Raw genomic sequence first — 72,089 nt, forward strand, 5'->3', positions numbered from 1 at the left:
AGCATTATTGCAATATCAATATCATAATAACAGTCATTCTTTGTACACAGGAATATGTTTTTGTGCATATCTAGTGTCAATTATTGTACTATCATTAATAATAGGAAGTGTGATATATTCAAAAATCTGCACAATAAACTTCATTTTAATAACAATGTAAGGAAAAATAACCATATAAAGTTCCTTACATTAAATAATTTAACTGTCATTTTCCTTCATAAGAGGAATTGATAGTTAAGTATTTAACGCATTTATATTGATAATTTATGTACATTTACTACTACAAAAGGAGTTAATTGCTAAAGCATTATTCAATTCAAATGCTATTTAGACTCATATTATCCATTATAATGTACATAATTAATTATATTCTAGTAAGCCTATAAAACGTGTCAAAGTTTCAAATGTTATAAATTATAATACCATAGCTCCTCGTTATATCGGAAAGCACATCGTTACATCGAAAAAAATTGTACACTTCTATACTTCACAATAAATCATTTATTAAAAATTCGTGTAATTTATATTTTTCAATAAAAATTATAAATACAGTAATTGAAAATTTTAAAAAAGTAAACATTGAACGTATAATACAACATCAAAACTTATAAAATTACAGCTTTTAAAATTTTGGGGATCAAAAAAGCGTGATATATTCGAATCCGCGATGTAACGAGGGACTACTGTATAATAATAATTGTATAATAGATATACATTTTATATACTCATAATCTATCCAATTTCTAAGGCAAAAAGTGTTTTTAACGTCAAGAATAAATTCTAAGAATTTTTAAATTACAGGAAATTATATGAATATATTATATAAATTAAGTTAAATTATAGTAAATTACTTTTATTTTCAAACAATAATTACAGTAAGACGATTCAAAATTAAATTACAATAATGCAACATGCCTTAGCCAAGAAATAAAGAAAAAAATTTAAATTGATTCTTCAAATCTTCGAGTTAAATAAAATAAATTTCTATTAATTCTCTTATAATTTAATGACAAAATAAATTTCAAATAATAGATAAATTTTAGTTATTGAATAATGTTTTAAAGATACCAAATAAAGTTTAATTATCTTAAGATATTAGTAAGAGTTATGAATTGTGTCCGAGATGCTCAGCCAACATTGAGGTTGGAACACTAATTATGGTGAGGTCAGATGGGAATGAAGAGTGAAATCTTCACCAGAAAATCTGTGTGAATAATTGCAAATAGCTTTATATGTTTTATTTGAAATAATATTAAAAATATTTAATTATTCTAATCAGCCAACAGTGAAGAGGCTTTGATTTAGATAGATTTCTGCCATTGTTAAATTTTAAAGTTTGAAATAATTTAAAAAATTATAGTTTATTATTCCTTTATATTCTTTAACAATAATATATAAATCTTTCATCCAAATTTGTAATAATGTTTCTGCGAAAACTCAAAAATCCAAGAAGTAATTAGGTGATGAAATTAAAATTTCACTCAAAATTGCAATCTAGAATTCATTAGCAATAATTTAAAAACCAGAATGTACTTTTATATTATAATTTTTAAAGCTTTTTTACATTATATTATTAGGCAGTTTTTTTATATTATGATACTAATGAATATTTACAAATATGTCACGAAGATACGATACTTAATTATGTTGAACGATAACATTAAGTTTTTTGAATATTTAAACGAATATACGAATAAACTTAATTAACAAGGATACAGAATAAATGAAGAGTTTAAAATAACACCAATTAAAATTATTTGGAACATTGGTCATTGGGAAATAGTATTATCTTCTAATGACCAATGTTCCTATTATATTTACCACATTATACAAAACAAGAACTCTTACTCGACTTTTCAGGCACTCGAACAAGAGGCTAAGGAAATTATTAGGAAATTCAAAAATTTTCCCTTATATTACGATATTAAATTTAAATAATAACAAAATCTAAGAAAGAGTAATTTTGTTAAATTGTGATAAATTTCTATTTTTTTATATATTTATGTTTGAGAAATACTAAGACACATTAACACAAAGTTAAAATTATGTGTGGTGCTGTCTGTTAAAAAATAAGTTTTATTTTATTAATTATTATAGAAAGGCAAAATTGTAAATGCCAGTAACGAGTAAAATTTTCATTTAGTCTGACCTCCATTCGAGATATGGCACATTACCCTCCTCTATTTCATATCCCTCGACCTTTAACTACCAAAATTTGATAGTTTCAATGCCCCTTATATGCAAGTTATCGTGTGAAATTTCATTTATTGATATTTAACTCATCCTGAGATATTAAACTAAATATACGTCAATACATACACATGAAACTTTTTCCCATTTTACTTTCCCGGTTGTCATGTATATCCAACAAGGGAAACTGTTGGAATCGTGTCAAATTTGATCCTCCGTGTTTTTTTTTTTTGGAAATATCTACGTTTTCAGACCCCTCGAATCCAAAAACGTCAAAAACAGAGGAAAAATTTCGTGATATATATTTATGTTTGTATTTATTCGTTTAACATATCAAGATGGGATAAAGATTAAGAAACGGAATTTAGTATAGTAACTTGTATATAAGGGATATTAATGCCATTAAATTTTGGTGATTAAAAGGGGAGTTGTGTGTCAACGTAATGTGTCGAACGTAATGAAGATTTTACTTGTTATTAGCATTTACAATGTTTTTTTATTTATAAAACTCATCACTACTCTCAAAATTAAGCTTTTGGCTATTTTATAATAATAATTTTAAAAGTTTTTTTATAACAAAATCTCATAATAGCTAGGAAAGTTACACAACTCGTTGCTGGAATACTTTTTTTTTTACTTTTTGGGTTTAAGGTATCGCAACTTCACATATAAGAGGCTGGACATATAATCGAATTAATTAAATTAGTATAAAACTTTGAAATTTACAAAAAAACCCGAAGGGTCAAATTTTACACGTTCCAATCCTATCCCGTGTTATGTATTAATACATATCAGCATGGAAAGCAATTACATAAAAATACGTTTTAGTTGAAAACGTGCACGCCGGATCAGATTTAGATCTATTGTAAGCCTAAAGCCTAAACTATCAATATATTATGTAAAAAAAGCCCTTCACCAATGACACCTTATGCAGTAGGCTAAAAAAAAACAAGGTATTTGCGTAAGGTTTCATTCTAAGAGGACTCAAATGTTTATTTATTTATTATTGTTATAATCGAGAAAAAATAAAGATCGATACCAAGGTAAATGTCATTATTTGTAATTAAAATGTATTTGATTATTATCCAAATATATTTTTTAAAAAAATATATATTTAAATATAATGTTATAGAATGAGCTAAAATTTATTTTTGCGTAAGTCCCCGAGATCCACAACGTACCGTTACCTCCATCAAACAATAAATTTGAAAAAATGAGATCCTAAACTGTCCCTCAGCTATAGGTTGTTTAACTTACATTGTATATATAATTCCAGCCGATTGCATGCTGTAAATTAAAAATTGAGATTTTTCAAAGCGATTTAGTGTATTTTATGACTATAAGAAGCACACCGCACAGAATATTCGGGATTGGTTTGGTTTTATTCGTATACACCAATGCGACACATGGACATGGAGGATGCCTCCCAGGAGGTCTTTTATGGGAAAAATTATTTTCCCGTAAAGTTTTCTTCACATTACTAACGTGAAGAAAACCCAGAAAACTCCACGTAACCAACCCTTTGGCTAGGCACGAATCCACGACCAACTACCGGTGTTCGGGATTTTATCCCCTCGGCTCACGGTGGGCTCAGAATATTTAGGAAACACTATTTAGTGTATTTTTGCTATCTTGTGACTTTGGCAGTCGGAACCATTTTTTAAAAACTATATTTTGGTTTTAAAAAATTATCACAATAATACATTTAATTAAATAATAATATTTTTATTCGAGTTGGGCTAGGTATCGTTACAAGTTATCTGTAGCCTACTAACGACCTTCGGAAGGCTACAGATAACTTGTATCGGTTTGGGAATTCATTAACCTAATGAATTACGACTTCATATATATAGCAGGGCATATAATAATTAAATCAGTAATTAATTACTTTTTGATTAAATTGCCATTTATATTTTTATACAATTTCTATAATATCTGAATGAAATAGCATCTTTATTTAACTTTTTTTCTTCGGGATTAAAAAAATCTTTACATCAAATATCAAATTATTTTTTAACATCAGATTATTAATAATTTTTATGGAATTTATAGTATTGACTTCCCTCAACATTTTAAATTAAATATTAAACAATATATTACGTAAAAATTTTAACTCACTTCAAACTTATTTTTGTATTATGTACAGTTTTATACGAGAAGAAAATATAAATTTGCCTCAGGTTTCTGAATGGGTTTTGGGCTTGTTGCCATATCAATTATTCATGTGACTTTCAATAACAATATGCTTGATTCTAAGAAATCTTAATGACTTAAATAAATATGAATTGTTTTTTTTTTCCTCTATATTTTCAAAATAATGTTCGCAACCAATAAAGTAATTAGGTCTATTTAATGCTATTTTATTATTATTATTATTAAAAATTAAAGGACATACTTCGTGTTTAATTTTCTTTATTCCTACAATTTCTACACAAGTATAAAATTTGTTTGTTTTATCCTAATGATAAAATTTCGGTAAATATGTTTTGAGGGGATACAAATCAATGAATTACATTTACATAATTAATTAATCAAAACGTAATATATAATTAAATTATTAATCTTTATTATATGAAGAAAACATTTTAATCTTTAATTTTTAAAAAATTCGTACAATTTTTATATGGTTGCGCTATTCGTGATTCTAAATAATGGTAATTTGAATGTAGATCAACTTTTTGGCAAATGTTTACAGTAATTTGGGGCTGTATGAAATAATCAATAAATTGAAAGTACAATCCATTAATTACACCATGCTAAACAGTAACCAGTAATTTATTTATTATTATAAAAAATTTTTTTTATTTATTACTACAATTTCTATGTAATTTTGCAATTTATTCCTTATTGTAAACTATGATAATCTGTACACAGATCAATTTTTTTGGTATTCTTGGAAACAGTACGAAGCAATGAATTACGAAGGCATAATTTATTAATCGTATTTATTAAATTATATCATTTTTATTTGATTTAAACAATTCCCAAATTTAAAATTACGCAAGATTTCACTGTTTAAATTTGTCTAAAAAATCGAAATAAAGGATTTTTTTTTAAATTAAGAAGAAAACCTTTCCTACTAGCTAAGAACAATATATTTCTGGTTTCTGATGTTAAATATTAATAAAATAATTATAAAAATACATTTTTATTAAACATTAAAGTATTTATTGACACGTAACACAAGTAAAAATCGAACGCAGTATTTTCACACATTCATTAATCAAATTAAAGTGATCGAACTTTATTTATAGTGAATAATTTTTGATTCGCGTAGACTTAGAAATTTACTTAATAGAAATATCAAATACAATAAATTTATATCTTTTTATACTTTATTTACATAAGGTAGTGATCCCATTATGGCCGAGTTCCCAATATTTTCCAGTCGTCGTATCTTCAGAGTTTGCCATGGATTCCAACAAATGGTACCATATATTAGACTTCCATTTACATTGTGAGCATGTCTATATACTGTATGCCAGTTGTTTCCGAGTTGTAGTGACGTTAAGCAAAACATTCACGTGCCTTTGATTGATTAAAAAATGATTCTTTATCACTTCCATACATTTGCTTTTATGATTTTTAAAGTGGGCCGTATTTGGAACAGGGTGTTCTCAATATGAGCCGCCTATCACTTTTCACATTTGATATTGTTGAATTTTTTTACATAACAGTCATGAGAACCAAGTATTTATTTTTAGTTGCCCAATTAGTCTCTCTAGATGATAGCTCAGTCAGTTCTTGGAAAAAATTCAGTTAACCAAAATAATAGTACAAACTTAGATGGGCCTTAATAGGATCCCTTACCTTATTTAACTTAGAATTTTCGTGAAATATAGACTTATAATTGTCAGAAAAGTTCATAAATGAACAATATATTAAGAAAAACACACTATACACCAACGGAAAGAATAGCAATATAAAGGTGAGTAATCGTTAACAGAATATATGCAAATTAGGTTTTTGTAACTCGCTGATTAGTTGTACAGTTTAATTGTTGATAATATTGAAGGATATTGATGGAATTACTTCATCACAATTGTATTTGTGTTTATCAGATTAGATAAATTATATTGCAACATATAACAAGGATGCAAGAAAGCATTAAAAACACGAGATACTGCGCGACCTTTGGATTTTCCTACAAGTAATTTCGAAGAGGATGGACAATTGACAATTTCTAACAGCGCAGTCACGCTATTAGAATCCATATACCTAATTGCGTGACTTAGATATCAATATATATAAAATATAAAGCTTTTCTAAACAGATATTCGCCTGATTAAAAAATATATATAGTATATATATAAATATTTTGACAAATTTCAATACGTTTATGACAACAAATCAACAATATCTTGTACGAACTGTTGCATTCTTATGAGAGATTATACATTTATACTGTTCTGCAATTGCAAAAATTTGCAGATAACTTGTCAAAAATTACTATAATTTTCAAATAAATTCAATAAATATTGATATAAATTAGGCTAAAGAAGAGAATCATAATGATGTTCAGTCATAGAAACCCACTATTGTGCTCATTTGATCGTGATCTTTAAAAAAATATCTTTGATTTCATCAAGACCAGAAATATACCTGAATTTCTGCAGATATAATATAAAAATATTCGACATATATTTTACCTCTTTCTCATCTGGATCACTGCCAAAAGTTCACCAATAAAATTACAACATTCTATAAATCTAAATGCATGATGCGTGGCATTTTCGAATTCGAATCAAAAACAAAATTGAGGAAATTCCCAGTAAAGGTTGAAATAAACATTGAATTGTTTTTAATAAATATTTGTATAACGTTTAAAATTCATTACTCCATTAATATTCATAATACAGTATTTAGTAATTCTCAGAACAAGTTATAGTTAAAAATTATAGGAAATGTTTCATTAGTTCAGTAATCAACCGGTTTCTACTATTCTAATTATCTTTTTGCTGTCATATAAATTATTTTTTTAATACATTTGTTTGATTCTTCTATTATTATTATGATTACCTTATAAGATAAGCTCATAGGAAGTTGTAATCCATAAATCGTTAATTTATAATAGATAAAATTTCATGTAATCATCAGTCCAGTAGTCTGTTGCGGCTTTGAATTAACTGAAATTTATTAAAGGACCCCATAGAACTAGACCTTGGCTAATGTCCTTTTGCTTAGGATATATGTTATTGTAACACGCTATTGTCAGTAACTAACAGAATATCTGAAATTCTGATTTTATAAAAATTGAATTTTGCTTAATTCTGCGGTTTTTAATCATAAATTTAGATTGTTTCTAAAGTATGATTTAATAATATATTAATTATTAGCATGAATTATTTTGAAGTATTTATGGTTATGTCTAAAGAAACAAAAAAAATTCAAGCTTACATAATTCTTTTGTCTTTGTAGACTTGTTATCAATCAAAAACTTCCTGTAAATTTTAAAAGCTATAATTCATTTGACAGTTTTTAATTTATTCTTTCCATTCATTTTAATTTATTTAAAATTTTTTCTTTGTTGCTTTGAGACTGAATAATACAAATGCAAACTGTTCCTGAAAATTATGTAAAATTGTATTAAAATCTAGAAAATAACAGAATACAAATGAAATGCGTTTATATCAATATTCATTTGTATTCTAGAGTATGTTAGAAAATTAAAAATAACTATTAAAAAAAGACCTTCAAACAAATGTCAATTTAAATTAAATGCAAATAACATTTACTTTTATGCGTAAGAGAAAATTCTAATTAATTTTGTAACTGCAGTTTCATAAATGAGTTCATAATATATACATATGGGCATTTCGAAAATGATAATGACTTCATGGAAAAATTAATTTTCAAAATGCCTTTTACTTTTACTTTTTTTTACGTTTTGCCCTATGGAAAATAAAAGACATTTTTCAATACCAACCATGGATTCGACCAGACCACAATAGAGCTTCCAAATGATGAAAACGACCTCGACATATCCAGGTCAAACCTTCCTCCTCAACCGATGGGTTGTAGGTAGCATGTTACTTTCCTAACACTTTCCTTTCCACAGCCATCTGTTTGATCATCTAGCATTGTTTCTTTTCCTTAACGTTTCCAAGTATTCTGCTCTAGCTATACCATTCCTTTGCTTTTTAGTTGTTCCTATCGGTTTTTCTATTTTACTTCTATTCCTCTAAACATTACTGAAAGTGCACTAATGAAAACTTACCTGAAAACATAATGTCTAACATGGACGTAAGAGATGGCGTATTAATAATGTTTGATAACAACCAAAATTAGTAAAATTTTCGTATGGTAATTTAGATATTTCACAAAAGAATTAAACAGTAATTAATTAAATTGAACTTGTAATCGTGTAACGTATGAAGTATTTCTTAATGCCTGAAAAAAGTGAACAAATAGTAGAAAAAATATTATTACAATATCGATTAAATATAAATTATTTAAAAAGATTCTTTCAGTATTAATAAGCTCATATATGTAAAATATTTTTCTATAAAAATTTTGGAGAAATAGAGAAAATCAGGAAGAGGAAGACCTAAAACGTAATATGTAAATGACGAAAGAAAAAAACAAACTCTTGCTGTGTGATCCATGATCCAACAACTGCATAAGAAAAGAAAAAGTTCCGGGAAAGCAACAAGATACCCATCAATTAATGATTTGAGTATTATTTAATTTTAATATTTAACAATGAAATAACAATGAGAACTTATGTGCAATATACAGTATCCTACTAAAATTCTAAAAAAATGTACTTATAGTTTGGTTACGTATACAAGCATTACTTTCGATTACAAATAGAATATAAAAATAATATAATTTAGATAAATCAGAAAATTGAAGTGGTAAAATATGGCGATGCAGTACATAGATGATCTGCCAAGGAAATGTGCCTCCCAGAAGGACTGTCTTTGAGAAACTCGCCCACATTTAGGTGTTACATTGAGAAAACCCTACGTGACTAGCCTGTTGGTGAGGCACGAATTCCTGACCAATTCCAGTATTCAGTGATTTGATCCACTCGGCCATTAGTGGGCGTATAAGAAAAAAATGCAGAGAATTTCTTAACAAAAATATGAGAATATGAATCTGAAAACCTCAAAAAATAAAGACAAAAATTTGTTTAGATCAATGAGGAAATTTTAAATCCGGAATATCAACAGATTAAGACCATATGGTAGGCTACAATTTCGCCCATTATCGAATAACCAGAAATGTGATAAGGGGACCTTGAATGAGGAATAAAAAACGACACTTGATCAATATTATCCATAATAAATTATGGAGGTCTTAATCACATTCGAACGTGGATCATTACGCGGTAAGCGAACATTACTGTCTTAGCAATGAGAATTTCAACACTGCTATTGAAAATCCTCAAAATTTATCTTTATTATGGATTTCTGGATTATCTAGAACTGAATTTTTATTGAGATTAATATATACACGAAAAAAACGAGAAATTAAAATATAAAAAGAAACCAGAATACAAACGTGTATTCTCAAAGAAGTTGTACTTGTACTTTCACTGGGAAATCCATATTTGTAGGCCAATATCTTTTTTTTTTTCTTTTTATCAGAAAAGAAAGTAATGTAGATTTATTAGCAGATATTTAAATCGGAAAGAGAAAGCAAAAAATACGAAATTAAGAGTACAATAGAACAGGTTCTTTAGAAGGTTAATATTACATTGAATATAAACTATATTAAAAAGAAGAGAAAAATGTGACTTAAATTTAAGAGATAATATATTGATATAAATAATAAAAGGGACGTAGAAATATAGTAATATAATATGTAAGGTGTAACACGTTAACCTTCTCTATTAGAATTCCACTTGAATGCCAAACTTCCTATTAAGAATCCTCGTTAACCTCAGTTCAAAAATTTGTGAATTTTTTACATCAAAGCTACAGCCTAGAATAATGCAAAAAAAAAAAAAGGTTATTTCATAAATTTTTAAAGCTTATCTGCTTTAAAAGCAGATTGCAAATTAATTAGTCAACAGGAAACTCAACAAATTGAAAGCTACATAACATGTCACAGTTATATCCATTATGAAAACCTGACCCTGCAAAGAGATCAACTAGCATAGATGAAAAATGGGAAACACTGGCCTTAATCGCATTGCGTCTGCTAAATTCTAGGCCATTCTCCCATAGCAATAAGTTAACACCTGGCCGACTAACTAAAACTGGTTTCAAATTTAATAATTCAACCAAAATATGCATGTTTCCCACTTATAGTTAAAATGTAATTTCTCAATTTAAAATAAAATAAACAGAATTTACACGAATTTGATACCTGAACGAATGTTTCTATGATTATTACTTTCGTGGCTCTATTACATACAGTATGGCAATCGGTCAAAAAATGATCACACAAGATTTTTATACTTTTGAACTCAGGGAATCGCCGAGAAATGTAAATAAAAAATTGGTTTTTTTTCTGTGTGTATGAATGTTTGTGTTTTTGTGTTCTTTGTGTGTTAGGTGTGTGACACGATTTTGTTCACCCACTTTGAAGCTTCATAACTCCCGTGTTTTTGTTAAAATTTCGGAAACTCTTCAGGGAGATTTTTATATTAGTATACTAAAGCTGTTAAATTTTGGTGGTTAAAGGTCAAGAAGTGAGTCGTGTATCATATCTCGAGTAGGGTCGGACCTAATGAAGATTTTATTCGTTATTAACATTTACAATTTTTTAAAAACTCATCCCTACTCTCAAAATTGAGCTTTTTGCCGTTTTATAATAAATAATTGTATAAAAAACGTTTCTTAATAAAATATCATAATAGATTGCGCCATATACAGTTTTAAATGTTGTTGCCGGGAAAGTTAAGCAACTCGTTGCTGAACTTTTTTAATAAAGAATTACAATTTGCATTTTTTTTTTTTTTACAGCATTAACAACTCACTAATTAAATACCGAAATTTAAATTCCTTACACGTGATTTATAACATATTTTTCACAAATTTAGCTGTACTTTCTTTACTTAAGTATAAAAATATTTTTAAATATCCTGCGTAAATTTAAACTTAAGCTAATTTAAATCTCTCTCAAATCAATTATTATTTTTTAAATTTTATATACAGAATGTTTCATTAAAGATGATACCAGTATATCGTTTAGTGTGAATTTCATATTTTTCTTTTGAATTTGCGAACTTTATTGCACCTTCATAGATGCATTAAAAACAACGTTTTCAATAAGTATGTAAGTATACATTATCTATAGAAGTTACAATTATAAAAAAAAGTATTATCGTTTAAATTATCTAAGTACTATTTCTCTAATACAAATCTTTAAAAAATTCAGCCAATTTAAAAAAAAAAAAAAAAAAAAAAAAACTAAATTTACGTTTAATGCGATCTTACAACATGCTACTTGAGTATTGAGTGTAAAGTAATAAAAGCATCGAGCTAATAAAAGCATTAGACTGCCGTACTAGAAGACTTGGGTTCACATACAGATTAAGAACCTCCAGAATTTTTTATGGGCAGTCTGGCACGAATACGTTAGGCCGTATTCCTCTTTTATTGGCGATATGTCCTTGATACGTTACGCTTCATCCCTCAATCTCCCGGCCATACTCATTATGGACCTAGCCAAACCCATGATGGGTTTGATTGAAAGCGTTCTCAGAGAATCAAATTATAAGTAATTCGGACAAAATTGGAGCCCACTTGGCCGACTGAATAAAACAAGTGAACACTAGTAGTTGATGGTGGTTTGCGCCTTGCCAAGGGACTAGCCATGTGGAGTTTTCCGGGTTTTCTTCAATAACCTAAATAGGTGACCAAAACTCCTCCCGAGAAGCATTTCTCTTGGCAGATCACCCACCTGTCGCGTTGCTGTAATCAAATCGGACAAAACTGACTGCCTTTTTTCATAAAAGAACGTCTTAAAATTCAGAATTGTTAGCTAACTCTCCACTCTGCAGGCAACCAACGAGTAAGAAAATCTTTTTGATACTGTTATAGGTCCACATTGGAAACGGCTGGTAATTAGGGACGGGGCTCAACAACAGCCAGAATCAGCCCTTTACGAAAATCTTTCAGCCAACCCGAATTACTGGACGTTTGGTCATTCGGCCATCGAGCTATATATTTCACACGTTGCAAAATAACTCGCAATATCTTTAATGTTTTAATTTTATGAATTAAATGTGTCTAGGATTTTTCCTTTAAATATTAATATTTTAAAAATAAATTGGAATTTTTTGTTAATCCATTTGATTGAATTTAGGAGGTAATAAATGCACGTTACATTAACAAAATTTTTCTCTCTTCAGTTCTGCATAACAATTTAAGTATTTAGTAAGTAACGATTACGATCCAGTGATATTGCATGTAATGCTACCTGGCGCCATCTTTTGTAAATACAAAATGGTAATTTATTTTATCTTATTTATAGAATATTAAAAACATCAATTATAAGATCTTAAAAAAAGGTTTTCTTAATTACCCATTAAAATTTGCCTTTATATTAATATCCCTTTTGAATAAGTTATAGAAGGTTTTCAACTGAATATATTTATATATGTTTATACAAATAAATTGCATTCTGAAATTTGATATTTGGATGTCCCGATTATTAAATACAAAAGATAAAAAGATCATGTATTTTAAATTACAATCATAAAATATTGCAAATTATATTTTATTTATACAATGGCTGAAGTACCAAGCATTTAGTAAGGGGGAAAAAAAAGCATTTATTCGAAGGAAATCAGATGTCCAACAATGTCCTACAGAATGACAAAGCCAAGGTTATCTATCACGAATGACATTATTATGTCATAGCTATGCATGACATCACTTACATTATCGTAAGTAGTAATCAATGACGTCATTAAGAGTTAAGATCAATTGTGTGATACAATACAATGTGACGATGGTCATCTTAGGAAATATCTTCAGAGGGTACAAGGGATGTTAACAACGGCGAGACTTTAGATGTGACAAGGATAATAGTATATAAGCATATATAACAGATAATGGATCAATATTTTATCTCGTCCTCCTCTGACGTGAGCGAGCGAGCACCTACTGAACAGTTAATCTGTTCAAGAACAATGTCGAAATGAAAAGAAAAATTGCGAATGCGTATAAATATAATATGGTTAAAATTTAAGCAAAACTCGACAGTTTATTGATTGATATATAATAAACTTTATAATAATAGGCGTTCACAGGTTTCTCTCTCTAACTGGTTTTCCTCCGTAACAGTATAAAAAAAGTATTCATTTTATTCAGTAACAAATATAAGATTAAAAATAACTTTAAAAAAGAACTCGGTAATAACACAACTAATTCAAATCTGACCAGCAGTAGTAGTAATGATATTGCATATTTGATTTAAATACTAATTAAAAAATGTCGATAAATTTTAGAATTACATTCCTCTAGTCACAAATTAGAAGGAACCATACAATATATCATTTCCTGTTTGATGTTAAACGCTAATAACTGAAATCTAGGATAATTATACATATATTTCTCGCTAAATAAGTCAATGTCAGAGTAATTAATTCATACAAATTACTTATAAAATTTGGTATATGATAATCATAATTATAGTCATATTTAATTAAAATTTTAAAAAATATTCTAATAATTTAAAAGTACATAAATTAATTTTTAAAATTAAATTTAAGGAAAACATAAATACATTTATGATAAATTATGTTTACAAAATTTAAAATTTTCATAAATATTAAATACACATTTAAAAATACTTTTTATATAGCATATTACAAAATTTAATCAAGGTTAAATTTATCTATTGACATTATTTTCTCAAAACATCCATAAAATATTTAATCATTTCACATGAATCATAAACAGGTATTAACCTGCTTTACACAGGTTAATTAGTCACTTGTAATTTTACAATAGGAATAAATAATGTTAAAATAATAACCTTGACGACTTTTGTTTCTCTTTGCGGTCTTTCATCCCCTAAGGTCTTTTTCACGTGTCATTATGCAATGCACTGTTGTTACCATTCAAATAATTATGCAATAAAGGTCAGTTCTGAAAATTCCCAACAGCTGATACACATAATTATACTTAATTACATATACAACATTTTTACCAATGATGATTATAATAATAAAATAATTATATATAAAATCATAAAATTCTAATAATCATCTTAAAATAATAACTACAGTATTAGCTTTTGAATTATTAATATTTTTGCAAAGCTGACTGTAAAAATGAATATATCGCACCCCGGCAAGCAAGTGACACAACTCAAAAAATGGCAATTTTGAGATTATGTCATTGAAAAATATGTATGAAGTGCCCCAACATTCACAACAAGCGTCACATCTCTATCTCGCAAAATAACAAAGTTATTAGAAAAGCATGAAAACTGCTTCAAAACTTCGTTGCTGTATCTTCGGAACTTAACCAGATTTGTCAAGATGGACCAATGGAGCTTCTGTATTTTATTCATCGATACAAATTAATCGATTCGGTACCGAATATAGAAATCGGTCTCTGAATCTTCTTAATTAACAATAGGAGTTAGTGTCGCAACTTGTGAGAGAAGCTTTTCCAAGCTGAAGCTAATTAAAAACTACCTGAGATCGACAATGAGCAACCTGAGATTGACAAACCTTGCCATTTTATCCATTGAACGTGAAGTTACTGATTCCATAGATTTCGATTCTGTTATTTCTGATTTTGCTAGTCTGAAAGCTCGTAAAGTAAGTTTTTAAAATTCGAATGTATCATAATATTATTTGTTTTACCTTGCACAAAACGGAATAAATAAATTCAAAAGCCAAAACTTACAGAAAAAATTACTTGTTTTTGTTTGGACGTTCCCGATTACCAATACGGAAAAAGTACACCCCTGCCGAAAAATTTTTTGGTAGGGGTGTCCTTTCCGTAATGGTAATGGTAAATGGTAGTTCGGGGTCCACAAATCTGATTCCGCACCGGGCCCGGAGAACCCTAGCTACGCCGCTGTATACAGTGTGAGTCAAAAGACAGTTAACATTTGAAAAAGCCGATATTTTATTATACTTTTTGACGTGTGGTAAGGCGATTAGTATAGAAATGCGTAGAATCATGCGGACGTTTTTTCCAACTGTCAAAATTTAGTTCTAATTATGTCTACCAGATGGCGCTTTGACCCATAACACCATAAAGAACCGCCTCATATCAAATGCCGATGTGACGAACTTCGTTGTTGAGCACAGCCTGAAGACATTATGGACAGCATTTCTTAAGGTATCAGTGATGAGGCATCACTGATATCTTACAATTTTACAATAGGAATAAATAATGTTAAAATAATAACCTTGACGACTTTTGTTTCTCTTTGCGGTCTTTCATCCCCTAAGGTCTTTTTCACGTGTCATTATGCAATGCACTGTTGTTACCATTCAAATAATTATGCAATAAAGGTCAGTTCTGAAAATTCCCAACAGCTGATACACATAATTATACTTAATTACATATACAACATTTTTACCAATGATGATTATAATAATAAAATCTGAACTTAAGGTATCAGTGATGAGGCATCACTGATACCTTAAGAAGTTTTTCAACCGCAGTCCGCGAAAAAATTTTACCAATCCGCTGTAAAATATTTGATCTTACAGACGCTGGCGCAGTTGATTACTGGTGACTAATTTAAATAGTAATCTAGAGTTACCGTATACACTTTGTTAAGTACAACAACTCTATATAAGCATGATTCACAGTCGCATATAATTACTGGCTCGCGATTCGAAAAAGGTTGAAATACACTGGTGTAGCCTTTTAGCATTGTCAATAATCGTGGATATCTGTAAACAGATAATCCCGTAACCAAAAATCGCAGGGTATCAGGTCTGAAGACCTAGGTTGCCATTCAGTCTAAACGTGACGGCTTATCACTCGATTCGTTCAAAACGATGATAGTGAGTCGTTTCACAGAAAAAGCAACACGATATGGTATTTTGTTTTGTTTTTATTAAGTTATGGCAAGGCAACACTTGGGCGCTCTTCCTAGGTGGGACGCCTTCCGAGAGGTCTTTTTGAGGGTAACTGGCCCCTATTCAGGTGTTACGGAAGTGAAGAAAACCCGGAAAACTCCACCTGGCCAGCCTGTCTACGCGAGGCGCGAACCCACGACCGAATTCCCAGTGTTTAGGGAACGTAACCGCTTGGCCACTGGTGGGCCGAGATGGTGTTTCATCTCGTATGAATGTTACAACATCCAATGCTTATCTCCTCTAGGTTTAGAATAACTCTGACCTGTGATAGTTTCAAAAACAGACACCTGAGTGACGTCGTTTGTGGTACAGCGCCACCTGATGGACATAATTAGAGCTAATTTTGACATTGTGGAAATAACCCCGCGATTCTATATAATTCCATGCTAATTCCGATACCATTTGCAAAAAATTTACTAAAATATTGATTTTTTTAAAATCTTTAAAGTACAGGATGATTCAAAAATCAGTAAAGTTCTGTTATATTAATTAGTAATCGAAGAATCTTTTTTTCGAAAGACTTGAATGGCTATGCCAGATTGCTTACATGAAATAATAGACTACTTTCAGAGCACAGAATGCTTTTATTAAACAAACCAAAGATGGCAGAGGAATTGAGCATTCTCCAAAAAGATAGCTGAAATTCCATGGACCTATTTTCCAATCCCCCCATGAAGTCAGGCGTTGGAAGAGAGATCCGTAGAATACAATAAGATAAAGAGAGAGAGCAAAAGCAACACTAACTTATAAGACTAAAAGCAGTAGGGCTACAAGATCCATAAAAATCAATTTTTTTGAAAACCCTATACAAGGGCACTCACAAGAAAGAACCAGGAAGAGCAATTCCTCCTCTTAACAATTGTTTCCATTTTCCATGTTTTTTTTTTTATGAAGCATTAATATTTTTGTTAGAATAGTTTATTTTAATAGACATTACACTCAAGGCCGTGCCGTGCTATGATGCAGAGAGGCGGCCGCATCAGGCGGCACAAAAAACATTTAAGGGGTGGCATTTTCAAGACTTGCATCATACTGAGAAAATCTACCGCACGATCCTGATTACACTAATATAAATACACAAGATGTCCCCTCTAATTCTTTTTTAAGCTATACAGTACATAGGTGCTGTGCTTATGCACGAAAATCATATAATCATATTTTTTAAAGTAGTTGAAATTTTTGCTTGCTCTTTTACGTTATACGGGTATACCTCGAGTTACGTCGTTTCGAGTTACGTCGTTCTCGATTATACGTCATTTGTCAACATAGTAGGGTGTACTATAGATTACTGCCTATGGAATTTCAGGACTTTGATTATATATTTAAACTCAGGGGACCGAGACGAGTTCAACGGTACCCTATTTTTGGACCGGAGACGAAAAATAAAAAAGTTATCACACTTTTTAAGTTACCATACTTTTTTAATGCTCTCATGCAGACGGCACCGTAGTTGCTAGTATTGCCATCTTGCGGTAAAGTCTGCAAACCGTGACGTCGGACTACGGTCATCTCCCGGAGCGTTAAACACGCGATACGAGAGCGGAGAGAGCGACGCGACTTCCGATCATCGCGCGATCGCCATTTCGGTTAATGTTACTTATGGCAGCGAACATGGCGGCCCGACTGACTTCTCGTATGGGAGCCATCACACGCCGCCATGTGCTAAACTAGTGATCGATTCAAGGTAGTTCTTGAACAAAGTAAAAAAAAAAAAAGGAGAAACGTCTACTAAAGGCAATTTTAACGGCAAGCACGCGACTCCCGATCGCGATAGCGAGGCCGACTTAGCGGAGAGCGACGCGACTCCCTATCATCGCGCGATCGCCGGAAAAAAGTATGATAACTTTTTTTTTTTCGTCTCCGGTCCAAAAGTAGAGTATCGTTGAACTCGTCTCGGTCCCCTGAGTTCAGATATATACCCAAACACACGAAATTCCATAATCTATATCGTAATCTATAGTATACCCAAATAGTATATGAAAAAATAAAAATCAAGTTTGTCATTTTATTCGACTTTACATCCGTCCGCCACAAACATTGAAGTCGTAATATCACTAGAAAAGCGTTAAAAGCACATAAAACTATATTAAAATATGTACATTTACAGTAAATGTTAATGTAATCACCATAAATCCTAGAGAACGAAACATGAAAACATCTGTGTTTCTGTGTTGTCGTCTTATTTAGCGGTCTTTAAGTGCTCATTATTGGCGTTTTTCACCGTAGTTTCGACTTACGTCGTACCTACACAAGTAAGTTCGACTTACGTCGCCTCTCCTGGAACCAATTACCGATGTAAGGCGAGGTATACCTGTACTATGTTCAATATTTATGAAATTGAATAGTAAAGTTGAAATAACATGATTTTAGTGAATCAACTATTCTATTATTTCATCTGATCTAAAATGTATATATTTTATCCTGAGACAAATCCTGCAAGCATCCTGGCTGTATATTGCCAAAAGTGTACAGTATATAATACCAAGTTACTTGAATAATGTTTTGAACAACAACAGTTTGTTCTTTATTCTTCTCTGATAAAAATATTAACAAACAAGCTGAGAGTCATTGGAATGGCTAGTAATAATGACTAAAAAATTTATTAAACTAGTATTTATTAGTAAATCAAATTATAAACTTCCAATAATTATCATAACTTCAATCAAAAGGAAATATATCAATATATATTTACATATACTTTCTATTTAGTTTCATTATTGTATAATGAATTTTTACAAAAAAAATATTTAAACAATTTTATTGGAATAATTTAAAATATATTTATATTATATGTACAAAGATTACATTGTATTTTAAACATTACTAATTCCTGTTTTTTCAGCTTGTTCTAGAGCAGCTTGAAGATTACTATCAAACAATTCGCATCTAAAAATCAAAATAAAGAATGGCAATTATTATATTTTTTTTTAAATTTCAATATAATTGTTTAAAATAATTATTACACATAATATAAATTCAAAAATAAAGTTAATAGCAAGCTTGCAGCCGAAGTTTTCATCTCTAAAACGTGAACGTCCAACGTCAAGCGCACCTTACAAGATAGCAGCGCTCCATGCTCGACATTCATGTTTTAGGGATGAAAACTTCGACTGCAACTTCGCTAATTAAAGTGTAGATTAGCATAAACAGTTACTGTCAAACTGATTTACTGCCAGAGTTTGTGCGTTTGCCTTTGAAATTAGCACTAAATCAAGTGTAGCACAAACTGAAGTTCCACTCAAGTGATGAAGTTCAAGAAATATATAGAGTAATAATGTGTTTGAGAGCTTAAAAGTTGTGATGCCATTTAGAATGCTAAATTATATATTTAGTAATTCAAAGAATACTGAAAAGATTCTCTGTTTACTGGAAAATTCGTTCACAAGTATTCTGAAATGTTAGTATTGTATGAGAGCATTATATAGATGTTAGACAGTATACATAATTATAAAAACAGCATAAACTATACAACTTAAAAAATATTGATAAACATCATACAATCATCTCCATAATTCCCAAATGTCTCAGAATATCAGTTACAAAGAAGATTGTGTGATCCTCCATAATTATAATACCATCAGTGTTGTAACTAGGCAGGTGCAATGGGTGCACAGGCAGACAGGGCTAGGAGAAAGATGACTTCAAAATGAGGTATCAAAAAAATTATCAGCATTAAATTTTTATTTTCAAATTTTAAATTTTGCTGCCTTGGGACAGATTCCGTAATGTTTTTAATTACAGTTAGAAAAATAACCGACCTTTTCTATTCTATCCCCCCAAAAAAACAAAAACGAGGAGCCAAAAATAAAATCTTGCACAGGGCACGTGAAAAGCTAGTTATGGCACTGTATGCGATGATGCAAGAGATATAAATGTATATTTAACATGGATGAAATGAAATTTTAAAAACGACTAATCAAGCAGAGTACGAAAATAAGAGATTAAAATTGATTTAAATAAATAAAAAAGAAAAATACACTGAATGAAATTCAACGAGAATCAGAAAAGGAACAAGTAGGATACAAAAACTGTTAAGAAATTTCGGTTTCTAGTATTTGTGTCAAAATTCATAGGTTCTCATCTCACCAACACCGAGAATTTTGATACGAAATCAATTTATTTGATAAATTGTTTAGGATAGAATTATTGTAATTATAAACCTGGCCAAATAGAATAAGGTACTCTTGAAAGAACGGAATACTTGAAGTAGGAACTAGAGGAAACTTTCAGATTACCGTCACCATCGTCATCACAGAAATTAAACTTAAATATCCTTATATTTTGAGTTAAATTCATAGTATTTATATTTAAATTTATAATTATATAAAATCTGAAAAATGTACAGAAAAAAATGATTAATAAATTGCAGATTTATTAGAATATCACAAACAAGTAAGAAATAAAAATTCATAGATTTAATAAATAGAATATTCATAGTTTATTAAATGAATAGCAACTCAAATAAAGTTTAGAAGAACAAAAAACTTTTCCAAAAAAACAAATACACAGTATTTTATTGCACATTAAAAATTACTGTTACAACTTTTAGAAAAAAAAAATTTTTTTAAATGAATAAACAAAATATATGAAGGTTCTTCATCAATTTGTTTGGAGTAATAATTTTCTTCCAGAAAAAAAAACCATCACTTTAAAATTATCAGATTTGGCTACATCGGAGAATATAAGAACACTGTAATTTTCAATACGTTAATAAATTCTTTTTAATTATGATTTATTAATATATACTAATTACTATTGTTTTTTATTATGCTAAACACGAAAACTAGATCCACCCTATGAAATCATTTCCCAAATAAGATTTATTGACTTCGATTTATGCACAAAAGTTTCCTGGTCTGTCATAAAAATAATGGGATGAATGCCATTTGTTACCAATTTGCATATCATGACGTCAAATGATGTAAACTTTTAAAATTCAGACATCATACAATTGTGTGGTTTTTTCATGATTTACAAAACGTTTCATTCTAATTGCTTCCTATTTAAGAATGCAAAATGTTCTATTTTTTTTTTCTGTTTCTAAATCTTCAGAACTGGTTATCCAAATGAAAATAAAATGATATATACAGGATATAATACCAGAAATATATATGAATATTCATCTAGCCTTTCATCTTTATGATAACTTGTGGTTATTCTGTCCCTTTTCAGGGTTATCCTATAAATAGCATATATTTAATATTCAATTATAAAAAAATTCTACTTTATTGAAGCAAAAATTATTTTAAATAATGTGAATAATGCCTTGTTTAACATTTAATTTTGATGTTTCTTTTTATTTTTTGAAATAATTTACACATTTCAAAAATGAGCTGGCAATTATTGAAAGTAACTGAATTTCAAAATTACTTAAAGAATTCATTCCAATAATGCATAACTTTCTTGCAATTGTTTGGCAATTTTGTCTAGTTTTCCTAAGTTTTTGGCAAAATACGTTTCCCCCCTAATTTTTATTGTCCTCCATTTTAAAATATATATATTTTTCAACCCTCATACTATTTTAATCTATAAATAAAACATAATTTGTGAAGAGAAAATAACATTCATCTTTTGGGATACTGAATGGATTATTATTATTATGAATTTCTTGGCTTTGGGCAGGGCTTCCAAACAGGGTTGAAGAACATATTGGATAAATATTGTACATGCATATATAATGATAATGTATAATGTTTTATACAGAGACGCACAGATTACCTTCCCACATTTGCTTTGCTGATACTCAGACCCTATTCTTTACATTTTTCAACTATCATGAAATAAACTATCATGAATTTCAGCTGAAAGGGTATATGTGGACTTTCCAAAATGCAGTCAATTTCACTATCATCTTATTATATGATGCAAAACATGTTCTATTACAGAGGTGTGTCAGATAGTCACATGTGAGTGACCAAACTTCACTACTCTTATAATCAACCCTCCTAGGAAACAGATTCAACCATTTATAATGCGATTTTTTGTTGCTATTTCATTATAAATTTTACAAAAATCTTTAAATATTTTCTATAAAAATTTTCAAGTAAAGTAATTATTAAAAATGAAGAATCAAATATAAATAAAAATAATAAACTTACAATATAAATTTGAGTTTCTACGTACAAATTTGAAGATAGTCAAAGAATTTAAGAACAAAAATTTAAGCATTTAAAAAAGTAAATATGATCTAAATAGCAAACACACACAAATACTTGCTTCATATTTGTATGAAAGTTTTTGTTTATGAATGATATAAGCATTGCAATTCAAAGAACAAGTACTGTAGTAGTAAAACTTTTAAAAACTGCCTTACTAAAAAAAGAAAAAAATGGTATGCATTAAAGAAGGAAATACTAATTAAAATTTCTGTTGAAAGATAAGTAAAAGTCAAATAAACAAAATCTAAAACAAATATTAGCATCATACTAATTTTAAACAATTTAAATAGAAGTACGTCATTGTATATGGATTTTATAATTTAAAATAGCAAAGAAATTGAAGAACAAGTTTGTAATAAAGAAAACAGAACAGTATTGTTGAAAATAATATCTGAAAAACTATTCACAGTTTAAATTAATAGTTATAAACTAAAAATTTATTATTTAATCTGAAAAAGAAGATACGCAAACACAAAGATCCATGTTTAGTGGATATGTTTACTTTCATGTATCTTTAAGAAACTTCATTAGAAAATACAACAAATTAATATTTAAAAAACATATATATCTAGTTTGAAAGAAAAATTTTAAAAAGACAAAAATGCTAAATCCAAAGAGCAATCTTATAAGTAGCTCAGAGGAGTTTAAAAAAAAATTACATAATTTTTTTTTCAAACGAAGATTAATTACTTAGCTCCATACTTTATTACTAAGATTTTTTTCATTAAAATAAATACATTGCATGAATTACTAAAGAGAATGTTATAATTATGTAGCTTAAAATGTAATGTCTGATATAACAGTGCAAATGTGGTGTTTTGGAATGAGGCATGCATGAAACACATGGAAATTAATCAGATATACAAGAACAGCATACGGAAAAATTGTTTCAATCATTACATTGTAGAATATTTAGTCAACATATAGAAGTTAGCATGTGATTAAATTAATTTCATTAAACTGATTTATGTAGATTTATATATTTATTTATTATTTCTTACTTTTGTTCATATTTAGAATAGCTGTTAAATAATTCATCTAAACATTTAAACTCAAATATATGTGTAACCATTAATTTTGTTTTTGTACTAATATGAAGATGGCCAATATATGCAGCCAAAAGCATTCATTATTCAATTTATTGAATTAAAGTGTTGATCATTTTTGCTCTATTCATAATAATTAGATAATATTTCTGATATATGATTTTGATAACGTTTTCTTTTGCTTGACCACTAGATCAAATTTATGTTCTTTAGCCAATATTTCAGAAATTGCTTCATTGCTTTAATAAAAAACTCAATTCTAATTATACATAAGTAATCTAAAACAAAACAGAAGTTTAATATTAAAGGAATTTGTTATTGGATAAAGTGGCATTAACTATTGCTAATTTAAAAATATTGCATAAAATAAAATTTTTATAATTTTTTTTGAAGTTATGAGAATTTTGTTGTATTTCAAAGATTACTCAAACATTTGATAAATAGAATTTTGCAAAAATTCTGTCACAAGCTTATCAGATATTGGGCTATTTATTTTTTAAAAAAACACTTAAATTTTAATTCAAAAATTTCAACTTTAACTAGTATTAAGAAAAACGTTTTATAATTCTGAAATTAAATTTAACTACCAGGTACTTGTTAAAAAAATATAAAATTCATAACATAATTATTACATTGAATTTAATTACATGTATTTTTTTCCCTGTATCTTGCTTTGTTCACTATTACAGCAAATCATCAATAAAACTCCTTATTGAAAACTTTGTAATCAAAAATTACTTTTTATTTTATAAATTTCAAATATAGTAGATCCTACATAATAGATATCTACTATAGTTGATAGTAATCAATTGTATTATAATGTCTCATTTAATGAAGAATCCTCATTATGTAAGCAATCCATAGATCAAATACTGATTTTGTATAAGCTGTGACAAATTGTAATTAACTTTGAACCATACATTATCATACTGAATTGGAAAATAAAAAATTGCAATAATAAATTTGACATTTTATATAATATGAAATTTATACTGGTCATAAAAGTAGAGAATTATAAAAATAGGCAGTCATAAATTAGTCATAAAAGCAAAGATCAATCATATGGAAGTAAAATTATACATACTTAATAAAAAATAATGTAAAAATCATTTTTATTCAGTTTACTAATGAATATTTAAATAAAATAATTTACTTTAATAGAAAAATGTGATAAAGTTGCTGTAAGGATTAATATTAAACATAAATTAAATGCATTACAGATATGCTTATGGTACTATAAAAGTTGATTAACTGACAGTTTTATCAATGATATAAGTTTGTATTGTCAATAAAACTGCATCTCTCAAGATTTTTTGGTGAAGAAAGTGCCTATATATTTCTATTTATAGTATACAAACAGATGAGCTTAACATTGCTTGGGCAAAAAATAACAGCAGCAGAGATTAAGATTATTAGATTATTTTGTACTTCTAACCCTTCTATTATATTATAGTTTTTGATTTATATTTATTACATAAAAGTTTATCACACCAAGTGACCAATCTAACACATTTTAAAAATTGTTTAAATTGTGTACAGTAGAGGAATAAAGAATTTTTAAAATGTGTTATATTGGTCACTCGGTATGATAAACCCTCCCATAAGATAGCCTTTGTAGTTATATAAATCAAATACTATAATATAATTAACATTAAAACAAAAACCATATAGAGTTTGGTTATTTCAGCCTACCACTGTCTTGTTTATCATGATACTTGGATGGTACAAAATGGCATAATTTCATTGGTCAAATAGACACCATTTGAAAATATGATATCTTAAATTTTTTCAGATATCATGTTTTTTCCTAATGTTAACTCTAAAAAACTACCATTCACAGTCGAATATCAAATGGTAATCTGCCAACGAATCAAATTTCGCAAAAAATGGACCAAATATTTAAACTCAGCACCCTTGAAAACCACTTAAATCATATTTTGTGCTTGCTGGTAACCTTATATTATTATAATTTTTCTATTTGAATGCCATCATATAGCTGGTCTGATAGAAAGGAGGGACCATTGTGCAAGGGGTTTGAAGTAATTCAACCAAAGTAGTCATTGACCTCCTCCAAGAAAAGAGGATGATCAATGACTACTAATTAGTACCAGTCTACTATTATTTGAAAAGTGATCTGTGTTAAACAGATTGTGATGGCCTTGCATGTGATCAAAGTTGCTAACCTTAATGTCCAAAAAACTTCATATAAAACTTGTTTAATAAAAAAATCGTGTATGAATGTTAGAATAACTCCTTTTATATGATAATAGTGTTTAAATTTTTGTAACAGATTGTATAAACAACATGAGAAGTACATTGTTGTAAATATTGCATTTATAGAAAAATTATTGGGCTGCAATTTGAAAAAACTGTAGACCTATAAATAAATCCCCACTGTTGTCCATCTGTTCCATCTCCATCATTCCTTAATCTCGAGAACAGAGTTAGAAACATGAAAGCTGAGATCAGACATAGAAATTGTAAGAGAAAGAATACCAGATTAATTATATATAAACTTTCGATTTGTACACAAGTCACATTATTTTGATTCAAAAATTTTCCCCTGAACAGAGATACATAACTGGCACAACTCTATTGTGAACAGAAAAAGTACAATATACAGGAATCCACTACTACAGGAATACACAACTACACTCCATACAGGCAAGTGCTATGTGCTATCTGTTGTAATGCTGCATCTATATATATATATATTTTTAATATAATATATATATTTGTTATATTATAATAATATAATATATAATATCGAATATATATATATATTTTTAAAAATTATATCGTTTTTTGTAAGAATTATATTTAGTTAATTATTTTGTTAAATTTTTTCCAATAGATGGTGCTACATGTAAAGCCAGCAAATCAAATGTAGATAGAAATTAATCGATATATAAAAATCCAATTGATAATTTGGGGTGAAATGTATGACATGATCTAAGTTAGAAGAATTTGAATGTAACTGCAGATGTTTTGTAGCAATTGGTCAGTAGTGTGTAGCAAACAAACATCCTCATTTATAGATATAGATTTATATAAGCTGATTTAATTTTAGAGTATTATTCCAGTATAATAGTTTTAAGCAGAGACAAGTATAAGAATAACATTAATGTTATACTTCCCTATCATTAAAATATACTTTGCATGAATAAAATATAAATAAATGGCAACTCAACATTTTAACAAATTTTGATAACTAATAAGACTGTTCATAAACAACATCACACTTCATGGGGAGAGGAGATAATTCAGAATGTGACACAATATACTAAGGTGAGAAGGGGAACATTACCTTGTTACATCACATTTCACATCTAATATTAGCCTGTATCATACATGCTTTTAACACAACAGGTGATATTTAAAACATTCTTTAAAAACTTGTTTAATATATTAATTTATATAAGAATACTAAAAGACAGCAAAAAATAAATTTGTACCAGAGTTATTTTACTATGGCTATTAACAGTCTGTTATAGCCACCATAAAATGATTGGCACAATTTCTGTGACTAGTGTGTGGAATTTATCACTATTTGTATGTTAAAAATGACTCATCTGTTCAATGTTTTAAAAGTCTGAAGTTAAAAGAATTTTAACATAAATAATATGAAATTATTTTGCTGTTACTATGAAGTCATCTTTGTTTCTAAGATCTAAGTTAAACAAGGTAATTTTGGGTTATAACTGATTATATCTAGCAAATATTACTAATTTTAGCTTCATATTAAGGTAATTTTGTATAAACAAAGAACAGCAATATAAGTCATAGCACAGGACTGAGACACAGCACACTACCGTATTTAAAAGTTTAAGCAGTTAGTTACTGTGCTAGACTTGTTAAAAATGTTTACTAAATTTTTCAAAAAGTTTGAAGTTTATTTTTGGAATATTACCAAAGAAAAAGGAAATATAGAAAAGTAACTCTTAATATTTTCTAAATGTAAACTGCAGCATCTATCATGGATTGGAGGAAACGACTTTCGAATTTGTTTAAAATGCTTTATGTGGAAGTTTAATACAGATGATGTTGAGTGGATAGATGTTGATGAAGTAAACATGACAGGATAGCATTCCCATTATGTCAATTGAAGAACACCTTATAAATCTATAGGAGTGAAATAACTTGCTTGTAAGGTATAGCAAAAGTAAAAATTTTTATTAATGTAATGATATTGTTATTTATTGTTTTATTTCAATAAAAGTGTAAATAAATCATTTTATGTTAATATCCATTATGTAATTGACTATGGCTACTAACTAATGCAGACTTTGTGGGTGATAACTGATGTGACATCATATATGAGGGAGAATTTGTCATAATATGACAATGAATTAGCATGACATCATTTACGAACAGCCCCTAAGCTAAAAAGATCTATAAATATAAAAAGAACATCAGAAAAATTAAGTATAAGGTATTAAACTATATATAGTATCAGTATAATATATTAAACTAGTTAGTAAGAATTTGCACTTTATTTTAAGTAATAAAATTTCAATAAAATGAAACCACAATCTGACATCATATTCTTTACAATGATTTGTATTCTCTACATAACGTGATGTTACAATATCTTACTACAGAAAATTAGTAAAAAGTTTTAAGCAGAACAGTGAATTTGAGCTAATAAAAAGCACAATGTCATATATGGTTTTGATTATCTAAATTTCATAACTTAAACAATAAAATAAGAGCAAATTATCCTGCAAATAATTATCATAAATTAAAAATTATTTAAAATTTAAAAAAAATAGAATACTGTAATAAAAACTAACAGTTAATTTGATGTGTGTTATGTTTAAGTTTGAATCAATTCTAAAATTATTTTCCTGTATGTAAAAATCAATGTAATTAAAGATATCATACTTAAAACAAACTCAAATTTATGAAATTACCTAATTGGCATCTCCAGAGAATAAAATGGATTTTTTAGAGCAAAATCTGAATAAATTTCATAAATTTTTCTTAAAAGGTTTTCTATTCCTGCTTGCTTAGGATCAGCTACAATAATAAATTTTACTCCTAAAAATAAAGCAGCAAGTATTAAAAAAATAAATACTATTTTATACAAAATTATTATAACTGATTATTAAAATTAACATTCCTACACATTTAAAATAAAACAGAAGATATTCAGCCATTAAATTTTTAAAAGTTATAATAATAAAGCTTTTAAATTGAATATCCACAAACTTCTTGTTTAATTCATATTACAGAATATAAATAAGTATCCATATCTTTCAGTAATATATTGAATGCTTTAATTAGCAAAACTGCATAATATGCATAAATTATCATCTTATATTATAATTCAATGCTAATCTTATATTATAATTCAATGCTAATTTTTATTTTATATATTTTTAAAACATGGTCATATTTGTTGTGTATTAATTAACTGCATATCATAGTGTTAGTATATTAAACTATTCACATATTTCTATTCATGTATTTTGATCCAACAAAAAAAAAAAAAAACCACATTTCTTATAACATAGTTTTGAAGTATCATTAAGTGAAAATGTGATTTATATATAATCACACAGAGTGAAAATGTTTAAGATATTATATGTCTGTATATGTATTTCTATTTATAATTCCTATATAACAAAGTTTTAATTAATTTTACAAAACAGATTTTGAACCATTCAGAAAAAGCCTTCTAAAATATTGTTTTTAGCAACAATAAGAGAATATCATTTCCAAAATCATTCAAAAATGAATGACTAAAAAGTTTTTAAAATGAACTGAAAATAATTTATGTTACAGTTTTATTATTACAGAGCAGATAGAGAAAATCATATTGTAAAAACCATTGAGACTAACATTACAAAAATCATTAAATTTTTACATATTAAACATTTTAGGTTCAAAGCATCAACAGACAAAAAAATTTATTATTTAATTAAATAATATGTATGGTACATGTGTGTACAAAATTATTATTGACTGGTAAATAGCATTGTAACAAATATATAAATAAAAATAATTAATGCTATGCTGATGCTTATTATTTATTTATTATTACGATTATTATCAGATAAATTATTTCCATTATGAAATACTCTATATAAATAAAAACAAATTTTATTATGATTTATCTTTTTTCATGATCAGTTTAATAAATAAAGTATCTTAATTTGCAATTCAAAAATACTCTAAAAAGAATTCATCTTTTCAAATAAATTTCAGAGTTTTCTACAGCTTATTATGCTATCTTTTCATCATGCTTTAAAATTTACAAAAAGTAGTTTTAGTTGTAAGTTCAATCATATTAATTATTGAGAACATAGAATAAAATGTTACCAAAATGTTTAATGAACAGCAAATAAAGAACTGACAATTATTCATTTTTATTTATAAGATTGAATAAATAAAATGAACTCAAATGTTTATTACAATTTTTGAAGGAATTAAGGAATAAATTTATATTAAAAAAAAAAAATGTATAAATTACAGTACATGTAATAGGAATAAGAGTAAAATGAATTTTTGTACAAATAAACACAGTTTTATAAATAATGTTTTATATTATTTCAGTATATGTATTTTAATAATGTTGAAATGCTGGAGAGACAAACTGAAAATGAATTATTTCTCATTATTTGTAAATTTGCATCAGTAAAGACAATAAATACATATGAAAAAGAATCTGAGTAAACAATTTTAATTATATAATATATTATACATGTAGTTGAATCACACACATTGGATAGGATAAAATTAAAAATTATGAATCAAAATGCACTTGAAAAATATACATTTCTTAGAGTAAGGTTCAAATGAAATTGGAAACCATAGCTGGCTTACTTTGATGTGTATGACAACTGCATTAATTTTAAATAAATTATTAGTTATCTAAGAATCAAAACATTCCTAGAAGCTTTATAAGACATGCTGGAATATTGTGAAAGCCAGTTTGAAAACTATTGTCTTAAAATATTATGTATAAATTTATCAATAAATTATATTATTTAACTTTTGAAAGAAAATTAAAATAATAATTAAAGATTAGTTAAAGTATTTTCAGTTGATAAAATCCTTTTATTAAAGATGGTTTACTAATACATTATTATTATTAATACTTACATAGAATATCTTTATTATGATTTATGATTATATTACCTGTTATTGTTTGAAAACAGTAGAGTTTAAAAGTATCAGTTTCAAGTACTTCAATCCCTGAAGATTTGGGTTCTGGAGAAAGTTGAGTTGCAATGGCAAATAATCTAATAAAATAATTTGAGAATTAACATTTATATTTTTTCTTAACATCAATGATGTTAGATTCAAATTTTGATGTATTTGTCATATATTTTAAACTTAATACATATTATACATATATATTTTAAAACAATTATTGTAGATTTTTATTACTATAACATTTAGACAGAACACCATTTCTAATAAGACAATATTTTATTAAAAATGGTATTACTTAAAAGTCATTAATAATTTTGTTGTAAGATAAAAGTACACTATTTTGACAATAAGACAAAAGATGTTATCTTTACATCAATGTAAAATTTTTAAAATATTCTAAAATTTAATAGACTATTCTGAAATACATATTGTAGACTTTAAAATAAACTTTATTATTTTTATATTTGTGTAGATAAAAGCATATTTATAAAGACAGGCAAATATAAGTAAAACACTAATATTTATCAAAAAACAATACCATAGTCTACTTGACATCAGTATTTCATTCCTGAAAATCAAACATTTTGTAAGAAAACACCAACTAGTAGCATATTTCCCCATTATTTTAAATTGGAACCATTATATAATGCAATGCAACATCTCTAATATTATACAGCACAAATATAGGCATTTTATTGTGTTTCAGTTAAGTTAAAAATAATAATGTTAGGATGTAAAATGATGAAAGCAATATTTCTTGATCACCAAACAATATGCTTGCTAAATAACAAATGCTTATATACAATAATGTGTACAATCTGTATGTCATACTATAAACATTATGTTTATGACATAGCATAGCAAATAACATAGCAATAAAGAAATTTGTTAGGAAAAAAAAATAACAATAAAAATCAAGTCAATTTCCTGTAGTAAACTGCTGTTGAGGCTTGAAGCAGAATGCTTTTCAAAACTATTACATTTGAATCTCACATTCTAATTGGATTTTGAATGCAAGTTTAAAGTTTCTGCAAATCATTTGTTAAATATAATGTATTACAGATGTAAAGCAAATGTTTACATTTTGTTACATTCACAAGCAATAAAACTAATATATTTAATTTTTTCCTATATACATCAAATATTTTTTAAAACAATTTTGCTAACTTTCCATTTTATTTGTTTTAGAAAATTATACATTAGATTAACAAAAGATTCAAAATTAAAGACAAATAAGATTATTCAGATCAAATTATTGTGCTTCTTTTTTATTAACTTGGGAGAAACTGAAAAAGACCATTTGTCATGTAGTGTCCTGGTTGACATTCTTGAGCTACTCATTCTTCAATGTATAGCTTTTATTATGTCCAAATAAATTTGTTATTATTATTGTGGTGTGAATGGGGTGTATCCTACACAGCATAAATAACAGTGCCTAGTACTATGATGGACTAAAGTCAAGGCATAAGAAGGCTACAAAGAACAAATGATTTGTTTATGTGCTGTTTATTTATGTATCTGTGTTTAGAAATTTCCTGTCATGTGTTTAGTATAACAGTATCCTATAGTGTAATATATATATGTGTGTTATGAAACCCTAATGTTTGAAGACTTTTATCATAGGGCTGGACTTCTTAAACTTTATCCATTCATGATCCCTTTTTGCCTAAGATCATTTTACATGACTCTGGCTATATATATGTAAGTACAGTACATAGAACAATCACACAAATAAAATAACTCAAACTGATAATAACTGATAATAAATAATTATAACATTAACTGTTAAGAAATCAAAGAAATTTAATTCCAAACAATTCTTTGTTATAATTATCAGGACAAAATAAAATTTGCATACTAATGATGTGCTTGTTTATTTTTGCATAAGGAGTTAAATCTTAGCTAAATATTTGATACTGCAGGACACAGGATATCTTCAAAAAAGTTTTTCAGAGTTGATCAATACTTTGATTTTATAATAGTCAATGACAAAACCAAATACATTATGAAACAAATGTAGCAAGAAGTATAATAAATGGATTGTATAATAATAATAATAAATTTACTAAATACAGTCAAACCTGTTTTTATGCGGTGGATAGGGACCGCATAAAAAAAATGCATAAAAAAAATCGCACGCGAATGGCTGTAAAAAATAGTTTTCGCAACACAATTAAAAAAATATTTTTTTATGCGGTCCCTATTGACCGCATAAAAAAAGTCTCACATAGAAAATAACTCAAAACCGTATGAAATAGAATTTATTGACAACAGATGTCAGCACTTGACTGCATCGTCTTGTCTATCGTCTGTTTTACATATTTTTGTCCAGGTGGTGTTTTTTTGACTTAAAAAATAAATTATTTCATTTTTCGCATATTCATGCAATAATATTACTATAATAAGTTCATTTATGCTATAATAAGTTTATTTAGCTATAATAAGTCAACGTGAGACATGACGAATTGCACGAGACTAGTCGCCAACTATACCGCACAAATAAAAAAATCGCACAAAAAAAACCGCACAAATTAAAAATTCACATTAAAAATTGCACAAAAAAAGACCACATAAAAACAGGTTTGACTGTAAACGTAAAAACAAATACAATAAATTTTTAATATACAGGTAATTAGGACTTTTTGTGATATATGCATAAAGTCATATGACTCAAAAACTGACTTTACAGTTTATCTGAGATTTTATAGTAAAATTTTCTGTTTTGAAATGAATTTTTATTCCCCTTGTCTTTCAGTAACCCCCTAACATCTCAAGTCGTCTTCTGCTTACAGAAAGAAATGTAGTATTCACATTGGGAATCATGGACTTAAATCAAAGTAAAAAGCAATATCTTCTATTCAATAATAAAGATTATATAAGTTATAATTTTAAAAAAATTATTATTATGTGATGAAAAGTAAAAAATTAAATCTTGCTGTTAGGTCCAATGTTTTATGGCAGCCCCACAAAGTAATGTATTTAGTGAATGTACTGTACATTATGTTCAATGGAGTTTAAAATATTTATGAAAGACCAACAAAAATACTTATTCCCTATAAATGCAGAAGCATAAATGTTTCTTCATTACAATTTATTATCCTTGAATTGTGATTATTAATAAATAATATTTGCTCAAGATCATTTATTAAAGTTATATTTGTTTTGGAAAGGAATAGCTAACAATCTTTGATAATAAACTTACTTTTAAAAATCATATTGATAAAATAATTAAATTTCTGGCTATTAGATATGGAATATTATGATGTTTCTGTAAACCTATCTCATCTGAAAGTGCATTAAGATCAATTTTCTTCACTAATTTTCAGTCTTGCAATGATATGACTACCCATTTAGTCTGGAGACATTCCCTTTTGGATAAAAATGCTAGAACTCTTGATAAAATTTATCTATCTTTTAATAAATTATGCAACTTATCATACACTCAATACACTATTTGCTATGAAAATACAGAATCAAAATAGCATTTCAAATATTTTGATCTCTTACAACATTTAAAATTTTTTAATGGCTATTTATTATGAGTTTTTTTACTTCTGCTACCTATTTGATTTTATCTCAAAGGTCTTTTTTTAATCATATTTTGAAATTTAAATAATTCTGATAATTTTTTTTCTTAAAATTTTTCTTATTTTAAATTAAAATGTAAAAATGCATTTGTATTCAATTTTTAATTTTGTGTAATTTGTTATCTTTGCTTTTTATGTATATTTGTTAATTTTTGGGGATAAATATGAACTGTCCTTTGAGACTTTTCCATTTCTTTCTAAAAATAAATAAATTTCACTTTCAAATCCTGTCAGGTAATGACTAAACAGACACATGAAATACTTACCTGCCTGGCTAACTAGTTAGTATGATATTTTTCAAACTCTGTATATTTAAATATAATTTTCAGAAATAGTTGGATTCACATTGTTTTGTTTTTATTTGAAATATAAATTGTTTCTCAGTAATTAAATTATCATAGTACTTTTTTATTATTATAATTTCATAATTCATCACATACTTACGAGTGAAACATACTAGCAAGTACAATTTTTTCATTTGTATTTAACTTTGGTCGACCAAATTTTATATTGATAGGATAATTTTCTTCAGCTTTTAAAATATCAAAAACATCTCTACCATCTTCCAATTGTCTTCCATTAACGGCAATTCCATTTATAGACATTAAAGTATGACCAACTGAAACATTAAAACAAGAATTTAAAAAAATAATCAAAAATATTAGCATATTTAGAAATTATTATTATAAAATCCCATTTACAATATTAAATTTAGGAAATTAGATAATTAAATATTTGTGTGAGAACTGAGTATGTGAAATCACAACTTAATGCACTTGGCCCTCTGTATCCACAGAGGGCCAAGTGTAACCAATCAAAAAAATAAAAACTTTTAAGTTCTAAAAAATCTAAAAAACAAAAGTTGAATTTGCTTTTATTTTTAAATGCTCTATTTTGGATAAAATAGAGCATTTAAAAATAAAAGCAAATTCCAGTCCAAAAAAAAAAGCAATATATTGCGTCTTTCAAGTTATTAAATGAAAGCAATTTATAAATGTTGAAGAAAGAAAAATGTTACATTGTTGCTGACCTACACTTACAGTTAGACCTATAAATATAATGATTGCATCTGTATTGAACACTTACACTTGTACAGATATTTTCTTGTAATTACGAGGGCTATTTTTTCAATAAGGTCCGTTTTTTAATAAGAAGAAAAATACTGTAAATATCGTTAAAATATATTTTTTTTCTATATTCTACATACTTTTATCTACTTTTCTACATAATTTCCATTTTGTTTAAACATTTGTCATACCGCTCAACAATTTTTTGAATTCCGACTTCAAAGAAATCTGCCGCCTGTCAAGAAGCCCAATCCACGACTGCAGTTTTCACTTCTTCGTCGTTGAAATGTTGGCCATCAAGGAACTCCTTTAAGTATCGAAACAAGTGAAAATCACTGGGTGCAAGGTCTGGACTGTGTGGATGATCGTATCGAGTCAAAACAATAAAGCACTGCCCAATCTTTTTGTTTTGTGATCGTCAGAAAGCAGTCTTGGAACGCACCGAGAAAACAATTTTCGATAATTCAGTTTCTCCGAAACAATGGTATACAAAACTGATCTTGAAATCTGTGGAAATTCAATTGATAACGTTGAAATCGTGAATCGTCGGTCCTCTCGAATTTTGTTATCCACATCACAAATCAAATCTTCAGAAATCAGAGAAGGTCGGCCAGGGCGTGGCTCATCATGCACATTAACTTGCCCATCCTTGAACATTCTTACCCATTTTCAAACTTTACTGTCACTCATAGCATTATCACCGTAAACTTCACAAATCTGACGGTGAATTTCTGCTGCTGCCAAGTTTCTTGCATTCAAGAATCGAATAACAGATCGTATCTCACAGTCGGCGGGAGACTCAATTTTCTTAAACATTTTAAACTTCTACAGCTCAGCATACAGACAGACGATATGACTGCAAATGGCGTCAAAACGCGCGCCAAGCTTGCTCGGAGCAGAAGCATATGCGAACTGCCGTGATTGCGCATTATTCTCACTTTTATTCACAAACGGACCTTATTTAAAAAATAGCCCTCGTATTTCCTGAAAAATACAGCATAACTATTTATATAGCATTTACATGTAATTAGGTATTTAAATAATTTTGAGATGATTTAAAGTATACAGACGAATGTGCATAGGTTAAAAACAAATACTATGGTATTATATATAGAAGACTTGAACATCTACAGATTTTGGTATCCATGGAACCAATGTATCTCCAGATCCAGGAACCCAATCCCCATAAATACCAAAAGGATAAGTAATTTACTTTTATTATTAGCAACTGATGATAATTATATGTGAAATGCTTAGCAGTGCTCTGTTTGATGTTCAACTATAAAATTGGCCCAAGAAATAATGGCACAACCATTTTACTTGAGAGAATGCATGGAATCAGTGGAATACTTTGAAGGATTTTGATAAGGTAAGTTATTTTATCACATCATAATCAACAAGTTCAACATAAATTTCTCATTTTCCTTCACGATCTTTACAGCTTTCTCAATTCCAGCAGTATGTCTGTTGCAGCATTTAGTTCATGATAGGTCTATTGCAGCTACATACGTCAAATTTATACCAAAAATTTTGTAATATAATGTCGATTAAACTCTCATTTACACTTTCAGAAATTGTCATATTTTTAGACGAAAAAAATTGTTGCCATGACTTATCAATTATCTCCACTATAATTTTGTAGCTACACAACACTTTAATGTTTTAGTAATTTAATATACAGTAGTCACCACTGAACTTAGACCAAGCCACAGTTAACATGCCATCCAATAGATAGGTTTTAAAAAAAAGTAGCTTTGATTCACTGCATGAATGTTTTACATAATTTAAAACAAATATACAGTAATTAATCTTTATTTTTGCTAAATATCGAATTGATATGCAAGTTTAAGGAAATTGAGCCAGTCAAACTCGAGTCACAGGCATCAAAAAACAGATTGCTAAGTCAACGAACATAGACAAACCAATAATTTGATTTTATAATGTTACAATTGCAGCATTTCTGAAACTGATTATTTTAGCCTCACTTTAGATTATTTTGGCCTCATTTTAGCCTGCAGTGGTCCTGTGAATGATATAAGATGCTTTTTTTAGTTTTATTTACAAACCTTTGCATTTTGTCTACAATGGCCAAAGAAAAAGCTGTTTCAGAAGATTTAAGGAATGCTATCATTGCTAAACACAATCCTGGTATGTCTGAGAGAGCTATAAATAAAGAGCTAATGCTAAGCAAGACAACAGTGCACCAGATTATTGTTCATTACACTAACCATGACCATGTTATGTTATGTTGTTTAATATGGTCATGGTTAGTGTAACAAAGCTGCTGGACATCAGCAAAAAACTTCAAAAGTTGATGATAGGAATTTGAAAAGAATTGTAAAAAACAACCGCTGTTACATGGCACTGGATGTAACCAGTGGTGATATTCAGCGGGTTCACACAGGTTCAGCCGAACCCGTTGTTAAAATTTTCAGTTTTCCGAACGGGTTCGCCGAACCCATTGTTAAAATTTTCAGTTTTCCGAACCTTGTTAAACACACGTAACATTTCTCAGTGGTTTTGTTTTTTTTTAAAAATATATTAAAATATACATATTATACTCTGTAATACTACTAAACTAGAGCCTTATACCCCATTCGCACCAAGCATTTCAATCTAGATTGTGAGCAAGGTCGGGGACTATGCCTTGGTGTGATCTCTCTCGACCGTTTCAATCTCGACCGAAACGAGGTTTAATCGCGATCGATTCAAGAGAGTTCTTGAAACTAGATCCAGTCATAAGAGAGATTCCACAATCTCATGGGCGCGAGATAATACAAGATGGCTGTGAAACATGTGTCAGGCTATGGACAGTGAAATAAAAAGGATATTGTATTTCGAGAGATGATGACATCTGTCTATTATCAGCAGTGCCATTTGGAGTGAAAAATTTCTCTGCCTAAAAAAAATAATAATAATAAAAAAAAAAAGATCCACAGCACTAATATAGTATTGTTACCTGGTTTTTGCCCAGGACTCGTTACATTCCAAATACGCCACTGATTATTAGATATATCGCAAGAAAAGATATTGTATTTATTTCTAGCCAAAACTTCCATTTCGTTTGTCGGTGATTGTCAAGGAAAAATTTTCTGCTAGCAAACCCTTTGTTAACTATTTTGGATATCACATGGATGTAACTACAATACGGAATAATACAACTGGAAAGAATGTATCTGTTTTGACAACACACCAGATTATATAGGCATTGTCACATGCGGTTTACAGAGCACCAACCTCACCCGGTTTAGCTGGTAGAAGCGACACACGCATAAAGAGTCCAACTTTATATCCCGGAGCAGTTGTGGGCTGTTAGCCGCCTGCTAGATATTCGGCCACCCTCGCCTGATTATGTGAATCATGAGCAGACTAGATCAACGGCAGACAACCCCGGCCCGCGGGCCAGCTATGGCTGGCAAAAAGTTTCTATCCGGCCCGCGAGATCTTTAATAGATTATTAAATTGGAAAAATAACTAATTAATAGTTATTTTTCCAATTCTTTGTAATTTTCGAAAACGATAAGAGAAATAAATGTAGTAATTAACTTTTTATTTATTTATTTCATATTTGCAGACTAAAAAAATTACGAGTCACAAGAAAGCGTCAATTAACTACTACGGCCTGCGGAAAAAAAACGTAAAATTTATTCTGGCCCACGTTATAAAAAAGGTTGCCCACTGTAGACTAGATTTATAACTTAACCCAACCGATAGGAATTTACTGGCATGTTTTTATGATAGTTCTGTATAGTTGACAGGAGTTTTAAAAAAATCCATTAAAATATTTGATACATTTATTCCGCGTTTATTCCGCTCTCCCATCTTATATTACTTACGGATTTCGATGTTAAACCGGTGATATTACGATTTAGTATGTCCCATCTGTAAGGGAATGCAGAAAAAACGTGTACAATTCTAGTGCAGTGATAAAAAATTAACTGTTACTTTGACTGCATCATTTACAACCAAATTTAATGAATGAGACGTACAATGGTACAAAAAAAGCTCTAGAATTTATTTTCCTTAAATTTACGATTTATGTATCCGTTGTCATAAAAATTTCTTTCCACTTCTTTCCCAAGACTACGGATATTCAAGTACAAAGTAACCGGTTTCGACTTATTTCTATTTAAGAAGTAGTTAAATAATTAAGCGATTAGGGAATTAGAAACATAAATAAAACCCCGATGAAAGAGCCAAAATTTTACTTAAACAGAAGCTTAACCGAACCAATCTCTTGCCGAGTACAGTGGGGTCTGATCTCTTCGTAATATTAGATGTAATAAAGACAGAAATTTCTCCAGTTCAATGAGAGTGACCGAAAAGTTGTAAATTTTGGAAATTTTCGTGAACACTCGATCCTAAAACGAATTAGTTAGAAAACAAACGACGGACAATCTGTTAAGTTTAACATATTTAGATTTTTACAGCTATGGTGAGAAACGTTTAAAATCTACAACAACCCCGTCGCGTCCTTTGATGTATAGGCTACTAGTGATGCGACAAAAGAGGCATTTGACATTGACCGGTATCGGCACCCTCGGGATTTGGCACGGACAGACCTACCTGGACCGTCTCCGATTCCATTCATTAGCCACTCGTAGGGAGCTATTTCACTAAGTGGATTGTTTTAAGATTTAAAAAGTAAAGAATATTTTGTTATTTTTATGTACGTTTCTTCACAAAGTTATATTTAATTATAAGTTTCATTAAAAGTATATTCATACAATTGAAGAATTTTTTGTACTAGGTATGTATATTCGTCACACATTTTGTTTTACCAAGTAAGTTTTTCTGATAATTTTAATTTTAGCCCTTATATCGTGGCTAGTGATTCAAAAATTTATTTTAAAAAAGTTTTGACTCAAGACCATATAATGAAAAAGAAAACATTATTAAAAGAGAAAGACCGATGCCTAAATTAAATATAAATACGTCAACAAAAAATTTAGACATTTTGACGATAAAATTTATGACGAATGACGATTCTTTCGTAAAATTGAAGCAATTTGGAAATCAAAGAAGAATAGAATTTAACATTGGTAGACAATATAAAATAAATATTAAAAATTATAACAAGATAATTACGATTAATAGATATATCTAAATTAATAGATGTTTTATGTTTTTTTCTCAAAGCGAGAATTGGCATTTAGAGGGCATAGGAAATTTATTGAATCTAATAACGGAGGTAATTATATTGAACTTTTTTATTTATTAAGTACGTCAGATAATCTATTAAAAATACATTTAAAGAAGTATACGGTTTTTACTGGCTTATCGAACAAACGAATACGAACGGGCCCTGACGCGCAATTAATTGATTGCCCCTGAAAGTCGGCTTCTTACAGAAACACAGCTTCCCTATCATCAAATGTCACGGCACGCCACTGCAACACACAGGAGACTGCAAGAAATGCATTTCCAGTTCTATGCAGCACATGAAAAACCTTTGTAAACAGCACATCAAAAAAAGAAACAGGTACAGTGGGCCAAAGAACATCTTTCTTGGTCTCAATAAAAGAGGCATGAAATTCTGTAGTCTGATGAATCAAAATCTGAATTATCAACAACAGACAAAAGCAAACTTGTCATTCGATCTGCCAATGAAGCTAATGATCCATCATTGTTAAACTGCCCAGTGAAGTTTCTTGCCAGTAGTTTGGGGGTATATGAGCATCAGTGGTATGGGTCAGTTGACATTTGTTGACGAAACAGAGAAATTCATTAACATTCTACAACAGTGTTTACTTCCGTCCATAGCAAAGCTATATCCAAACAGAACCTGCATTTTCTGGCAGGATGGAACCACATGTCATACAAGCAGAAAAACAAAACAGTGGCTTGCGGAAAAGAACATAGAAGTTCTTCCTTGGCCATCCAACAGCCCAGATCTTTCACTAATTGAGAATGTATGGAACATTATGAAGAGATGTCTGCAAAAAAACACACTCTTGGACAGTTAAAGGGCTAAAAGCTTCCATCCTAACTATCTGGAATTCCATAACAGCAGATAAATGTGAATACCTAATCAACAGCATGCCAAAATGTATAGGTGTTTTGGCCGTAAAAGGCGATGCAACAAAACATTAAACATGCAGTGGTCTACGTTCATTGATGGGGGTGACACTGCAATCTATGTTTTTTGATGCCTATGACTCAAGTTTGACTGGCTCAATTTCATTAAACTTGCAAGATATCAAGTTGATATTTAGCAAAAATAAAGATTAATTACTGTATATTTGTTTTAAATTATGTAAAACATTCATGTAGCGAATCAAAGCTACTTTTTTTTAAACCTATCTATTGGATGGCATGTTAACTGCAGCCTGGTCTAAGTTCAGTGGTGACTTCTGTATTAATAATGAATGTAATGTTAGGTTTAATTTTGAATATAGAACCCACTAGGAATTGCTGTATTAGATGAGTAAAATCGGTAAAGTTGCTTTTCGGTCATTTATATACAGAAATGAATATATACCAATTAAGTAAGAGTAATCATTAGCAAATTTTAAAAGGATAATTCAGGTTTATTACCTTTAATCCCATCTCTTTGGCCATAAACAACACTTACACGTTTATTCTGATATTCAAGAACGATCTCTAAGGGATAACTAAAAGTTTTTTCTACTTCAATTTTCGGTAAATTATGATCGTAATGATATATCAAACCACCTGCTTTACTAATAACATACACGCTGATAATCCCCATTTTGTTTTGCAATGTTTCCAGTGGCGCCTCCTAAAATTTAAAAATGAAATCAATACGCATTTTGTTCTTACATGATATGAATAAAATGACAGTGAATTAATTAATATTATAGTCATTTTTTTTTTAACTCTTTCCGCCCTGTGGGCACTAAGAGGGCCTCTTTTAGTAGGCCCATTATGGGTTCGGCCAGGCCCACAGGGACGGGGCCCGACATATCCGAACGGACCACCTCCCGAAAAATTCCTGGGGATTATTCGACCCGTTCGGATTCGATCCCAGGTCCCCCAGAGCGGTAGGCTGCCACCTTGACCGCTCGGCCATCCGGCCGTCAATATTATAGTCATTAAGTAAATAATAATTGTATTTAATTGTGATAAATTTTGTAATTTTTAAATATATTTGCGTTGGTGATAACGTTCCATTAGCGATACCGGGTCGGCAATGTTTCATTATAACGCTGATAATAAATAATTTTATTAAAAAATGCAAGAAAATGCAATAATTTTATCAAGATGTGCGGGATATCCAGATGGCTAAGGTACTAAAGACACCGGCCTGCCGTTCTGGAAACTCGGGTTCGAGTTCGGATTGGCTCATAAATTTTTAATGAGAGCTTGACTCGAGTCTCGACTCTCCCTATCCGCTCTGTCGCCATTACGGGCTTGGCCAAACCCACAAGAACATTAAAAAGACTGTTTTTAGCTTCTGCAATGTAAAAAGTTTTAATAAAGTCTAAATTTCTGTATGTGAAAATTTGTATTTACTACATGGAATGGGCAATGACAAGAAAATCAGATTCAATACAGTGGCTAGATATATACAGTGTAGCAGAGCCGTAACTAGGGTATGGCAACGTGGCCCCTGCCATAGGCGCAGATTTAATAAAGGCGCCAACGTAAAGGCTTCCGAATAATATGTATTCGAAATTAATAACACAAAAAACTTCTATATTTATATAGTATTTATTATCTGTAATTTCTAGGAACATATATTTCAAAAATAAACCACCACTTTTATTTTTATTTAATAACAAATATTAAAAAGGCGCCATTTTTACTCTTGGCCATAGGCATCCAAAACCCTAGTTACGGCACTGCAGTGTAGCATGACTTAAACAGTTTCTGATTGGCTGCGCCATACTCCTTCCAGTTCCTTATTGTTACCTACTTGTATCAGAGTCGATAGATATACTGGTCCTTGAGTTGCCAATCGCTCTAATGACACGATAGTGGCGTAAAAATATTCCTGCCACTTCGTGCGCGGCAATCGCTTCATGGCGTAAGTTTTATCCATTGGCGCTGTTCGCCGAAGCGGAATAATTTAGAACTAATGCTACAATTATATTAAACAATTATAGAATTTTCTAAAATAAAAGATTAATATTTAATTATAATTTGAAGACGTAATTTCGTTTAAATCGTTTCGTATTATTTAAATAAATTACATGAAATTCGTTTTCATCAAAAAAAAATTAATTTATATAATTTAAATAATAAAAATGAATTTCTCGTAAATATTAAGAATAATTGATGAGTTTTGTACTAATTATTCATTAGAAGAAAATTTAGATAAAACTAAAAAAGGAATGCCGAGAAGTGGATCTTGTTTAGCACAGATGGTAAGTGGCTCTGAAAAAATAAAATTATTCAAACATCAGTGTCACTTGTTTACCTCGAAGTTCTTTTTTCTTTTGCGAGTGCTTTTTTAAATATTAATCTTAACCTTCATAATCTCAAAGGCAGATTTTGCAATTAATTCGACTATACTCAGGGCCAGACTTACTCTTTTGCTGCTGCAAGCACATAATACAAATGCTTAAAATAACACTTTTTCGGACGAAATAACACTTCTGACTTTTTCTGACTAAATTTAATACACTAAGTACAACCCCCTGAAAAAATTAGGGAATTACTTCATCTTGAAGACGTCTTTAAGTTCTTTAAGCGTGTAGCAAATAAAACAGGAAATTAATACAAAACACTTTTAAAATAATAGTCAAGCCTTTTAACTAATTTAGATCTGACTTAATTTAAACAATTGAAATAACAACATATAAATTAAACAAATAATTTTAAAAATTTTGTACATAGGAAAAAATTTTGGCATCATGTAATACTGAAGAAAAAGTATGGAATTAGTCATAGTAAATAATTTAAGTAATACTTTGTTGCTTCATCTCGAGCTTTTATGTTAGCTCTAATTCTTTCGGGCATGGATTTCATTAATGAAAAATAATATTCACTATCGATAACTTTCCAGCTTTCCCGAATACCATAAAGAAATCTGATTTGCAGCAGAACTTTGCCCTGGACCAGTTTCTTTAAGTCAGTGTTTCTCATCCTCTAACGAATCGTCGCCCCTTCAATAAAATCATTACGTAGTATTGCCCCCTTCACTTCGAAAAAAATTTTGTTGGGTTTATTAGTTTATTTGATAATTATATACTTTGTATTTATTTACTCAGAATACGTATTAGATTTTAATATAATTAACAAAATTAAAAAAACCTAACTGTTAACAAATTTAACAAATATAATAGAATATAACACTTTTTATTGAATATAAAATGTTTAAGTATACAGAAAAATTATTGTTAGTGCGAACTTTGAAGCTGATAAAGTTGAGCCAATTTGTTTATCTTTGGTTCAAAATTTGTCAAAAGTAATTGCAAATCACCTTTTTGTGTTAATTGTAACCGATTTCTTTGTTTGGACGGTACAAAAAGGGTTAATAAAAAACATCCCTATAAAAATCCGGATCTCACAATTGCAATATTTGAAATTACAATAGAATCTCGATTTAACGTATTTTCGCATTTAATTTTTTATTTTTATTTTTACCGATTTCTTCAAATCTGATTCACGAAAATCAAAAGTACAGTAAAACTTCTCTAACATCTGTTACTCGAATATTTCTCAAACTCGAAGTTTTTTCCTGTCCCTTCTGAGTTAGAGAAATTTTACTGTAACTATTCTCAAATTATATCGAATTTTGGAGATAACCAAAATAAATTTTAATCATCTCCATTTCAATAAATAAAATTTCGGTTAATGTTACCTATGGTTCCAAAATGGCGGCTCGTCTCTGATTCCAGCAAATAGAAGAAAGGAACACAGTGGGGACGCACGTTGTAACCTAACCTAACCTATTCTAATAATTTTGTTGGTAATAATTATGGTAATTTATTAGAATAGGTTAGGTTAGGTTAGAACGTGCGTCCTCACTGTTTCCTTTCTTCTATATGCTGGAATCAGAGACGAGTCGTCATTTTGGAACCATAGGTAACATTAACCAAAATTTGTTATAGCCTAAATGAATTTTAGAATTATTTGTAAAAATATAAATCTAAACATCAAATAAAAATAACCGAAAAGAAGTTTGTTTTATTCAAATGTCATTGAACTTAATAGAAAAATGAATAAATCAAACAAAAAAAAAATTAACTAAATAATGCTTTTTATCTAATATATTTGCATTTTAAAAAATGATAACGTGGTATTTTTTGGAGAGAAAAACTCTACTGTTAGCTCTCTTCCATTCTATCTAGTTAAAATCCATAATACAAACACATGGTCATTCGTTTTCTGAATGACATGTGTAAATAATGTGTTATTGCCCAGCAAGTGCCATAAGTAATAACTTTACATTTCGTGAAATTTTATTTATAAAATGCGTAAACGAATATGTCTATCTGTAACGAATTCATTGCTGAATTAAATGAAGTATTCTAAATTACCGTAAATGAAGTTATATTTAGTAACTTTTAATACAAACCTCTATTTTTAATGAACCGATTCATAGTGTCTTTTAAATATGTTTAAATCAATTAAATATTATGTCAATTAAGTTGGTGGAAAAGTTTTATAATCATTTTTGTGGCAAATTCCCTTGCATGTAATTTATTTAGTTACTTAGCATATTTTCAAAACTTGGCATTTTCACAGTACACTAAAAGTATACTACAGTATACAGGTGGTACTGTACATCTCGATTTGCCTTGTTGCAAATCTAGATGCTCTGTACCACCAATTTGACAGATCTAATAACGACACCACAAATTACTTTTTTATTGTGATTTTTACAAGTTATTTAACGAATTGTAATATAAAAATTCATTACAATGATAAAAAGGATCAGTTAAAAATTTTTTAAGTATAAATTTTTCCAATTTTTAAAGTACAGAGCCTAAAATTACAGTGTTTTCAAGTATTTAAATAAATGTTATACTATATTATCTGTTAAAAATTAAATTTTTTGTTTAATATAGTATAATTTATGCATTGTTTAGAGTGTAAAAGCTTAGCGCTAAATAACTTACATATACCAATGTTATCCACTAATTCCACAAAAGAAATAAAACAAAATTCGGTTAAACTTAGTGAACAAATTAAAATGTATAAAGATATCATTAAAAAACGCTTTAATTTATGCGTAAACTATTCTTTCTATAATAATATAATGCTAAATATATACGCCTGTATGCCACGTGCTGAAATAATTTTTATCGATTTAAACTTTTTACGTAGCTTTTTATACACACTGCTATTAGTTATTTGGCACAGGTGAACAATCGATCAAAGAAATTTACTGCGAGTGTGAGTCTGGATGACGTCAACATAGGCGCCATTACGGGAAGTCACCTTCTACCTATCATTAGAAATGGGATAGAAGCGTTTTTCACTCGTAAAAATGCGTATAGAAATATATTGTTTTATCCTTTCTTTACCACGTTTATATCAAACGAAAGTTGTTAAAGGAGAACTCGTAACACACGAGGTAAGTCTTGCTTCATTATATATTTTTTGTATATAAAATATATTTATGTTAGAGAACGATTTGCATTTTCTGGGAAACATTCTCTAGAAACACATGCCATAAAAAATAAATAATAATTTCATAAAACTATATGTAATTTAATTATAAAAATATATTATTATATGTTATAATTTGGTTATAATTGTCACTTTGTCAAAAAATATTATTCCTGTGAAAATTAATTCCTGTTTTAACTTAATTTCTATTAAATAAATTTTTTTAATTCTTTAGGGCGTGAATAAATAGCAAAAACATAACATTTTATGTAAAATATTTTCATTTATTTTTTATGCAAAATTTATTAATTAAGCATTACATTATATAGGATTATACTTACTGTCTATATTTCTAGTAATATTTCAGTTTTATTAATGTCTAAAATTAAATTAAATGTCTTAAAAGTCTGTATTAGAATTTAAATATAGTTGCATTTTTTAATAACTAAAACTTTAATAATGTAATATCTTTTTTCAATTTAAAATTTAAACTTTTAGAAAGAACTTTGAGTCTTGTGCAGAGAAAATTCTTAATAATAATAATATTTTAATTCATTAAATGTAATTACATTATTTAAATTTTTAAAATTTGTATTAATAATATAAGCCTTTTTTGTAAAACGAATGTTATTGATTTTATATTATAAGTCGTAAACGTTTTGTAATCGATTATAATTATAAATTTACAAAATTAAAATTTAATTGCTTTTAAAATTAAATAATTAAATTTTAAAAAGTAAATTTAAAAATATAATTAAAGTTAAAAAGTTAACCTTCGAGGGTCGACTTAAGAAACTGACGGCGTGTGTTGCTTGTGTTGCGTTAAATGTCATACAATTTGCTCGTGACTTAATCTTGCATTTTATCACAATTCTTTCTACTTTAAAAAAGAATTTCCTTTATTATTTTTTTAAGGAAAAATAAAGATTTATTTCTAATAATTAAAATTTATGTTTTTTTTCTAATACCGCATATATCTTTTTTCCTTCAAACAAGAAGAAATATGATAAATAAATAGGGCTAATATAGATCATTGCACGTCTGTTATATCTGTACAGTATTTGTGATGAGGTACAATATTTAATTTCATTTCTTCACAATTTTCATGAAGTTTTTTAATTCACGGAAATTATTCAAACATTTCTCAAGTATCTCTTCTTTTTTAAATTAAAAATATAAATCATTTACAGTATATGAATACTGTGGATCATTACATAACTTTAACAACAGTAAGGATATTTAATAGTTTACAACATTTAATATTCCTTCATAAATGTCCTTAAAGTATCTCTAATTTAGAAACAAGATTACCTTCAGAGTATTTCTTCTTTTGCTCAGAAGATAATATTTGAAACATTACTATGGATGTTATGGATCATTACACATTTTTACACTTGTAAAAGATGTTTAATTGCCTATAGCATCCAAGAATATGTAATAATCGCAATATTTAATTATATTCCTTTACAAGTGTTTCTGGAGTCCTCTAATTTAGAAATAAGATTCAGGCGTTTTTGGAGTTTAAAGATCCATATTCTTTCCTCTGCTATTTACATTTCAAATTTCGGAATTTAAAAATTTAATTAAGTTGTTTATAATTCTAAAAATGATTGAAAATGTTTGGGAAAAAAATTATAAGTAAAAACGATTTTTTAAGAATATTTATAGAATATTTCTCTAAACAGAAATATTCTATATTTAGAGATTCTTTATTACTTAAATGCTTTATATAATGAGATGATGAATTTCGGAATATACGCACTAACCGAAGAGAAGGTTCTATAAAAACAAGCAATTCTTCGCTACATATAGAACATACTAACTACATTATTTTAGTAATGATTGATTGAAGAAGTAGAAATAGGCAGAGATAGACGTATTTTCCTATTTTGCTTTCAAACTATAGTTATTAGGACGATTATATCTCTTAATAAAGCTGTTTCAATTCTTTTAACATCATTTGAAGATAAATTCTGTAATATTTGAGACATAAAGTAAACAAAAGATCGATAATTATTAACTACATCAACGTTATACATGAATGCGGTTTATATTTAAAATCCATAATTAATAGCAGTTACTAAACGACGTTGCATTGAAGATAGATGAAAATAATCGCTGGATATGTATTTTCATACTATAGAATTATTAAAATTCTTCATTACTGTCGTTTAATTTAACAAACTAATGTTATTTATATCATTGTAATTAGGGCTTCTCTAACGGAGTTCTCGCTGTTTTTTAATCCGGGAAATATCCCTGGAAATTCTTTCACCCGGGAAATCACGCAAATTTCTGAAAAGTTTGTGTTAAAGTTGAAGAAATTTTGCAAATAGAAAGCATAATTAATTCATAAACTGTCAGAATACATTTGTATTTATTAATTTTAAGCCCGCTTATCAGTTTTTAAAATTTTTACTTGATATGTCATGTCACAGATGGTAAATAATCAATACGCAGCCTATTTGTGACAGGACTCCGAAAATTCTTTACTTGTCAGAACCGCGATTCCAAGTGGGGGTCACAAATGTGGTCGGGTATATACTTTCTCATAAACTTTATTTTTATGCTTAAAATATCTTTAAAAATATAGACAACACTCGATTTTATGCAGGGGCGGATCCAAGGGACTACAGGGACTTAAACTCCCACCCTCGTTGACACACTCAGAAAAAGCAAGATTAAAATTTATTTGTTCGAACTTCAAAATACGATAAATGTTTTTAAATATTGTTTTATGACAAATATAGTTTATAAGACCATCCGTAATACAATCGTCGCGCATGTTAATAAAAAATATTTATTTATTTTTCAAACATTGTAAATTTTCGAGTTAGTTTCCTTGTCTTGTCTCTACCGATTGGCAGTCAATCATAATAGGATTGTATATATTTATTAATAATGCCACACTAATATACATAAAAAACGAATTATCCAAAAATAATAATTGTAAGAAAAAAAATATGTTGCAGAATTTTTAAAATATGGATTTTCTTATAAGGAAGTTACTGTAGCGAAACTTCTGCAGGTTTCGAGCTCTTAAAGACATTTGGAAACAAATCATCCAATGTACTTCGAAAAAGCTATTATATTTCTTGAAAGAAAACCACCAAACTTTCTTAAAATTTTGAAGAAAAAGATGTTTATTATTAAAACAAAATGTAGAAAAAAATCAATGGCGAAAAAACAGACAGATGCCAAACATAATAGACACGAGGACGGCACCCTCGAAAAACTAATTGTCCACGCATAAAGCGAATGCTTAAGAGCTCCTTACCTAAGAGCCTAATAAATAAAATAGCTTTAAAAATATTGTTTAAATTGAAATTTTCTTATATAATACCACTTGAGCACACTTTTTCGATACAAAAAGGTCATAAAAAAGATGTAAGAAATTAATTTAAAAAAATTTAAATACAGTAATTCGAAAAGTTTTTAGTTAGTTCTAGAAAAATTTTAGTCTTTCTATCTAATCATATATCATTTACAGATAACCTAAAGATGTTTTTAATTCTATAACTGGTAAGATATATTACCAATTGTTTACTAATTATTATTCCTATTTCTTAATATTTTATTAGCCACAAAAGGTATTTAAATCTTGAAAAATTAAACAACGCTAATTTTAAACTTATTTCTCATTATAATAACTAAAATTTAATTGACAGACTAATTTCATTAAGTAAATTTACCTTTATATTTCTTGAGGTTCAAATATATTCTTAATTATTAAAGAATATTTATATTCTTCCTTGTGGTTGCCAGGATGTTTTCATAAATTTAAGTGAATTGTGACAATATTAAGACAATACAGTAATGCAAAATACGACGTTTGTACCTCTATATAGCGCGAAAATGTTAGATTTCCGAAAAAATAACATGTCACATTTCAATAATGATCTTCGATATAACTTTGGTAGTACGTTGTAAAGAAAAATATATTTAGAAATGTGATTTTTATCGAGTTTTCTAAATAGCCATCGAGACTATTTGAAATTACTTTGATTCCATTAAATCTTATCTAATGGTTAATAAAACTTTTCTTTATTTTAACGATTTTTTCAGTTTTGACTCCTCGCTGTGGGCACTAAGAGGTTCTTTTTTCTATATCCATGGCGAATTGGGCCAGTCCCACACTGGGAGATCGGATGGTAAGGATCGAAACCCAAAATAATTGGAATAGACCATAATATTCAGATTGTTGAGGAGGTAAAGGTGTAACTTTCCACTCTGTGAATAAAAGTTGGACTCCAGATTGATTTAGAAATTTGCAAGGATAAACTTATCCAAATATAACGGATTCTGTATTCATTTTTTCATTGTTAATATAGACTGAGTCTTTAAAATGGTCGATATCGACCATCAGGAGTCAGCTGGGTGTCGATTGAAAACGGTTTATTCAAAATTAGTCCAGTGGGGATTATGTATATGACAGTTCAAGATATAGATTTTCACACTCTGAGTAAATCTTTTCTATGGGACGGTATGGATTAATACTGGCTCATTAGATTTATTTACTGATTATTAACTATATTAACAAAAAAGAGGGAGTTAAAAAATCCTTGAAGAGTCGAAATCAAAAGTGTTTGGAGACCCCTAGTTTGGACAAACTCACAATGAGCATACAAGAAAACTATCTTGACGCCAGGGCCGGATTTACATAAGGGCATTTGGGGCCTGTGCCCAGGGCCCCCACAAAATAGGGGCCCCCCACAAAACTAAAACAAATTTTTCTATTACCGCGACAGCCTAGTGTGGCCTAATTATGAGGGCAACAGGCAGAGAAAACCAAACCCGAGAAAAAGTCTATGAAACATCGGAAAATTTCGGGAAAAAATTTCACATAGGTATTTTTCAGTTAAATTAAAATAATTAGTTTTACACGATAAAATATATGTATGTTTACTATAACCTTACTTTAAAATGAAATTTACAACTTCCTAGTTGAAATCTAATTGGAAGTACAGTATTTTGTGTAAATTTTCTAAATCATCAAATTTGCCTACTCTTAAAGGGGGGATCCCCACCGAATTTGTGCCCAGGGCCCCTGGATTGGTAAATCCGGCCTTGCTTGACGCCCAAAAAAGAGGAAAGAATGCTTGAAAATTATGAAATTAAACTTGCTTCCAAGCAATTAGGTGTGCCAACTTATAAAATTATCATTTAATCAATTGCATTTTTCTGTAATGCAAACAGATTATGAACATTAGCATTGGTGGAAAATTTTATATATTGGACATAATTTACTGTAGAATAATATAAATTTTTAAAATTTTATGTAAAGAACACTAATGATATATGATATATTGAACCCGAAACGGCCATCCACCAGTATGGTTTCCAAGAACTTTTACAAGTGGATTTACACAATAAAAATATTTCGATATATTATTATAAAAATTGATGAACTATATTAAAACAAACTTAATAAATCTATAATTTTATATTAAAATTATGTCCATTTTTATATGTAAAAATGTAATTTTAACTCTCTAACATTAGAATTTGCATTTTTTGACAATGCTATTGATTATATTTTTATCGATTAATATTTTTTCGTGATTCAAATCATTAACATATTTAACATGATAATTTTTGGAGTTTAATATGGTTTAATGACCCCACGACACTCTGTTAACAATGGATTTAGTTATGATGGATCGCAAATTATCAAGATTGATAAACGATAACGTAATCACTAATAAAACAATAAAAATAGGCTCATTCTAAATTTAAACTCAAGTAAATGGAGCTCAAAGAAGATATAATTATAAATTAAATTGGATATTGTTTTAGATAACTGACGTAGGTAGATTCGCAAGAAACATTCTTCATGAGAGTTCCTTTTTCTAATTAATTAAAAAGAATTATAAATCAAATTCCGAATGATCAAGTAAGTTAATTCCCCATTATAATAAAAAATTTTCCGATTTCTTTTATTTTATAGGTTATTTAAATAAAAAATAAATACTAAAGATTTATTCAGTTAAAATTTAATAATGATTTTAATCATTGTTTTTTTCTTTTTTTGCGTTTTTGAGTATGATATGCTATGAGAATTCACACTAGGAAGGGTTTTTCGGAAATTCTCCTTGCGGGGGAGAGGGAGAGGTTAACTGGATAATACCTCATCTTCTGGTGGTGTCATCTGAATAATTTACCTTTTATAGTTGTTTATGCTTTCTTGTCTTGAAAGACAGAATACATTCTAGAGAAAAGAGTATTGTCTTATTGCAAGTGAACAAAAGAAATGCTGCTTTATCTTGAAAGAAGCAGAAGAGTCTTGAAGACAAGCCTATCTGCTACCTTAATGAATAATACAAGGAAACTCCGTTGCTTATAAAGAATGAGAAAGCATTCCATTTGGTTGCTATGAAATACTAATTTCATTCCGGGAGTATGTCGAAAGCGTCACGCTGTAACACTTCCTTCAACGCATGCTTATGTTAATCGAACTAATAACATAGTAACAATATGTGTTACTTTCCGAATTCTTTTTTAACCGTTATTATATAGATTCATGTTTAAACTAAATTGCTCAATGTTTTTTATCATAACCGAAACAATTAAAATAATTATACTTCATAAAAATAATTCCAACTTGTAAAAGTTATTTTTTTAAAAGTGGATTTACTTATAACAGCTTCAAAGCTTTATAATAAGTAAAATTATTATTTTTATAAATTTATGTAAAATTTGTAGATTCTTGTAAATTTAAAAAGCATAAACTTATAAAAATTGAGAAAAATAGCTTAAAAGTCTTTAAGCAATTGTTTTCTTTATTAGGTTTAACTTCCTTTTTTTTCGTAATAACAATTATTAAGAATCATTTTAACTTAATTATAAAATTATAAAATAAAGTAAACAATCATATTAAGATGATTGTTTTTCTTGAATATTGACGTGGCAACGTGGAATTCAAGTCGGTTTCCCACAAGAAGGGACCTTCTTTCTGTCTTTCTTTATTAGATATTTTTAATAACTAAAAAAATAGAAAATAAAAATGTAACAAAAGCATTCAGTTGTCTTTATTTTTTACTTTCCAATACTTTTAAGTAAAAGTCTATTTGTTTCGATCTCTATAGAAGTTCAATGATCAATTGATGTGTTGTTTTCTAGTAAACTTCTTCATCTTCTTAAATTTTGAATTAAAGATTCATTTTTAAAAAGCTAAGAATTTTTCCTTAAAAGATTAGGCTTATAAGTATAAACCGAATTAATTCATAATATCCTACGATTTAATTCAAACTAAACAGATTGTGGTCGTATAACTTTAATGACTTGCACGTAAACTTTAAAAATTCATAAATATTTTCGAATGAATAAATATAATTTATTACTGGACTAAATTTCATATATTGCTAAAAAGGAAAATTATTTATGGAAATGATATGAATGAAAAATAAAAATATATAAATGTATTCTTCAGTTCCGTGAAACTTGGGTTACTTTAACATTCCTATTTTTAGTAAGTTACTATTGATTGAAAAGGTGTTTATTGTTAAAGGTCATTGACTCACAGTTTATACTTCCTTATTCAATGGGAAACGTCAGTAGAAATGATTTTATTCAGAGTTTATAAAATATCAAATAGATTATATTCAGAGTCAGCAAGGCGATATGACCGGATCTCACGTTAAGGCCATTGTGTACACGGTCTACAAATTGTTAAAACACTTTTTTGTCGTTACAATGTGTTCATTAAATTCAAATGCAAGTGCGTACACAGGCGAAAACACTGCAAAACTGTGTTTCAACAGTTGCCGAAATTGTGAAAGGCTGCAACAATGCAGAGACATTTTTGTGTTACGACTAGAATTGACCTAGTGCAATCAGTGGTGACCGTGTAAACCGATGACAATTCTATCGCTGCTCACCAGATTATAGTGAGGAGATTATAGCGACAATTATATCGCTGCTCGCCTTTGCCATTAGAGTGTTATATATTTCATGTTCTTACGTTTGGTAAAACGTAAGAACATGAAATATATTATATTTAGGGTTGCATACTTTCTTGTACATTGCACGTACATTGTGCAATGGAGAACATTTGTAACAAAGTAGTGTTATATATATTTGTTGTCTGAAAGTATAAAATGTCTGTGTACAAAATTTTGCACAAATTCATTAAATACTTTTCCAGATATCCTATAATTTGTCTTTGTTACCTTAACTTTGGACACCAGTATATTTGAATTGCTACTGCCATTAGGATGGACGGAACTTAATGTATTTCTCATCCAAAGTGCTAACTGCATTTGGAAAATTAGTACTCTCGGAAATTTTTTTGAGCAATCTACATTCAGTCTTCAGTTCTATTTGCAGCTAAGTACCTGGATTCATTAGTACCAAAACATCTCTTAGGGCTTATTCTATTTTGACAAGTTTTTCCTCCGCCTCACACAACGCCTAGATGTATATCATCAAATCTTCCGAGAAGTAAATGAAAAGAGTAGAGGAAAATGTTTAAAAACCGTCAGAACTGCAAAATATTACACAACCATAACTTGACGCGTTGATTGGTTGTGTAACTTGTAAAGTAAATCTCTGGGGTCCCGGAATTTGTTCCAGTAAAACTTCGGAATTTGTTCCAGATTTAAAGCAACAGATCCATATGGATCTGGTGCTTTGAATCTGGAACAAATCCCAAAGAGCTGGATAAAATGCTTTTGAAAATCAAATACAGAAATTTTAGACCGGAAGCAACAGCTAGGAACAGATGAGGATGTTCCTTGCTGTTGCTACGTTTAACATGTCACTAGTGTCATACGTTTAACATGTCACTAGTGTCATACGTTTAACATGTCACTAGTGTCATTTTTGAAGCAGGTAAATGAAGATAAAAAGATTGATATCGAGATTGAGATAATTAAGGTTCTGCGACTTCGCACTCGTTTCCACCTTAAGAGAATTAATCAATGAATGCTAACTTTCGAACTATACAGAGTCAACCTCAAGGTACAGTACAGTACATTCCAAACAGAAATGCATCTCTACAAACATTCATTTGGGAAGTATGAAGGACTAGTGCCTGAAATGAAGTCAACATTTCCCATAAGTGATGGCAATGTCCACTTCTCATCAAGATAAATACAGACAAACAGCAAGAGGGATCAACATTTTCAGTGATAATTGCGATCAGTCCATTCACAAATCCTCTTCAATGACTCCGATTCATTTCAGGAATCTGCTACTTTGGACTTGGAATCTATTGAGCATGATTAAAAGTTATGCTGTAACTTGTACTTCATTGTGTTCACTACTGTATCTTAATTTTTAATAAAGTATGATTTTTACAGTATAGCCGGAAATTTATTACCGTATTAAAAACGTTGGCAAAATACTTCTTACTTGTAGATTGTATCAAAATCTAATTAATGGAGGTTCAACTCTAACAGTTCATTAAAACTAGCAACACTCATTCTGTGATAAGAAAATCACGTTAAATGTTACTGCAATACAATCCAAAACATTATGTCGATCTGTATAAATTTGAGAAAAGGGCGAATAACAATGAATAACAAAAATTTCTTTGTCGGATTTTGAGTAGATATACAAAATAAGGTGTATTTGTTGTGTACAATACTTATTTCTACTTTTAATTTTATACTATACTAATGATGCAGAACTGCTCAGTTTTCCTGATAACAGTTCTGTGTCCTGTGTATAACCGCGCTCACAACACGACTATTTTGTCTTTCGACTGTTGCTGTGCAGTTTCTAACCAGAATGGTTACGACAAAAAAGTGTTTCGCAATTTGTGGATTTGTGCACGTAACCTTAGGGTAATCTGGATAACATTTGTTACAAATTATTCATTCCATTATATTTCCTGTGTATCAAGAAAAAATTAGACTTTATTTTTGTCAATATATATATATATATCGTGTCTATATATTTATTACGTTTTCTTTGTTTTTCGTTAATTATTCGCTTATTTATTAATTAGAAAATAATTTTTTAAATAGATGCAACTGAACTTTTTATTTAATTGCTTTTAGAACTAAGTAATGAAATTACATTTACTAGATTAAACATAAAGAATTTACGTTTATACTCCGTAGTATAGTTATTTATAGAAAATAATTTATTTTAAATATTATATTTATTAACAAAAATATTTAAATATTATGGAAGATATTAACAACAGGAATAGTAAGAAAATTCTCAACTTTATTCTCTAAAAAATTTTAAGGAAAGGTCTAAATACAGTTGAAATCTGAATAAAAATATAAGTTATTCAGAACTGCATATGGAATCTTATTCTTATTAATTTAGTTTTTGCTTAAGGATGAATGTTACTTCAAGGCTTAAGGATTAAGGCAAGAATTACAACTTATTTTCTAGCTCTAGAAAATAAGTTGCAATCATCTTTCAGTTTTTTCTTTGCTATAATGCTATAATGATCTTTGTGCTTATATTTTCCTCGAGACTTCTTAGTCATAGAATTCATACAATGGGTACAGGATAGAAGTCTTTCTGAATGGCCATGTTTTTCTATATCTTGACATTAAAAACATTCAAAAACTCTATATGTTTAAAACATTCTATTTGTTTTAATTTTAAATCTCATAAAAAAGTAAATTTTATTAAAAAATATAAAAAGCATATGAATATATACCGTCTGCATTGAATTCTAAGTTTTGATGATAGTATCAAGTACATCTCTATATTATATTATATATATTTATAAAACAATATTAATTTTAAAAGTTTTTTAAAATTTAATTTATTAATTAAATATAAATTAGTAAAATTTCTATATAAAATTCACATTTAATTTTATTGATCATTGGAGACTCATCAATTCAATTATATAACAGAGTGATCAAGCGTACTATTTCTTCAAAAAATATAAAATAAAATAAAATATTAATAATTTATAAATATTTCAATACAATAATTAAATTCTTTTTATTATATAGAGTGGTTTTGGTAATTAATTAAAATATTCAATTCGTGTCTTGATGTCGTGTTACGCGAAACTAAATGAATTGGAGAATATAACGCAAGTTTAAATCAATAAGAAGCGAATATTATATTAAAATTAAAGGGTAGACTCCACTCTTTCAATTGATTTAACTCGAAAAATTTTCATAAAACTGTGCATTTTTTAGAAGTGTTTCCTTCTACAAGTTATGTAAACATTATCGATTCCAAAAAAATACTTTCTTGATAATGTGATAAATCGATTATTTTATTAATTATGTTGTCTTTTCTTTGAACTAGAATAAGACGAATATAACTTGATTTTTCTAAGAATTTATTGTTTAAGTTTATTGTGTTATGTTTAAGAACAACAAATATTATAATTATATAGTTGTGAAGATATAATGACGTTATAATGACGTTAAAAAGAAGTAGAATATTTTCAGTTATATTTTAATGGATTGAAAATTGTTATTGATTTCTTCAGTTTAAAAATCGACTTAAATAATTATTAAGTTTTATAGCAAAAAATTTTACTAATGATCAAATTTTGTTTTTGGAAAATATATACAAATTTCAACACTGCTTTAAGCATAGGTTTGAAAAGCTTAAAGAAAAGTATTTAAATGAATTTATAATAAAAATAAAGCATTTAAATGTATATAAAAATAGTCTATAAAATGTCTAAATATTTACATTTTTATTTTAAATTATATCAAAAAATAAACTAAATATTATATATATTTAATTATGGAAACGTAGTAAAAAGTCGCCAAGATAGAAGCTATGATTTATGTACATTAAAAGTTATACATAAATTTTTAAAATATCCGATCTATTTAAATTATAGTTTGATGAGCTTAATCAATTAATTAGACTAATTTTTTTTAAATTTAAATTTAAATTAACTTAATTCTATTAAACTATAAAGAATATTTTTAAAATAATATAAAATATTTCACTTTTATGTTAAGTACACTAAAATATATATTACCATAAGTATAATTTGTTATCTATATTATAAAAAAATATTTAAACTTATATCTATATATAAAATTTAAAACATAAAATTAATGTATTCAATTTTTATGATAAAATATTTTAAAAATTAAATTGAATTCATAAATTATTTATTTATTTCAGGATTGGGCATTTGTTACAAGGTTTTGCTTTCTTTCTCTGTATGGAAAATTCATGTATAATGTTGAATATCCTGTGGTAAATATACACCAAAATACTTTCTATTTTTTTTTTACTATAATTATACTTTACTATTTTGCAAACTATTTTTATTTATTTTTCAATTAGTCTTACATTTACATTTCTATATTTATTTATTTATTAATTATATAAAATATATTTATTTTGTAATTAAAACAAAGTTTAGTATGTCCTGACACTGCATTTTACTATAGAAAATAAAATTTTTAGCATATAGTATATATAATACAATATAAATAAAACATTTGTACAGTACAGTAATAAATTTTATAACTTAAAAAATAAATTTCAACTTAAAAAAAATTGAAATTCATTTTTTACAATTATATTTATTATGAATATATACTACTATAATTTTGTAAATTAAAATAACATTTATTTCATTTTTTATAATTAATGATATAATATTTGTAAAAGTCTGCAATCATTTTTGTTATTGAAAAACCTAAATTAAATTTTCAAGAAATAATTTTAAAATTACTTTTTAATAAATTAAATTAAAATTCATTTTTAAATTAATAAAATTATTAATTTTAATAACTTTTAATTTGTTTAATTAAATATAATTTTAGAATTATACTTGAAATTATATTAAACTTAAATTAAGTTCACATTTAGTTATGTAATGAAGCATATTATATGTTTCAATCTTTCATTATATAATATAATATATATATATATATATATAATTTTTATATAATTTTATAACGAATAATGCCAAATATATATCTCGTATTTATATAATATTATAATAACTTAATTATTATAATTGCCCGCCAATGGTCGCGTGGTTAAAACCAATGAATGCTGCGGGTTCGCGCTAGACCAATGGGCTGGTTTCGTCGTGTCTAACACTTAAATGGGGGACAGTTTCCCATAGAAAGTCCTCCCGAAAGACATTTCCACTTGACAGATCGCTGAAGTGTTGCCTTGCCATATTCCAACAAAATAAAAATGGGTTTTCTTGATAATTATTATTTATATAAATATTTTTAAAAATTATTAATTAATTAATTAATTATTACATTAAATTATTTTTATAGGATTACGAAATCCAAAATTTATTATTATATTATGATGCCAAGAATCAGTGGCCTTCTGTATATAAGAAAAGAAAGGTATGATCTTATCCAACTTCATTAATTTAATTTATATTAATTAATTTTATTAAAATTTATTCATTGATATTTTTAAATAAATGATTTTTTAATAGAAGAAAATTATAAAATTTTTTCTTTGAATTTTCTATTCAAAAATTTACCAATTTCAAATTCTTTACAAACTCATACACATCTCATGTGATAAGTTGTCATGGAAACTCATTATACTAAATGTAAATACAGCTGCATACATCCCGTATGAATTTTTCCGATAATTATAATTATACTGTAGTTTTATTTATAAAATTAATGTTTTGTTTCCAAATTTGTTGTTGTTGATTATATTTACTATTTAAAAATATTTTTAAATTATTATTTTCATACTGTAATACCTTGTTTTAATTACAATTATCGATAATTTTTATATTATTTTAAAGGACAAAACTAAATACATTTTAATGGCTTAAAATCATTTTAAAATTTAATTTTGATTAATTTTTAATTAGCGTTAACCGGAATGATTTTCGTTGCTCGATTTGTTTTTAATAATAAATAGATTATAATTAATTATTGTGAGTTATTTGAATTTTTTCTAATTTTTTAACATTATAACTCCTAATTGTAATTTTAAAATAAAATATTTGTGATTGTTTCACTTGAATATTTTGGATTATTTCCATCGAGTTCTGACAACGCCCTAGAATTTTCAATGTCAAATAGTTTTATTATATTTGCCAGATAAATCGATAGAAAAAAAATGCTTTAATACGATTTCAATTGCATATGTGACCGCTCACTTACTATAGCGGTCGCATATGCGATTTCAATAAGTTTTAACAAATCAAAATATTTATTAAAAAAATCGTAATTTTGGGAATTCGGATATTATTGTCTAAAATAATTATTATTTTATTAGAAAATACAAAATATTTATATTTAATTAATATAGACATCCAATGCTTTACTGTTACGACATTCATTATGTAAATCTGATATTTTCTAACAAATTTTAATGTATTTATCTACGTTAAAATCTTTTTGTTGTATATTTCTCAATAAATTATGCATTTTACAGTGATTTATTTTTGTGGTATCTTCGGATATTTTTTCTTGTCACTTTATCAAGTTTTGGGTCATTATGAATTGCTTTTTAGAATATTTTAAAAATGTCTAATGAAATATTGCATTTCTTAATTTTTAATGCTGTTATAGTTTATTTATTTTGGTATTTAATATCTGTATAAATTTCTTAAATAGAATTGTATTTTATTAAATTTTTTAAAATATCAATTATCTTCAAATGCGAATTTACGCTCAAATTATAAGCAAGAAAATTAAACATTGTAATTTTTCAGGAATTATCTTATGCTTTGTGTTAATATTTTTTATTTTTTATTTTTTTTTGTGCAACGTTTTATATAATATGGCAAGTAAATTATACAGTATTTCTTGTTTGATTGTCAATGATCTATTCTTTCAATGCCATTATCTACTTCATATGGCGCAATAAATATTTCTTTCTTGTTTATCGTTTCATACAGGAGTTATCTAATTTATTATTTTTCATTTATAAAACCAATAATTTTACTTTTTAGTATCACATTTATAAAGGAGATTAATTACAGAAAAAATAATTCCAAAAACAAATCGCTTTTCTTATTTGAATTCCTTAAAACTTCTATTACTTTGTTACAGAAATATACAAAGGAAAGGCTCAGAAATGGATCCAATTTTAAGGGAAAAATAATTTTTAAAATTTTTTCTTGTTTATGAAAGTTTTCTTCCGTAAGTTAATAGTTATATAACGTGGTTTAAAGATTATTTAATTTTTAATTTATTTAAGACCGGTTGATTAAGACCGTTGTTAATATATATTTCAGTTAACTGATTTTAGGCTACCTTTTACGTCACAAAGAATCATACTCTTAACGGGATAACAAGGTATCATTTGTCTTAATGTCATCCATTTTTGGATCTTGATCCATGATGGGATATGCAGTTTTCAATGAGCGAACATAAACTTCATGTCTATAACCCAAAACACTCTAATCATTATTTCAATTAACCATATTTCAATTAACCATTATTTCAATTAACCATAATTATGATCAACCAGTATCCTGATATGGAGCGATAAACCTTAGTTATGTAAGATATTTATGTAGGAAATATAATAATTTACATATAATAAAATTGATTAAAAATTTTCGAATAAACAGGCCTACACGCTTTAAAGTGTCATTTTACATGTACACAAATATTACTAATAATTTCTTTGTCTTAAGAATTAGAAGATTTGAACAGAAAATGATAAAAAGAAATACTTTAAGTATTGAGAATCAATGCCCCTCTAAATATTTTTAATAGAATTTATTAGAAATTGTTGTATAATTTTAGATAAGTTTAAAAAAAGCGTAAAAAATCAATTTTAAATATATTGTTACTGTTATATAAATTAATGAAAATATTTAAAACAATAGATTAAGCTATAGGGTTCCATTGAGTCACAACCTTGAAATTCATTTTACGAGTCAATAAAACCAGGTCCGTCTTTGATACATGCGAGGCCCTGGGCCAAGAAAAGCTTGGAGACCCTCTTAAGGAATTCGTAATGGAAGGTTAATGTTCATAAATTTTTTCAATTAGCTTTCTCTGCTAAACATATTGTTATATTTATGTTTAATAAAGTTTATCAAACATATCCTTTGATTGTTTACTGTTTATAATAATTTTATTACTTCTTGCTCTATTCAATTTTGCATATTTTCGAAGTCTCGAATGTTAGGAGGCCCCTGGGCCCAAGCCCGGTAGGCCCACACCTAAAGACGGGCATGAATAAAACATGTTTATCATTCCTCGCCACGGCTAGATATTTAGTCTCGAATTATTTGTGTCACAGCCTAACGTTTTTGAGGATTTCACGTGGTACAAAAATCTTATTCAACAAACGTTCTCATAAACGATTTCGTGCCACATGACACTCTTAACACGCTCGTCTTACTACACGAATCATTCGAGACTAAACATTAGTTCTCATTGGGACGTCCCTCGATGAGGTCTCGTTGAATCAGACTCGTCCGCAATGGACATAATTATGATCAACCAGTATTTCTCAACCGGAACCGTGTGACCTCCTTGAAACCAGAGATCATTTTAAAAGAGACATCAGGCAAAAAATCAACTTTTGGAGAGCGAGAGCAAACTCTGGGGGGGCCACATTCAGAATAAAGTATTAAAATTATACAAAAACGATATGAAACTTCAATACGTGAATTATTAAAATATTATGTTTAAATAAAATGCAAAAGTAAATTTGATAAAATGTTGAACCTAAAATGTTTCATTTGTTATCAGCAATATACGGACAGTGGACCTATATTTGTTTTTTGTAAACAAAGACATGTCGAATCTTGCACGTGTATGCAAAGCATGTCATTTTTATTTTTATTTATTTATTTTTAATGATGTTTACTATTAAAATATAGGCGTATTGCACGTATATAAACAGTGCGCCTGTACCGTTAAACTTCAATTTAGCGCCAACATCAGAGGTGAACAAATCACCCTGAAATTGGCGTAAAATCTATCAAATGAGCTATTATTATGGGAACCGCAGAAAAATATTAAGCTCAAAAGTGGTCAGAGGTAAAAAAAGACACTGGTTTACAATTTGCTGGTACTTCGTATCAATTAATCAATTTTAAAATATATTGAAAATATAGCATGTAATATATTTAAACAAATCGTTGAATATCCTATTTTAAATTTTTTCTAGTCGTGTAGAGAAAAAGAATCCGTTCTGTCCATAAATAATAGACAAATTATCAATTTAACAAAAAGTCATCCACATTCTGGTTGTGTACTTCATAAGGATAAAGGTGTATACAGATGTATTCACAACAGAACCTTCCTTTCTGCTCGAGAAAGATGGTGGTTCATCGCTTTAAGCAACTGTGGAAGCCACAAGGTAACATCTATAAATGTGTATAACATATCCAAGTAAACTATTTTAATCCTTAATTCATAGAAAATTAAAAATATTTACAGGGTCTGAAATTAAATTACTCAATAACTATGATTAATAATGAAAATAATATATGGTTCAAGCATTTTTCTGCTGATCAGTTCTGTAAGAAATTTATAAAAAGGTTAACCTATTTAATCATTTATTAATATAATAATAATATATTTTAATATCATCATATTTTTCAGATATTCTTCCTATAGACATTCCATTTCTTATTATATATGGGCTTTTATTTATAGCATCATGCTTCGAAGCACGTAGGTTATCTATAAGAAATACATTTTGTTCGTTGAATGACATTAAAAATTCGCTAAAATTTAATTAAATTTATTTATTTTAGAAATTTTACAGTCCAGGCATTTACTTCATACCACTTACAAATTATATTTAGCATCCGTATTTTATGAATTTGCTGGTTTATTGTTTTTATGTATCTCTTACGGTTTATATGCGAATGATGGAATTGGAGTTCCTGTTTTAAGATTAATTGGTATAAATTATAATACATATATATTAAATATTTATTTTAAAGCTTCAGAATTAAAGCTGAATATTTATTTTTTTATTTTAGGTAAATTATTAGAAGCTATAAGCACTCTTATATTCCTACTCCTACTCATTCTAATTGGGAAAGGATATACTGTAACAAGAGGACGTCTACGATCCATTACAGCTGCAAAAATAGCAGTTTTTATGACTATATATGTCGTTGTATATGCTGCACTTTATCTTTACGAACAGAAAGTAGGTCTCTTCTTTATTTTTATAATCGAAATAATGATTAGTTATCATCGATTAAGTTATCATCTACTATACAATTAAATGATCATTCCATTTATAACCGATAGTTATTGATGTAAGCGATAAATCAATCATTTCTACCATCCTGTCAGTTTTATATTCAACTATTACTTAAATAAGTCACTATTACTTAAATAAGTGTTAATTGCTCCATTGATTATGAAGATGAACATTTATATAAGTACGTTTTATATTACGTAATAATAAAATATATTAATATTAAGACTTCCATATCATAGATGATAACAGAATGATAATGAAAAACTAGTAAATTCATATAAAACTACATATAATTTAAATATTACTTAAAACTAATTTAAACGTGGTTTATCAAAATTACATTTAAATTTTATCACCTTTAATTTTAATTAAGTTTAATACTATATCATCACATAATGATAGTGATATTCTCAGTAATTGGGTAGCTTTCTATCATTAAGATCCATTCAGAAATTTTTCAACTTAAAAATTGCAGATTGATCCTTTTTATTTGTTGATAACTTAAGTTTAATTTTTGTCATGAATTAAGTTAAAAATAATATTCTATAATCTGTACTATTAAACAAAAATATTGATAATTTATATCAAAACGTGGAAATGATAGCTTCTCTGCTGAACAAGAATGTCTGAAGTGAAAACACCTTTACAGGTGCAAGCACAACCTACAATCTGTGCGAATGCGAGTATCGCTGTCTACTGACGATATCACTTTGATCACGATAATGAATACTTTAAACGTTATATTTATCATCACCACAAGTTAAATTATTAGTAATCGTTGCCCTTCTTAATTTTTAATTGTTTCACGAAATTTAAAGACTTTTACATTTAATCAATTGTTCTCCACCCTGTTAGATATATTTCTATTTAAGAACAAAATATGAATAAAAGTTTCCAATAAATCTGGAAAAATTATACGTATTCGTAAAGTCACACCCATCTTTATCCGGACACACCTAATTACCTAATTTAGCAATTTATTGTATATTTTCATATTCAAAAGTTAGCACCTATAGTTAATTTTTATTGACTGGAAAGACAAATTTAGAAGGAAGTGAAGAGGTTAATAATAATTTAATTATGATTTAGTAAATATTAGAAGGAATTAAAACAATATTTTTCATACAACTTCAAAAAAAGTGCTTTATATCAAAACTGGAATAATTAATTTTTATTATTTAAACTTCTGAATGATTTTTAAATAATTTATTTATTAAAAATTTCAGTTTTTTGACCCTGGTGAAGTACTTTATTTATATGAAAGTCCAGCAGGATATGGCCTTATAGCATTACGATTATTAGGATGGGCTTGGTTTGTCTATGCAATAATATTTACATTGATTCATTATCCAGAAAAATCTGCATTTTATACGAGACTCTTCTTAATATATACTTTATGGTAAATATTAAGTTTTGTATGTATTTTTAATGTTATTATGTAAAAGTCTTTGATATATATTTTCCATGTATTTTAAGGTTCTTATCAGGACCAGTAGTTATTTTAATATCAACATTTGTTGTTCCCAAATGGATGAGAGAATCTGTCATTAATGGTGTAGAATTGTCTTTATCCCTCTTGGCACATTTATTTTTTTTTGTAAGTACAATATCATTACTTATGTGTATATATATATATTTCAATCTATATTCTTTTATTTCATTTTTTCATTCTCCCAAAAATCAAATTGTAAGTAAAAGCTGAAAACATGTCTCAAAGTATTAATAAATTTTTAAGAAATATCAATCAATTTCCCTTTTGAAAGATCAATGCCCTAAAACTAATTTATAAAGTATAATAAAGCATAAATAATGGATAATAAGAATGTATAACTACAATTATAAAATATAAATTTCAATATTTTGTAAGGAAAAATCAGATGATATTAATAGATAAGAAAGTACATTCACTGAATATTGATTTATATTGGAAATGCAAGATGATAATTTTTATATCTTCAAAGATGTCAAAGATGAAAATGCATACTTTTTAAAATACATTTTAAAAAGATTATTAATAGAATAAAACTATTATTCATATTTGTCTTAAAGTTTCAAGCCTAAAGTATTGATCTAAGAAAAAATATGTTTATGAACTATTTATCTTGATGATCTGTAGTCATATATGCAGCTGAAACTTGGAAAGTAATTCTCAAGGAGAAAAATTAATCATATACGTTTTGAAAATAAGATCTTCAGAAAAATATATGGTTCTATTTACAATACACATAATGCTTCATATAAAAGGAAAACAAAAACTATATGACCTTTCTGGAACTTCTTTGATCATTGGCAATGCAGAGTCAACCTATTGGCAAATCATATCTTCTACATAAATGATAGACTGACAAAAGAATTCTATCAGATCTGATAAACATCTCAAGACTCGGAGACAAGTCAAAGAAAAGATGGGAATGAGACGAAGGATGTTTGAGATGTCATTGTACACTATTCCTTGATTCTGTCTTCCAGGAATTGTCAGACGGAATCAAGGAACAGTGTACAATGGAGAGAGGTGATGACAGCATCAACAGCCTACAATGCTTGTAAAAACCAACTAATGATGTTGATATATCCAGAATATTTTTCAAATAATCAAAGAATAGTTTATTAAACAGTTAACATATTAACAAATGAAAGTTTTTGTTATTTGTTAACTTTTGTACTATTTTGATATTATAATTGCTCAAATTCTTTTCACTTTAAAATTTGTTAGCAAATTGTTTACAAAATGAACAAAATTTCATTTTAATGTAATTAGATGATTCGGTAAAATACGAAATTCAAAATATCATGAAATGATTCTATTACACAGCAATAAATTTTAAAATTATGTTAAATCTTTATTTTATAGAAAAAATATTTTAAATATTTAAGCTTTTAAAATATAATTTTTATAATAATTTCTGAAAATACTTTTTATTTCTCAGATATTAACAAGACCTTCTGCTGCAAATAAAAATTTTCCTTTTCACGTTAGGACAACTCAGGTAGGCAATTTATCCATTCCTTCATTACATAAGAAATATTATTTTAGATGATAATTTATTACATATCATTTATATATACTGTATATATGTGTATGATAGATTGGCATTGATAATACTCCTCCTGGGGGGAATAATATCGACGGATTTAATCGCCATCCGTATGCAGTATCCGCCCAATATAATCACACACCTGACTATTTGATTCTATTTGGAGTTCAAAACACAATGAATAGGCCACAAAGGGTAAAAGTTTTATATATTGTTCATTCATACTAATATATAGAGAAGTGTTTCTCAACTGGTGTCATAATCCTCAAAAGATAAAGCATTATATTCATGGTCACAAACTTATAAGCAAAAAAATGTTGAGAAATACTAAAAAATTTTTATTATATTGTTTTAATTCTTAATTAAAGTACATTTTTAATATACATTTGCATATTTTTAATTTAGATATATACTGAACCTTCATTTCTAAATCAAAAATCTCCAAGAACAGCTGCCATCATGGAACCAACAGAAGGTACGCCACCTCATAGTGTGAGAGATGTTTAACATTTGCTATCAAAAATCTTACCAGGAGATTTACAGTGATAAACAGTAAAATAATCTATTTATACTCCATGGAAAATAAAGAAAATATTGAATTGATGTTCAAGATAAAAGACTGTGATTATGATCCAGTGTTGTACCTATTAAAAGCATTTAAGAGATTTCCCAAAATGTAAAAGATACATTAAATCATTAGCATGAAAAATGAATAAATCATGACAGTATTTATCATATTACAGATTCATATGAAAATTTAAATGTAATTAAAATTTACATTTAAGTTTATAATGAGATTATATAAGGCATAATGTAAAGAGAATGTAATTATTCAATATGTTTAAGCAATGATCATCTTTGATACTCATCCCACTTTAATGAGGAGAAGAATCAAAGTATGTACACTTGTTTAAAGAAGTCCGTCCATTCAAGCATCCGTCCCACTCTAAAGTTAACAGACAATCCATCCATTTTCTCCATTTTTCTTGACATTTCTACATCAATATATTTTCAAACAAATGCATCAAAAACAAAAGTATTTTGTAATGAAATTAATCATTATCTAGAAATAATTATTATAAAATTTAGTATTGCTCTAAATAAAACAATAAGAAAAAATGACAATTTCAAATATTTGAAAGCTATATTCTTGAGAATTTCATAATTCAAGCACAGTGAAATTGCACCTTAAATCTAAATTAATCACAAATTTACAGTGTGTAGTTTATTAACTTTTTATAATCATAATAATGTTTGATTGGTGTCAATAATTTATGTATATAAATAAATGAAATCTTTGAAATATAATAAATTTTTTCATATATATAAATATGAAATATTTGAGTGATTAAGTATAATTAAAGTATGTTTTTGATAATGAATAATTTTGCTACTGGATGATTGTTGATAAACCTCACTTGATCACATATAACAACATTGTAAAGAATTTTAGTTATTGTTTTAAAGCATTTATGTAAAAACATTTACAGACAACTTTCTCTGAAAAACATATTATTTTGCTTTATTGGAGAGCAAGTTAAAAACTATTGTTTCTACAGCACTTTGGGCAACCAAACCCACTGCCGTCAAGAGAAAATTCTGATTAAATAATTATATGGGGATTTTCTAAGCTCTACACAATCATCATTAAACTGAACTATAATTTAATACTATTGATTTTTGACTAGTTCACTATCTTATTCACTGAAGTGCAACTCATTAAGGTTCCAAAAAGATGGTTCCAAACATATCATCATAAAAAATGTGATGTTCTATTGAAGTTTTGCCCAAAAGTACTAGAGAAACAGTAGAGAAACAGTTTTTTAACTTGTGTGCTCTATTCAATAGGCTATGTTTTAACAGAGCATTTACAGGATTAAATTTTGGAATTTCAATAAGCACTTCCTTTTAGAGAGAGAGAGAGAGAGAGAGAGAGAGAGAGAGAGAGAGAGAGAGAGAGAGAGAGAGAGAGAAAGAGAGATAAAACATTGCCTGTTTTCTAGGCAACAAAATAACCAGCAATTACTTTATCTCTACAGATAAAATGTTTTATATAACAAAAAATTTGATCAATTTGACCATATCCATGATTTATACAAAATATTCATTCAGCAGTAGTTTCCTCTATAAATAAAGCTTTATTTAGAAAATTTAAATCAATAAAAATTCCTTTGTTTAAAATTAACATTCAATATAAGTAAAATAAACACGTTTTTGAAACCAAATCAATTCTCTTTGTTATTTGTCTAATGTTATAATAAATCTTTGTTTCTTTTTAAACTTACAAATTTATAATTTGTATTTAATATGATAATTATGAAATAAATTTTATAACACTGAATATGACATGATGACATACTTGTTCGTCCTAATTATAATTATAATGCCAACTCTCTCACTTTATCTGGAATTGGGAATGTCAAGAGTCACTGAGCACTAGATGAGAGTAAACGATAACAGCCAACATTCCATGCAATCTCTGACTGGAATACTATTCAGGCACCATCCTGCCAAAGTTTAATTAACTGTTATGAACTGGTGCATTCGGAGATGGATAATCAATCTCAGATTAAGAAAATTTGGGTCCTATACAAAACTTGAAATCCAGGCAACCTAAAAAGAGTGTGAATAGTTTTGTTTGTTTTATTTTCCATGGGACTCTCTTAGAGAAGTTTCAATTGTTATTGTGCTCACATTGTTCATTTAATAATTTATATACTTAAAATTTTATTTATTTACAAGCTGTAAAAAATATGCAATGTCCCTTAATAAATGGATAGCTTCATATAGACCAGAAAATGCTGCAAAAAATAAAGCAATTTTATTTTTTGCTGGCTTTTATGATATGTAAGGAGCTATAGCTGTCAAAAATGATGGGGAAAATAAAACTCTTCAATCATTTTTATAAAAATCAGTAAATTTTTACAAAAACTTAATGGTAAGTCTATCAAACCCATTAAAAATAACAGAGGAAATAAAAATTAATTTTTAATTAAAACTGAGCATCACTGACCAAAGTAATCTCTCATTAACCATTTGTCTTAAAGACTGCAACATCAAATAATTTATCCTACTTTTCCAAATCCAAAACAAACTTTTAAGATTTAGTGGCTGCAACAAAAACATACCCAATTTTGTCAATTTTCAAATTTGAATGTACAGTACATTATCCAGTAAAATCAATATATTTAACATGTGATAGAAAATATTGTCCACCACAAACAACATTATTGGGTGGATTTTATCAGTGGTGTATTCAAGTATTCGAGGTATAAATTATTTCTGTATTTTAAATTACTTACATTTAAGAAAACCAATTAATCTGATGCTTTGCCCATCTTTTAAGATGGGCAAAGCATTAGATTAATATACTAAAATAACTAAAATATTCTGCAAAATACAATGTTAAGATTTATCAAACAATAAGAAACAGTCATTTTTGCTCACCATCAAGTTTTTGTAAAAAAAAATTACCAATTTTATCTTATGACCATAATAAAAACTAAAAATAATGTGATTAATGGATTGTTCTAAGAAAACTCTGAATTCAAATGCACGATCTACTAATAGAAAGCATTTGTAATTCTAATTATTTTCTTCCCATTTCTAGCATTAGTTCATTATAAACTTTTTTTTATGATGAAACATTAATTTTAATATAACTATTGATAGTTACATGCAAGTCATTTATTAAACTTAAAATGACGGCTATTCTGTTTCACTATCAGAAAACCAAAAAAATTCAAAGAAATTTTTCAAATTTGTTCATTCAATGTGTATTTAAATCAATCAATGTAGTAAATTCAGTAGCTACTGTCATATCATCATAATAAAATAGAATGTTTCACCACAAATCTTATACATTGATGATCTGCTTAGAGAAATCAAAAAAATTAGTTATGAAAGTTTAAAAAAATAGCAGAGATAAAAAAAGTAAAAGCTGTCATATTAAATTGACAAAGATAACATAATGAAGTTCCCTAAAAGCATGCCATGTAGCACACTGGAGATGATATACAACCTCTTTTGTGACCTGAACAGAGAAATGGGATATATTAGAAGTACTGAAGGGCTCATGAAAGGCCCTTTCAGAGATGGAGACTATGTACAGTACACCGGGTTGTCCAACCTTTTTTCCTAATGGGCCAAATTATAAATTTACATATATTCAGTAGGCCACAAAGGTACTTTATATAAATATATGATTTTATAAAGTTCAAATTGTGAATATCA

General features: G+C 27.9%; 2 protein-coding genes across 2 annotated transcripts; one reads left to right on the forward strand and one right to left on the reverse strand.

Moving 5' to 3' along the window:
- Window positions 1–18,871: 18,871 nt before the first annotated feature.
- Trs23 (trafficking protein particle complex subunit 4-like protein Trs23) lies at window positions 18,872–41,934 on the reverse strand. Its single transcript, XM_067275529.1, has 5 exons — window positions 41,758–41,934; window positions 34,598–34,772; window positions 30,549–30,652; window positions 28,319–28,445; window positions 18,872–19,087 (listed from the first exon to the last, which is right to left on the reverse strand). The coding sequence occupies exons 1-5, from the start codon at window positions 41,930–41,932 to the stop codon at window positions 19,015–19,017; spliced, it is 654 nt and encodes a 217-aa protein (XP_067131630.1). The 5' UTR covers window positions 41,933–41,934; the 3' UTR covers window positions 18,872–19,014.
- Window positions 41,935–46,548: 4,614 nt separating this feature from the next.
- Window positions 46,549–68,616, forward strand: LOC136979527 (transmembrane protein 145-like). Its single transcript, XM_067275530.1, has 13 exons — window positions 46,549–46,708; window positions 58,816–58,890; window positions 59,937–60,011; window positions 63,769–63,960; window positions 64,041–64,122; window positions 64,206–64,277; window positions 64,361–64,510; window positions 64,592–64,764; window positions 66,048–66,220; window positions 66,298–66,418; window positions 67,749–67,808; window positions 67,908–68,051; window positions 68,262–68,616. Exons 1-13 carry the CDS (start codon window positions 46,622–46,624, stop codon window positions 68,361–68,363), a joined length of 1,506 nt encoding a protein of 501 aa, XP_067131631.1. The 5' UTR covers window positions 46,549–46,621; the 3' UTR covers window positions 68,364–68,616.
- The last annotated feature ends 3,473 nt before the right edge of the window (window positions 68,617–72,089 follow it).

This window comes from Centruroides vittatus, unplaced genomic scaffold (assembly GCF_030686945.1).
Source record: "Centruroides vittatus isolate TY-2023 unplaced genomic scaffold, ASM3068694v2 contig_628, whole genome shotgun sequence".
NCBI lineage: Eukaryota > Metazoa > Arthropoda > Arachnida > Scorpiones > Buthidae > Centruroides > Centruroides vittatus.

Bases quoted from the DNA above. Each gene is read 5' to 3' on its own strand.
- Trs23 (XM_067275529.1), bottom strand. From the start codon at position 41,932: ATGGGGATTATCAGCGTGTATGTTATTAGTAAAGCAGGTGGTTTGATA. The intron at 28,446-30,548 runs GTAATATAATCA...CTTTATTTTTAG, and splicing joins CTGTTTTCAAACAATAACAG to GAGTAAAATTTATTATTGTA. The intron at 19,088-28,318 runs GTAATTTCATAA...TTTGATTTTTAG, and splicing joins TCTCTGGAGATGCCAATTAG to ATGCGAATTGTTTGATAGTA.
- LOC136979527 (XM_067275530.1), top strand. From the start codon at position 46,622: ATGCGTATAGAAATATATTGTTTTATCCTTTCTTTACCACGTTTATAT. The intron at 66,221-66,297 runs GTAAATATTAAG...ATGTATTTTAAG, and splicing joins TTCTTAATATATACTTTATG to GTTCTTATCAGGACCAGTAG. The intron at 66,419-67,748 runs GTAAGTACAATA...TTTATTTCTCAG, and splicing joins TGGCACATTTATTTTTTTTT to ATATTAACAAGACCTTCTGC.